The sequence below is a fragment of the Malaclemys terrapin genome, chromosome 2 (genome assembly GCF_027887155.1).
Source record: "Malaclemys terrapin pileata isolate rMalTer1 chromosome 2, rMalTer1.hap1, whole genome shotgun sequence".
Taxonomy (NCBI): domain Eukaryota; kingdom Metazoa; phylum Chordata; order Testudines; family Emydidae; genus Malaclemys; species Malaclemys terrapin.
In genome coordinates, this window is record NC_071506.1 from 96,259,162 (window position 1) to 96,331,250 (window position 72,089).

The following is a 72,089-nucleotide window of genomic DNA, read 5'->3' on the forward strand; positions in this document are numbered from 1 at the left end:
TCCTTCATCTGAATTGTCTCATTGATTCCTATGAAACTACTCATAAGAGTAAAATTACATAAGTGTGAAAGTATTTACAGGATTGAGTTCTTGATTTGCATTAGTTATTAACTATATAAATCAAAACAGGAAGTGAATGAAAGCCATATTTCATGGCAGTGATATTACTCAAAAGGTCAAAAGTTTCATCACTCGGTAAATATTTTTAAAAGTTTCAGGCTGCTTGCTGCCCACAGATTTCAATCAGCTTTATTCTTTCTGGTCACTTTTTGCCAAAAAAGCTAAATCAGGGATTTTTTATTTATTTATTGATCTTGATTAGCATTTCATTTACATTAAAAAAGCTTAACAGCTGTTGTGGTTGCACACTCTTGCAGGCACTCTTTGAAGCAAAATTTAAAGATAAAAATGGCCTTTTAAAAAATGCCAATTTCAAAGCCAAGGAGATACAAGTCAGTCTAGAAGAGAGGAGAAGATGAAATGGAGAATAGAAATGAAGATACAAATCCTAGGGGACACAATATTGTGAAGTGTTGAGCATATTTAACTCCCATAGAAATTATTGACCTCACAGGAAGTTCTCAGCAGCACCTTGTAGGATCTGGCATAAACAGAGCAGAGGCAGGAGGGTTGCTATTGAGTATTTTGCAGCTTCCGTTCAATTCAGTAGGAGTTAAGAGAACTGAGCATTTTGCAAGGATGGGGGTGTGAGCCAGGCATTCATCTGAAGGTAAACTGTGAACTGTACCCATTTTGGGATTCTGACAGCATCATAAACGTGCACACTGCACTTGTAAACGCCTTATTTATAAACTTATACAAAGGCGAGGAGTCCAAAAGTGGACCAGTTAGGAGGAAAGGAGGTTACTAGATAACAAAAGGACTTCCCTTAATAAACAAGTACAAATGAAGAATGCCCTAGTGGGGGATACAAGCTGCACTTCTGCTATTCACTTTCGGTCCCTCCTGTAAATATTCCAACGCAGCCATGTGCATCCTCGGCCAGCCCTGGCATCATGCTCCGTGAGGGGCGATTTGGCTAGGCTGCTGCGGTTTCTCCTGCTGCTGGAGCTGCAGAGGGAGGAAGGAAACCCAAGGGCAGAGAGCAGCCGGCAAGGGGCATGGAAGAAGTGGAACGGAGTGAGTGAGCCGAGCGCTAGCGAGCGGAGAGAGGGGGCCAGGGAACGGGTTTGACGGCCTCCTCCCCCGCAGGGCGGTGAGGGCAGGCGGAGGGCAGGGCAGCCGGGCGGAGGCAGGGCTGAGATGAGGGGCTGGCAGGGCTGACCCGTGCGTGTGGCCGAGCCCGCCGGTCCCGTCCCTGTGGCTGCTGGTGGCGGGTGCTGTGGGCTGGCTGCCCCCTTGCGCCCCTCCGAGGCCCGGGGGGAGGAGGAAGGAGGAGGCGGAGGAAGCGGCGGCACCAGGAGCAGGGAGGCGGCGGCGAGGGAGCCTGGTGGAGTCGGAGCCGGGCCCGCAGCGACGGCGGCTCCTTCTCGGTGAGTCCCGCTGCGCGGCCCGGCCGGGGAGCAGCCGCGGTGGTGGTGGGGGGTCGGCCCGGCCCCGGTGCCGCCCGCGAACCTGGGCCGTGGTCCCGGCAGCGGTCTGGAGCAACGGGACACGGCGGCCTTGGCCGGGTGAGCTCCCCTGGCAGCGAGCACCTCCGCCCCGGCCACTGCGGGCTGCGGCCCGGGCCCCGCTCTGCCTTTGTTCGCTCCGCTGCCCGCACCAGCGGCGGCGCCAGGCCTCGCGAAGAGACCGGGGCCGCGGCGCGGCCTGCAGGGGAGCGAGCAGCGCCCGGGACAGGGCCGCAGAGATACCCCCGCCCCCAAATCCCAAAGCAGGAAGGGGGCTGGGTCTGTCCGTGACCCCCCAAAATCTCGGGCCACGAGGGGGGGCTGGATCTGAGTTTGACCAAAACCAACAACTCCTCAACCCCACAAAGGCCGGGGCAGGAAGGGATCTCCCTCTGCCCACCTCCCTCTCCAAATCCCAGTGCTGAGGGCAGCAGGCAGCTGGATTTTTCCCGGGTGTAGCCCCCCTTCCCGCTCTCAGAAATAAGAGGGACCTGGTAGAGTCGCTGTCCGACCAAGTTCTCTGCAGGCCAGGTGCCCAGTGCTAGTGCTGTGGTCACCCCCTTTGGCCTCTGGCTCAGGAGAAGGTTAAAATCTAAATGTCATACTGTTGTTATTGCATTATATAAATCTGATAAATCTTCTCTCACCCAGGAGTAATTAGAGGGCAGAAATAATATGCTGCTGTGTGAGAGAGGGAGAGGAGAGATTTTGAAACAACTCGACCCACCTATGCACCCCAGCCTTCTCACCCCAAACTATTTCCTCCTCCACCAGAAACAAACTACAGCCTAGTCTTTGCCTATGGTTAGTCAATTACTTAAAAACAAAACAAATCATCAAAGCTGCCAAAAATCATCAAAGCTGCCAAAGTTGTTGGATCTTTAATCTGGGAAGCTCCTCGTTGAGCTCCTGTGATTCCATTATTTTTGGTTTTAAAATTAAATTGGGCTTCCATGATTCTGGGACGCAAACACTGGTGCAGAGCAGATCAAACTCTGTCTGGGTGAGGGGGATGGCAGCTGTAACCACTTCACTTCCATCTGGCAAAGTGTCACCACCAGACTTACCACTCTGCATCTTTTCCACTAACCTGCCTCAATACCTCTTTTCTAGCTGTCAAGTATGTATCCACCAGTGTTGCCCCAAATCACGTACATATTCCCCCAGTAAAAATATGCCCCTTACCATGCCTCCCTGCTTCTTAGGGAGTTATAGCCCAGAAGTAGTTGTACAGCACTATGTGTACAACTCTTCTGGAGAGTTGAAGAGTGGTATAACTATTGGTTTATATTTATAAACATGTCCTTAGATTGTATAGATCATGTGGAAGCTTCATAGTAGTCATGAAATAATTTATTTTGCTTGGCTAGTAGTCTTAATTTTTTCTGGAAGATTGTTGGAGAATAAGTACAAGTAGTCATTAATTTTTTAATAGATTTTTTTTAGTAAAGCAATTACACAAGAAAATATGCATTTATATTTGATAAACTGAAAGCAAATTATGAGTTAAAGCAAAAGATATCTGCTTTAGCTTTCATAATGCTTTTATAAAATGTTTAGTTTCTCTTAAGCAATTCACTAATGAGGTTCCTTGTTTCCTATTACATATTTCATAATAAAATTGTGGAAGTGTGGTTACAGCTCTGTAGTCAAAATTGAGTTGTTTTCCCTTAAAGCATGTATTCAGCCTCTTTAAGAAATGCAGATAAACCCTCCCTATACAATGATTTCTGCGAATTTAACTAAGATTTATTTTAGAGTTCAAATTAAGTGAGCCCTTGAAGAAGTTCAGCACTTAGGGTATGTTTACACTTAAAATGCTACAGTGACACTGCTGTAGTGCTTCAGTGTAGATCAGTGATCCTCAACCTGTGGCCCATGGGCTGCTTGCGGCCCAATCAGCACATAGCTGCAGCCCATGTGACATCTTCAGGGCCATACAGGTAGTATTGGATGTGGCCCACATAACACATTGTAGGCCGCATATGCAGCCCATAATAGTAAATAGGTTGAGAACCACTGGTGTAGATACTCACTACAGTATAGTGATGGGAGGGGTTCTCCTTTCATTGTAGTTAATACACTTTCCCGAAAGGCAGTAGCTAGGTCAATGGAAGAATTCTTCCGTCGACCTAGCTCTGTCTACACTGGGAGTTAGGACAGCATAGCTACGTTCCTCAGGGGATGTAGATTTTTCACACTCTTGAGAGTCATAGCTATGCTGATGTAAGTTACAAGTGTGGATCAACCCTTAGTAGAATATGCACTCTTCAAATTTTCCATATAGTTAACTAATTTAAATTTTGTGTAAAGGCTATATTTAAAGAAATTAACTTAATATACTAAGTTATTATTTCTAATTCTTATGATTATAGACAATGCCAGACCGACAGCTGAGGTCACTCAACCAGTCATCCTTCCTCTATAACTAATTTGCATGCTACAGTTGTGCTTGTGCAATGAGACAGTGGCATAAAAGAGATTGAACTCATGCTAAGAATTATCATAGATAGATTACTTGGTCCCAACTGTCACTGCTCCTTTACATTTGAAAGGCTCCTCATGGCACTGTTGTGTTGATTCCACTGGGGGCAGCACTGCTGGGGAAACTGAGGTAGAAGTGCAGAGACATTCCTGTTTATAGCCACTGCCATTTTCCTTCTCTCCTTCTCTCCCCACAGTGCTGCTTTTTGGTGTCTGGGTGGAAGGGGAGGTGTGCAGAGGAGGAGAGAGGTGGGATGGAAGTGAAGGGTGGAAACTCACCCAGTCTGTGTGTGCGGATGTCTATGTGTACCGATGTCTTTTTCAGCTCCTCTGGTGGTGCTGCCTTGCTGCATGATGGTCCTGAGGCAGCAATGCCAGAGGGAGCAGTTCAAGCACACCTCAAACCACATGGTGGGGGAGGGAATCTACAAATCAGTTTAATATAGTCCAGGGCCACAAACACTAAATTGCATTGATCATCATTGTATGGTTGTGGCATGATGACTACAGGGCAGAGTTGAGATTATTTTGTGGGTCTTAACTGTACATTTCCATACAACAACATGTTTGGGTTTCTTTTAAGTTTAACCTGAACTTTGAATTTCCTGGGTTTGTATTGTTTGTTTGAAATAATTGCAATATTCCTGTAATATTTCTTATCCTTAAATTACTGATAGGTAATTTCAACTGATTTCCATTTTAATGTAGGTTTGGTAGGTTGTTGGTTTTGTTTGTGTGTGTGTGTGTGTGAGTGAGATTATATAGCAAACACCAGAAGACCTTTGAGTTATTACTCACCAAGGGCTGCAGTTTCAGTAACAAAGCTCAACAAATTTATAATAGCATCAGGCAAGAAAGATCCCTAAAAGGAAACTTGTGTTTATATTGGAATATTCATTAACCATGTTTAAATAAGGCAGCTTTATGCCATTCAAAAACATATACATCCAATTTAACTGCAGGTAGAGACTAGGGTATTGGGGCCATTCTGCTTATCACTGGTTTCATATTCTCTCTCATAGTAATTGGAATGTTTGAATTGAAACTCTTAGCTAAGTAAATTGGACAAGTGATGGGATTTTTTTAAAAGTACTTTAGAATTTTTAACAGTTTAATTTTGATAAAAACATCCAAAATTAGTATGATTTCATTTTCCCCTTAGTTTTGGATTTCTTAAGGGAAGCTTAAAATGTCACAGACAACCTAATTTATTCAGTTAACAAAATAAAGTTATCTCACCTACTTCGTTTCCCTGGCATTTTAGTGTTTTTACAGTCACACTTTTAAAAAGTCTTTCTTCCTTGTTGCTGTGTGTGAAAGACCCACAAAGAGTGAAAACTGCGTATACACAAAGTTGTCAAATATAGAAAGTAAAGAATGGGGGGAAAATAGCAAAATATTTCTCTAATACCATGTCTTAACTTTTAACAATCGTAGACAAAATTTGCAGATTTAAGTGTTTTTGATGCTATCTTTGTATGCCTTTGTATCTTACACCCTGATCCTGCTATTGGATCCACTCAGTCAAACCCTTGTAATTCAGAGTGTGATTGAAATCAGTGGTGTCTCCCTGTGAATATAGGGATCCACCTGCACATATCCAAGCATGAGATTAGAGCCATAATTTTGAAAATGCATGGAACACATACTAAATGCAGTGTATTTTTAAGATTTCGCTTTCTGTGAAATTGGTGGATGTCAGATTCCATCTTTAAATTCTATTAGATCAGCTTGCTAATACCTTGGAAGTATAGGATTGTATTTTACTAGATAGTGTCTAGTGGTTTGTCCAGTTATAAGTGACTAGATTAATTCCACTATTTTATTTGAGTGATTATTTCACAGTTTAATAGAGCTTACTGCTAGAACCATCTTCTTGATATTTAAACTGTGTATTCCTGGGTTTAATTTTATCCCAGTACTCTTAGTTATCTCTTTGCTTGCTTTTTCAGGTATCTGCTAAAACAGGGGTCGGCAGCCTTTCAGAAGTGGTGTGCCGAGTCTTCATTTATTCACTCTGATTTAAGGTTTCGTGTGCCAGTAATACATTTTAACGTTTTTAGAAGGTCTTTTTCTATAAGTCTATAATATATAACTAAACTATTGTTTTATATAAAGTAAATAAGGTTTTTAAAATGGTTAAGAAGCTTAATTTAAAATTAAATTAAAATGCAGAGCCCCCCCCAGACTGGTGGCCAGGACCCAGGCAGTGTGAGTGCCACTGAAAATCAGCTCACGTGCCGCCTTTGGCACGCGTGCCATAGGTTGCCTACCCCTGTGCTAAAATTTCATTCCTACCAACTTGTTTTCTGCTCCTGTTCTTGTAATCTTTACTTTATTCATAAATCAGTCCTGTCAGTCTTTTTCTTCCCCCTTTTCATTGCTTGTCTTGCTATACCCTCCAGTCTGTCAGTATTTTTCTGGTTTTGAGGTGTATAGATACACTCCACCTTAGGTGTGGATTCACCAATGCTGCAAAAAGAGGATAATCTGTGTAATAATACTAAAGTATTAATAATAGTAAAGATGTATCATGAGACAGCACATTATGCACAGTCTGGTCTAGTAATCTAATTCTGAGAACTAGGCTTAAATTCTGGAAAATAAAAAAGGGACAGATTATGCTTCTTGATCAGGTGCCTATTTGTCACTGTAGTGATACAGAGGACAGAACTGTGCTGCAAGGGACCCCGGGGAGAATTACTTCTGTTCAGACACAACCTATGCTGGCATTCTTGCAAGCCCTGCAGTAGGGGCCATAGCACACAGTGATATGGGTGATTCTGAGCTATGGGATTAGCCATCAAGAGATTATTGTGAATTAGAACAGCCCCTGTATCACTAATGTATACCCGATGCCATTTAAAGCCACCTTTTCCCCATTACCTCTCCCTGGTCTGCACATTCTGTATTGTGCCTTCAGGAGACACAGTACAGTATGTAATCCAAAATATTACTTTATTCTGGAAACATGAAATCCTTCTTTTTCTATGGCAAATGTTCGGAAGAAATTTTTAAAAAATTGCCTACAATCCAGTGAATTCCAGGAGCTGTATTTTTCACAATTCTGTTGTTATGGAATTGTTCATTACACTTAGATGGAAATACCTTGTTTCATGGAGGGGCGGAAATCCCTAGAGCAGCTAAGTGTTAGAAAGGCTATGTGGCTATACACCATTCCAAAAGATTACAAATGTATACAATTCCATGCAATTTAAAACCAGGATTCTAGCTTTTCTGGGTTGATTTAGGACTGTGTTAGCATTACTGGTGAACTTGTTTGACGACATCATATATTGCTATTCAGGCATTCGGGGTGAAGGTAAAGCAGAAGAAGCAGGGTTTACAATCCTGAGCTATAAATAGAGTAGGGAGTACTTGCTTTTAAGTTACTTGATTCAATCAAGGTCATTTAAAATATTCCTCCACTGCTAGTTGCTGCTGATCTGCTATTTGCCTGTCATTACAGATGCTGAGGTAGACATGACACAGCAATATTGTTTGTTTTTGTACATTTAACGCTCCTACATACCATTATTTTTGCTCAAAAAATAAAAAAGGTAACTAAGGGTATGTCTACACTACGAAATTAGTTCGAATTTATAGAAGCCGGTTTTATTGAAATCTGTTGTATACAGCCGATTGTGTATGTCCACACAATAAAATGCTCTAGGTGCTCTAGTCGGCAGACCGCGTCCACAGTACGAGGCTAGCGTCGACTTCCAGAGCATTGCACTATGGGTAGCTATCCCACAGCTATCCCACAGTTCCCGCAGTCTCCGCCGCCCCTTGGAATTCTGGGTTGAGATCCCAATGCCCGGATGATGCAAAACAGTGTCGCGGGCGGTTCTGGGTACATGTCGTCAGGCCCCTCCCTCCCCCGTCACAGCAACGGCAGACAATAGATTCGCGCCTTTTTACCTGGGTTACCTGGGTTACCTGTGCAGACAACATGGAGCCCGCTCAGCACAGCTGAGCTCACCGTCACCATATGTCCTCTTGGTGCCGACAGACGTGGGACTGCATTGCTACACAGCAGCAGCTGCTAACTGCCTTTTGGCGGTAGACGGTGCAGTAGACTGGTAGCCTTCATCGGCGATCTGGGTGCTGGCAGCCGTGGGGCTTGCCTTTTGGCAGTAAATGGTGTATTATGACTGTTAGCCGGCCTATTACAAGTCGGGTCATCGCACATTAGCAGAGTCTTCCCTGAGCAGCAGCTCGTGCAATAGGCCTGAAGACCATCGTCATACACCGCCCCGTATTTGCTGCCAAGCACCCAGAAAGATGCCGAGGGCTATCAGTCACGCTGCACCGTCGTCTTAAGATGTAAAAAATAGATTTTCTCTGTATTCATTTGCTTCCCCCTCCCTCCGTCAAATCAACGGCCTGCTAAACCCAGGGTTTTCAGTTTAATCTTTGGGGGGGACCAGTCTGTGACAGTTGTTTGTGTCTCTCCCTGATGCACAGCCACCGTTCTTTATTTTAATTCCCTGTGCCTGTACGCCATGTCGTCACTCGGCCCCCCTCCCTCCTTCCCCTAGGCCGTCAGATACTACGTTTGCGCCACAGCTCGAGCCGAGAAGCGGTTCGCGCCTTTTCTTTGAATTCTGGGTTGAGATCCCAATGCCCGGATGATGCAAAACAGTGTCGCGGGCGGTTCTGGGTACATGTCGTCAGGCCCCTCCCTCCCCCGTCACAGCAACGGCAGACAATAGATTCGCGCCTTTTTACCTGGGTTACCTGTGCAGACAACATGGAGCCCGCTCAGCACAGCTGAGCTCACCGTCACCATATGTCCTCTGGGTGCCGGCAGACATGGGACTGCATTGCTACACAGCAGCAGCTGCTAACTGCCTTTTGGCGGTAGACGGTGTAGCATGAGTGATAGCCGTGGGGCTGGCAGCCGTAGGGCTGCATTGCACCAGCCCCTTCCAGGCGATGGTATATTATGACTGGTACCCGTCGTCGTCGTACTGGAGTGGCTGTCAATCATGGCCACCTAGGCAGACATGCTACTGTCTCGATGATGACGGTTACCAGTCATAATATACTATTTTCTGCCAATTGCCCAATATTGTCTGCTAAGCACCCAGAAGAGGCCGAGGGCGATGCTGGGTGCTGGCGGACGTGGGGCTGCATTGCTACACAGCAGCAGCCCCTTGCCTTTTGGCAGATGATGGTATATTATGATTGGTACCCATCATCATCGTACTGGTATGGCTGTCACTCATGCTGCAGCGTCGGCTGCCACCTTAAGATGTAAAAAATAGATTTGTTCTGTGTTCATTTGCTTCCCCTTCCTCCGTGAAATCAACGGCCTGCTAAGCCCAGGGTTTCCAGTTTAATCTTTGGGGGGACCATTCTGTGTGACAGTTGTTTGTGTTTCTCCCTGTTCCTGTACCTGTACACCATGTCGTCACTCGGCCCTCCCTCCCTCCCGCCCTCCTTCTCCTGGTCCATCAGATACTACTTTCGCGCCTTTTTTCTGACCAGGCGCCATAGCTAGCACTGGGATCATGGAGCCCGCTCAGATCACCGCGGCAATTATGAGCACTATGAACACCACGCGCATTGTCCTGGAGTATATGCAGAGCCAGAACATGCCAAGGCGAAACCCGGACCAGGCGAGGAGGCGATTGCAGCACGGCGACGAGAGTGATGAGGAAATTGACATGGCCATAGACCTCTCACAAGGCACAGGCCCCAGCAATGTGGAAATCATGGTGTCACTGGGGCAGGTTGATACCGTGGAACGCCGATTCTGGGCCCGGGAAACAAGCACAGACTGGTGGGATCGCATCGTGCTGCAGGTATGGGACGATTCCCAGTGGCTGCGAAACTTTCGCATGCGTAAGGCCACTTTCATGGAACTTTGTGACTTGCTTTCCCCTGCCCTGAAGTGCCAGAATACCAAGATGAGAGCAGCCCTCACAGTTGAGAAGCGAGTGGCGATAGCTCTGTGGAAGCTTGCAACGCCAGACAGCTACCGGTCAGTCGGGAATCAATTTGGAGTGGGCAAATCTACGGTGGGGGCTGCTGTGATCCAATTTGCCAGGGCAATGAAAGACCTGGTGATAGCAAGGGTAGTGACTCTGGGCAACGTGCAGTCAATAGTGGATGGTTTTGCTGAAATGGGATTCCCAAACTGTGGCGGGGCCATAGACGGAACCCATATCCCTATCTTGTCACCGGAGCACCAAGCCACCGACTACGTAAACCGCAAGGGGTACTTTTCAATGCTGCTGCAAGCCCTGGTGGATCACAAGGGACGTTTCACCAACATCAACGTGGGATGGCCGGGAAAGGTACATGATGCTCACGTCTTCAGGAACTCTGCTCTGTTTCGAAAGCTGGAGGAAGGGACTTTCTTCCCGGACCAGAAAGTGACCATTGGGGATGTTGAAATGCCTATCGTGATCCTTGGGGACCCAGCCTACCCCTTAATGCCATGGCTCATGAAGCCGTACACAGGCAGCCTGGACAGGAGTCAGGACCTGTTCAACTACAGGCTGAGCAAGTGCCGAATGGTGGTGGAATGTGCATTTGGACGTTTAAAAGCACGCTGGCGCAGCTTACTGACTCGCTCAGACCTCAGCGAAAAGAATATCCCTATTGTTATTGCTGCTTGCTGTGCGCTCCACAATATCTGTGAGAGTAAGGGGGAGACCTTTATGGCGGGGTGGGAGGTTGAGGCAACTCGCCTGGCCGCTGATTACGCGCAGCCAGACACCAGGGCGGTTAGAGGAGCACAGCAGGGCGCGGTGCGCATCAGAGAAGCTTTGAAAACGAGTTTTGTGACTGGCCAGGCTACTGTGTGAAACTTCTGTTTGTTTCTCCTTGATGAACCCTTCAACCCCCCCCCCCGACCCGGTTCACTCTACTTCCCTGTAAACCAACCACCCCACCCCACCCTCCCCTCCCCCTTGCAGAGGCAATAAAGTCATTGTTTTTTCACATTCATGCATTCTTTATTAGTTCCTTACAGAGGTAGGGGGATAATTGCCAAGGTAGCCTGGGATGGGTGGGGGAGGAGGGATGGAAAAGGACACACTGCATTTTAAAACTTTAACTCTTATTGAAGGCCAGCCTTCTGATGCTTTGGCGATCATCTGGGGTGGAGTGACTGGGTGGACGGAGGCCCCCCCACCGTGTTCTTGGGCGTCTGGGTGAGGAAGCTATGGAACTTGGGGAGGAGGGCTGTTGGTTACACAGGGGCTGTAGCGGCGGTCTCTGCTCCTGCTGCCTTTCCTGCAACTCAACCATACGCTCGAGCATATCACTTTGATGCTCCAGCAGACGGAGCATTGCCTCTTGCCGTCTGTCTGCAAGCTGACGCCACCTATCGTCTTCAGCCCGCCACTTGCTCTGTTCTTCCCGTGATTCAGCCCGCCACCTCTCCTCTCGTTCATATTGGGCTTTTCTCATCTCCGTCATTGACTGCCTCCACGCATTCTGCTGTGCTCTATCAGCCTGGGCGGACATCTGCAGCTCCGTGAACATCTCGTCCCTCGTCTTACGTTTTCTCTTTCTAATGTTCACGAGCCTCTGCGAAGGAGAAACATTTGCAGCTGGTGGAGGAGAAGGGAGAGGTGGTTAAAAAAGACACATTTTAGGGAACAATGGGTACACTCTTTCATTACAAGGTCGCATATTTCGGCTTGCAGGCAGCCATCGTAGGCCACAGTGTTTTGGCTTTTTTAACCTTCTTAACATGCGGGAAAGGTTGCAAACAGCAGCGCATTTCCCATATCAAGGATGAATTGGGTTGTCCATTTAAAATGGGGTTTCAATGTAAAAGGAGGGGGCTGCGGTTTCCCGGTTAACATGCGGCACAAACACAAGTAAACCACCCCCCCCACACACACACACACGATTCTCTGGGATGATCACTTCACCCCTCCCCCCCACCGCGTGGTTAACAGCGGGGAACATTTCTGGTCAGAAGAGCAGGAACGGGCGCCTCTGAATGTCCCCCTTAATAAAATCACCCCATTTCAACCAGGAGAGCTTTCTGGAGATGTCCCTGGAGGATTTCCGCTCCATCCCCATACACGTTAACAGACTTGCTTGCTTTTTTTTTGTAATGTTTACAAATATTTACAAAGTTACACTCACCAGAGGTCTCCTGTGTGCCCTGAGGGTCTTGGGTGAGTTCGGGGGTTACTGGTTCCAGGTCCAGGGTCACAAACATATCCTGGCTGTTGGGGAAACCGGTTTCTCCGCTTCCTTGCTGCTGTGAGCTACCTACAGTACCTCCATCGTCATCTTCCTCGTTCCCCGAACCGTCTTCCCTGTGTGTTTCTCCAGTGAGAGAGTCATAGCACACAGTTGGGGTAGTGGTGGCTGCACCCCCTAGGATCGCATGCAGCTCCGCGTAGTAGCGGCAAGTTTGCGGCTCTGCCCCGGACCTTCCGTTTGCTTCTCTGGCTTTGTGGTAGGCTTGCCTTAGCTCCTTAATTTTCACGCGGCACTGCTGTGTGTCCCTGTTATGGCCTCGGTCCTTCATGGCCTTGGAGATCTTTTCTAATACTTTTCCATTTCTTTTACTGCTACGGAGTTCAGCTATCACTGCTTCATCTCCCCATATGGCGAGCAGATCTCGTACCTCCCGTTCGGTCCATGCTGGAGCTCTTTTGCGATCCTGGGAGGACTCCATGACGGTTACCTGTGCTGATGAGCTCTGCGTGGTCACCTGTGCTCTCCACGCTGGGCAAACAGGAAATGAAATTCAAACCTTCGCGGGTCTTTTCCTGTCTACCTGGTCAGTGCATCTGAGTTGAGAGCGCTGTCCAGAGTGGTCACAATGAAGCACTGTGGGATAGCTCCCGGAGGCCAATAACATCGAATTCCGTCCACACTACCCCAATTCCGACCTGCAAAGGCCGGTTTTATCGCTAATCCCCTCGTCGGAGGTGGTGTAAAGAAACCGGTTTAAAGGGCCCTTTAATTCGAAAGAAAGGGCCTCGTTGTGTGGACGTGTCCAGGCTTAATTCGGTTTAACGCTGCTAAAGTCGACCTAAACCCGTAGTGTAGACCAGGCCTTTGCAATTCTCTAGTGCTGCTTCTGCTGTGAAGAGGGACCCAGTGACTGCTGCTGAACAGCTTGAGAGTGCTGTGCAGTAGCTGGTTCTATCTTTGGGAATGAAGAAAATTCCTCTGCTCGCACCAGGATAAGGGGGAGGAAAGAACTTTTGGAAATTTCAGGGGAGGGCATCACTCATTGCAAGCCATCGTGTTTTAGATTAGCGCTGGGGTCGGAAACCTTTCAGAAGTGGTGTGCCGAGTCTTCATTTATTCACTCTGATTTAAGGTTTCGTGTGCCAATAATACATTTTAACATTTTTTAGGTCTTTTTCTATAAGTCTATAATATATAACTAAACTATTGTTGTATGTAAAGTAAATAAGGTTTTTAAAATGGTTAAGAAGCTTCATTTAAAATTAAATTAAAATGCAGAGCCCCCCAGATTGGTGGCCAGGACCCAGGCAGTGTGAGTGCCACTGAAAATCAGCAGCACGCGTGCCATAGGTTGCCTACCCCTGGATTAGAGCATTCTTCCTGCCAGTCATATTGTCCTTTATTAGGTGATAGAATTAAACTGGTGGTGGTGGGATGGAAACCCAACAAAATCAAACAGGCTAACAGTTGCAAACCTGGCTGATTGTAGTTAGGCTCCTAAATTCAAGTTTAAGCACTTCCCCACTACAAAGCTGCCGAGCACCTGCAATTCTAGGTGACTTCAACAGGATTCGTGAGTACTCAGCACCTCTACAAATTCCTGTTGGTTCTTAACCATTCATCACCATTTTCTGACCCTTTACCCAAGCCAACTGGGTAAAAAATGTAAGGGCAGGAATGTAAGCCAAATCTTATGTTTAGGCCAGGTTTAGACTACAAAGTTTGGTTGGCATAGCTATGTCAGTCAGCAGTGTGGAAAAAAACAACATTCCCCCAGCTGACATAGCTATGCTGGCTAAAACACAAGTGTAGACACAACTATGCCAATAGAAGTGTGCTTCTCTCGGCATAAATAATGTCATTTGGGGAGATGGTATTACTATACCTATAGAAAAACTGTTGGCATAAGCTGCATCTACACTGGGGGCTCTGCTGGTATAGCTATATGGGCAAAACATTTGTTATGTAAAGTCTAAAAAGTTGTTCCTAAGTGGCTTTCACATTTTTATTACAGCGTGAGCCTGCAAATAAAATTAGATTTTTAGTTATTTGTTTTGTAAGGACTTTTGATCCATTTAACAGAAACAAGCTTTAACTTTCTCTGAAGGAATATAAAAACAATCCTGAAATGTCCAAGTATCGCAGAGTTTGGGATGCACAGTGAGCTCCTTTATTGGCTGTAACACTCCCTCTGAATATTGCTTCCCTAATAATTTTATACAGATTATGTATTTTGATTTAACTGCCGTTGTTTCTGTCATCTGTTAAATGTAGTGGTCAGACATTTTTAGAAAACTTCAGGTTTATTACAGTGTTTATGTTCTTGTCACAGTGATGGTTATTTATTGTGACCTGCAATAAAGTAATTGTGGATGAGATCCACTTTGCCTTTGACGTTGCAGGTGTGAATAATAGGTATTTCAGTATGTTTTCTAAATGTTGTTACAAAAATATAAACATTGGAAAATGTCAGTGTCACTGGAAACTAATACTAATATTGCTATGAAAACCATGTATATATGTAATACTTCTTCCTGCCCTCTAACACAATACATAGTAAAAAGCTATATTTCCATTATTTAAGTCATATGATGCTGCAAGAAGCTCATCAGTCAGAGGGTTTGTATAGGGACTCACATCTTAGGGTGATTATTTTTTTGAGCGTGGAGGGCAGAGTGGCAGTGACAGTGCACAGGTATCTAGATCAACTGATTGATTTTATGGCTTAGGAGGCAACCAAAGTTACTACCTTTGTTACCACTAGCTGAAGATGGTCTGATTCTTTAAAATTATACATTGTTTGCTGTTCTGGCCCACAAAGCTGCTGCTAGAGCTACTCCAAATAGACTTGGTTTTGCAACTTGTACTTTTTCATTTTTCTCTAATTAATTTATTCTTAATTACTTTGAGTGATTTTCATATTTAATGTTGTATGTGAATAATAGAAGTTTGTAGGAGTGTGTTGAGTAGGTTACTTTCCATGCTCTAAAGCACAGTCCTTCAGTAGGATCAAAACGCACCCTCTTTCTGGTTACTCAGACTGAAGATCCTTCTGGCAGGGCAGTCCAGCTCTGAAGCCTGCTTTCCTGTTTTATTCACACTAACTGGAGAGCCTTCCCTCCAGGCTTGATATTGTTGGCAAGTGATCTGGAGTAGGGCTGTATCTCCAAGACAGACATTAGCCAGTTCTTTCCTTGGCTGAGTGTATTTTTTTTTCTGCGCTAGCAAGACTTTACAATCTCTTTCAGTATTATAAATCTGCCTTTTACATACTTTACAGTTGTTAAAAGTAATCTGTCAAATTAGGAGAGGTGGAATGAATGAACAAGGAAAATGTGACATTAGGTCAAGTGGATTTGAGGTGCAGCAAGAGTATGAATAGTTGTCAAGAGGCACACTGGGGAATGAGTTTTTTTTTTTTTTTTTAAATTGTACTCCAAAAATGGTATGGGATTTGCCTATCCGAGAATACCTCTCTCCCCATGCCATACTGCCTTAGTTGTGGTCAGTGGGAGTATCTGAGCTGGTGTCCCTTAGGTGTAAAAGCTCCTGGCAGGGCATGTTGGCTTCGGAACTCAGTACTCAGTTTCCCTTTTGTTCCCAAATATAGCCTGAATCTGTTGACCTTTAGCAACAAGGAGTCTGGTGGTACCTTAAAGACTAACAGATTTATTTGGGAATAAGCTTTTGTGGGTAAAACACCACTTCTTCAGATGCACCCTGGAAGGCCTCCCCCTTGCTGGATTTTGTGGGAGAGCTTAAATCTTGTGATTGTGAGTAGTTGTAATTGTGCTAATCTAATAAAGGCCTTGAAATACTTTATTCTTTTCTTATTTCTGGGACGTTGTTGGCTGAGGGATGACTGCAGGAGTTTTCTTTATTTTATATTTGCATATTTTAAACATAAGAACATAACATAAAAACAGCCGTACTGGGTCAGACCAAAGGTCCATCTAGCCCAGCATCCTGTCTCCCGACAGTGTCCAATGCCAGGTACCCCAGAGGGAATGAACAGAACTGGTAATCATCAAGTGATCCATCCCCTGTCATCCATTCCCAGCTTCTGGCAAACAGAGGCTAGGGACACCAGCCCTGCCCATCCTGGCTAATAGCCATTAATGGACCTATCCTCCATGAATTTATCTAGTTATTTTTTGAACCCTGTTATAGACTTGGCCTTCACAACATCCTCTTGCAAGGAGTTTCACAGGTTGACAGTATGTTGTGTGAAAAAATACTTCCTTTTGTTTTAAACCTGATGCCTATTAATTTCATTTGGTGGCCCCTAGTTCCTGTGTTATGAGGAGGAGTAAATAACAACACTTCCTTATTTACTTTCTCCATACCAGTCATGATTTTATAGACCTCTATCATATCCCCCCTTAGTCGTCTCTTTTCCAAGCTGAAAAGTCCCAGATCGGTGGGTAGAGTTCGATGTAACTGGGATCGATTTATCGCGTCTCGTCTGGATGCGGTAAATCGATCCGCGAATCGACGCCCGTACTCCACCTTGGCAGGAGGAGTAAGCGGTGTTGACGAAGTAGCCGCGGCAGTTGACTCACCGCCATGAGGACGGCCAGGTAAATCGACCTAAGATACTTAGACTTCAGCTACGCGAATAGCGTAGCTGAAGTTGCGTATCTTAGTTTGAACCACCCTGCTAATGTAGCCCAGGCCTTATTAATCTCTCCTCATACGGGAGCCATTCTGTACCCCAATCATTTTTGTTGCCCTTTTCTGAACCTTTTCCAATTCTAATATATCTTTTTTGAGATGGGGCAACCACATCTGCACAGTATTGAAGATTTGGGCATACCAGGAATTTAGATAGAGGCAATATGATAATTTCTGTCTTCTTATCTATCCCTTTTTTAATGATTCCCAACATTCTGTTTTGCTTTTTTGACTGCGGCTGCATATTGAGTGGATGTTTTCAGAGAACTATCTACAATGACTCCAAGATCTCTTTCTTGAGTGGTAACAGCTAATTTAGACCCCATCATTTTATATGTATAGTTGGGATTATGTTTTCCAATGTGCATTACTTTGCATTTATCAACTTTGAATTTCATTTGCCATTTTGTTGCCCAGTAACCCAGTTTTGAGAGATCCTTTTGTAGCTCTTCACAGTCTGCCTGGGACTTAATTATCTTGAGTAGTTTTGTATCATCTGCAAATTTTGCCACCTCACTGTTTACCCCTTTTTTCAGATCATTTATGAATATGTTAAATAGGACTGGGCCCAGTACAGACCCCTGGGGGACACCACTATTTACCTCTCTCCATTCTGAAAACTGACCATTTATTCCTACCCTATCTTTTAACCAGTTACCAATCCATGAGAGAATCTTCCCTCTTATCCCATGACTGCTTACTTTGCTTAAGAGCCTTTGGTGAGGGACCTTGTCAAAGGCTTTCTGAAAAATATAAATACACTATATCTACTGGATCCCCTTTTTCCACATGCTTGTTGACCCCCTCAAAGAATTCTAGTAGATTGGTGAGGCATGATTTCTCTTTACAAAAATATTATCAGGAGTGCTCAGATCTGTATAGTTTTTACTGGTTATATATAAATCAAAACTATGTAGTGGGTAAGGCTGTAACTCCACCAAGAACAAACCACTTGACCACATTTTGAAGTTTACCACCCTCAATTGTATTACAATCTTAGACCCTGATCTTGCTAAGACTTATGCACATGCTTAACGTTAAGCATGTGAGTAGCCATAAGACTATTCATGTGCTTAAAGTTAATGCTACACCTCCTCCTTTTTTCCCCTACCTGCCCTTCCTGAACAAGGTATACTCCTTTATGCCAATATTTCAGTCATGAGATTTGTCCCACCAATCTTTCATTTCCTAAGGTGGCGGTGCGCTTATTTAAGAATGGTGGGAAATGGAAAAAAATCGGAGGCAGTTTTTGCTTCAAGCTGTCAAGTTCCATTGGCTTCTGCAGCAGAGCTTGTAGAGTCCTTGGTCTGCAACTATTTGACTTGGGAAGTTGTAAGCTTATTATTCTGAAGCGAATTATCTTTTTAGATTTGTGCAAATCTTACGCTGCAAATTTTTCCAGACAGTTAATGCTTAATATCCAATCCTGCAAATAAGGACTACACAACTATGTAATCACATAAACAGCACTAGGACTACACATTTATTTACTCATATCTAAGGCTCCAGTCTTGCAAAGATTTATGCATATGCCTAACTTTATACCCAATTAGCAGTCCCATGGGACTATTCAGGATAAAGTTAAGTACATGCAGAAATGTTTACAGGATCAAGGCCAACCCTCTTGCTCCCTGTCCCCTGACTGCCCCCCGTGGCTCCCTGCCCCTTATCCAATCCCCCGGCCCCCTTACCATGCCACTCAGAGCAGCATGTCTGGCAGCCACGCTGCTCGGCCGGAGCCAGACATGCTGCCGTGCTGCCCTGCAGGAGCGCGCAGCCCCACTGTCCAGAGCGCTGCCCGCGCGGTGGCGTACCTGCGGTGGCGTACCTGCGGGGGAGGGAGGACAGCAGGGGAGGGACCGGGGGGGCTAGCCTCCCTGGCCGGGAGCTAAAGGGCCGGGACCTCAAGGGCCACCCTCTGATATACACACTATGTACACACAGTATAAATTTTAAACAATTTAATACTCTACCCAACAATGATGATTGTGAAGCTTGGTTGAGATTGTGGAGGAAGAGAGTGGGATATTTCCCAGGGAATGCCTTACTGTTATATCAGTGGTTCTCAAACAGGGCTTTGGAGCTGTGCTCTGGCTCCGCTGCAGCTCCAAGCAAAAACCTGCAGCTCTACTGCTCCGGAGCTGCTTCGCGCTCCAGCTCCGGGCTGTGCTCCAAATCCTGTCCAAAGCCGGTCCGCCACTTGTTCAGGGAAAGCCCCTGGCGGGCCGGGCTGGTTTGTTTACCTGCCATGGCCGCAGGTTTGGCCGATCGCTGCTCCCACTGGCTGTGGTTCACCACTCCAGGCCAATGGGGGCTGCGGGAAGCGGCGCGGGCCGAGGGATATGCTGGCCTTTGAGAACCACTGTGTTAAATGATGAACTAGCACTTGGCTGAGCCCTGAAGGGTTAACATGTTATTAATGTAGCCTCTACAAGGCAGCACAAATGGCGGGAGGAGACACAGCATGGCAGAGAAAGACACAGACACACACTGTGTGTGTGTGTGTGTGTGTGTGTGTGTGTGTGTGTGTGTGAGAGAGAGAGAGAGAGAGAAACATACACCATATGTGTGCGAGACGCAGATTACCCCTTTAAGTACGCTGACCCCACTCAAGTACATTGCCTTTTTAAGTAGATCAGCAAGTTGAGACAGCAGCTGCTGCCAGCAAGCTCCCTTCATCCTGAGCTCTATCGTGTGTGTCCCTGCTCTGTGGAGATGGGGTACAGGAGTGGAGGGAGGGGAACACCCTGACATTAGCACTCCTCTTCCACCTCCCTTCTCCCTCCCGGTACAGCAAGCAGGAGGCTCCTGGGAGCAGCTCCAAGGCAGAGGAAAGAGTGAGGGGTGGGACAGCTGAACTGCCCGGCAATTGATAGCCTGCTGGGCAGCTGCTGCACAGGGTACTTAGGGGAGCTGATGGGGGGGCTGCTGGTTGATCCTGGTTCCAAGCCTCCACCAGCTAGCTCCAATGGGCTGCTCTTTCTGCAAGCAGTGAACGCAGCAGGTGGCTGCCAAACAACGTTATAAGGGAGCTTTGCACAGCTTTAAATGAGAATGTTCTCTAATTGATCAGCAACATAACAACGAAACAACGTTAACTGGGACGATGTTAAGTGAGGAGTTACTGTATTTGACAGTATGTTGGGTATGGTTATTTTCACTGTTTCCCCGGATAGTCAGACAGTGATCCTTCAACCTATTCTACACAGATAGACCCTAGCGATGCCTTCATTTCCGCTTTTTTTTCTGTGGGTCTTAACAAAGCCATATAAGGGAGATAAATGTTTAAAGGGGTGGGATAATGTGAATTTATAGGGAGAAACTTGGGGTGCAAGTGTCTGACATTACTTTTAACTCCTTTTATAAAACTGAATGGATTTCAAGTTGACCATGTCCCGTCATACTTTTCTGCTGTGCCTTCTATCTACGTAAAAACACTAATCCTCACTAACTACTCCTGGAGGAATTCTGTGCTTCTGTGCATGTGCAGAATTTATGTCCCGTGCAGATTTCTTTCCTTCCTCGCAGAAAAATGATTTTCTGACGGGGAAGGAAAGGGAAGCCACAAGAGCGATCATGCGACCCTCCCCAGCAATATGTTTCTGGTGCCCAGGGCAGTTGGCAGAGAGGTAAATCACTGTGGGGCAGGAGACAGGACTGGAGAAGACACGGCTGGTGGTTCCTACCTTGCGCCAGGTTCAGATGCCAGTCCCGGCTGGGCTGGGGAGGATGGGACTTCCTCTTCTCCTGCACAGCATCCGGGGCCATGTCAGACCCACCCCCAGATTTCTCCTCTGGCTGTAGGAAGCTCTGCAAACTCTCTCCTCCTAATTCGCCCCCCCCCCCCCCGCGGTTCCTGCAACCATCGCTCATCAGCTGTAGGGGGAGGGATTACTGTACAGGGAGCTATGCCCCCATCTGCCCAACCCCCATGCATCCAGATCCCCCTCATAACCAGACCCTCCCGCCAAGCCTCACCCCCTTGCACCCAGAACCCCATCTGACAAGCCCCACTCCCCCTGCAATTGGACCACCCCAATGAGCCACCTGCACGCCCACCCTACCGAGCCCCCAACCAGCCGCACCTGGATCCCCACCCTACTGAGCCCCACTCCTCCAGCATCTAGACCCCCTGCTGAGTCCCCAACACCAAGACCTCCCTACTGAGCCCCAACCACCTTCACCTGGACCCCTTGCAGAGTCCCATTACTGTTGCACCCAGAACCCCCCAACAAGCCCCTGTGCATCTAGATCTCCCTCTGCACCTGGATTCCCCACTGAGCCACCTGCACCTAGATTGCCCCACACAGAACCCTCTCAACCCACACCTGGATCCCCCCCACACTAAGCCCCTCCACACTTGGATCCTGCTTTGCTGAGTTAGTGCACCTGGCACTGAGGGGCAGGGCTCTGGGGTGTTTCTGGGGCATGCCCTGTCCTTGTGTTGTGTCAGGGTTGGATGTAGCCTCATTACTGAGTCTGTGTCTCGGGGGTAGGGGGGAGCTGCACAGTGATCACCCACCTCTATGCAGCCAGGCCTGTGCCCCCAAGTGCCATCCTTGAGCGTCCACATTTGACAAATAAAATTTGCAGAATTTTAAAATGTGAGCAGAATTTTTAATGTTTTGGTGCAGAATGTCCTCAGGAGTAACTACAGTTTCATATCTCATACTAAACCTTTCAATAGAGTCTTTTTTTTTTTTTTTTTTTTTAATATTCCCTTCCCTTCCCCCATCCCACACACACTTCTCCAACATTCAAAGAGCTGAAAGAACTTTGCTTCTCTCTCTATCAGGCAGAGACCAGGCATGGAAAATGTAAGTGCCAGAAATGTGTTTTGTAGCCTTGTTTTGCATCCTAGAGTTGCCAAAGTACTTAATCCTACAATAAACTCTACACAGGCACAGTATTTGTCCTGTATGGAACTCATTGCAGGATCGAGGCCCTAAGTACATCAGTTTTGGTTCTCTTGTATACCTTGCTGTATTGAGACCTTAATACATGCATAACTTTAAGCATGTGAGTAGTCCAAGTTGAAGTCACTTGCGTCTCTCAGGCAGGGGTCCTGGAGGAAGACTTGTTCAGGCAACCCTTAATTCTGGTATTTCCCAACTTTTGAGTTCTTGAATTTGCAACCTGAATATTTTTTTAATGTAGTTTGTTTGCAATTTGTATAGGTATTACACAATGTAGATAAAGAAGGTAAACTGATTTTTACTCAATATGTTGATGTTTTGAATAGTAAATGTGAAGCAGGGTTTTACAGGTCAGCAAGAAGTTCATAGTCATGTATTTTTGATTTGAATATTTAATAATTTTTTAATCAAGGTGATGCAATGAAAATTTCAAAATAAGATCCCATAACCTCAAGTGGAATTTAACAGTAATCATTTTAGGAATAAAATTCTAAAAAACTGCAAGTCAGGTTGATATAAAATAATGTACATTTCTAATGTTCTAGGTAATTTATATGAAGTTTTATATAATGAATGAGAATAAAGTATCTTCCACACATCTTGTCCCCTTACCACCCCTTTCTAAATTAGCCACATTTAAAAATAAATAAATTTGCTTGTTATGTTATGGCACTCCATAAACTATCAGGATCTCAAAGATTGTAGATACAAATCAACTCCTTTTTGACATTATATAGCAGTTTGAGAAGCAAGTGTAGTAAATGTGAAAAACCATAGACAAGATTTTGCAGTGAATATCCAAGTTCATTCTCTGATTTTTGAGCAGCAGCTGGGGAATTGATAAGTTCATGGGCAGTAACCTATTAATTTTGTTTATATGCTGAACAAGAGTTGAAGTTTATTGTTTTGTGTTATCATGATTATTTCAGAGAGGGGCGAGACATTGATTAACTTTGTAATTTTACTGTATGTGCAGGGGTTTTAATTGGTTTCCAGACGGGTTCATATATTTGTATTTCACCTCTTATTTATTTTTAAGCATCTGAATTGCTGCATGCATATTAATTATATGCATTTATGCTTAACTGATTAGTTTTTTCTTTGGGAAAAAATCCATATACACCCCACTCTGTGTAAAGTCATATAATGAAACAAATACAAGAATACCATTGGAATAGCTTTCATTTTAACGTGGCTGCCTAAGAATTGAATAGTCAATTTTCAGTGTTAGGCCTTCTTTACAGTATGGGGAGAGATCGATCTAAGTTACACAACTTCAGCTACATGAATAACATAGCTCAAGTCAACGTACTTAGATCTATTTACCACGGGGTACACACTATGTTATGTTGGCAGGAGACGCTCTCCCGTCAACTCCCCTTGCGCTTCTCGTTCAGGTGGCATATAGGAGTATACGGGAGAGCGATCTGTGGTCAATTTAGCGGGTCTTCACTAGACCTGCTAAATTGACCGCCAGTGCATCGATCGCCGTGCGTCAATCCTCTGGTAAGTGTAGACAAGCCCTTAGTGTTTATACTCTTTTGGTGTTTTCAGTTAACCTAGAGACAGTAGGTACCAGCTAGTTTCACAAAAATACAAAGTAGTAAAACTGTCTGAATCCTTAAGTAGATGTGGTTCTCTATACAAGTTTATAATTTTTCTTAACCTTTGCCTTACTTTAAGATGACACATATTTTTAGATAATGGTAGGCAAAGGGTTTTCTGGTCATCCTTTTGGTCATTTTGTGGAAAAATCCCCAGATTGGATCTCCTTTTTATTTCTCTCTACAAATCTGAGGAATGTTCAGCTTCTACTTCTTCTGCGTCTAAAATTCCTTGTGTGTGTGTGTTACACAGATGGGTATGAAAGATCTTTTACTTTTCTTTTTTTATCAAGGCAGCATGCTTGCTGTGCTCATAAAGACACAAGCAAATCCCCTTAATTTTCATTTACTTATTGAAGGGGTTAACTAAATATTGAAGTATGGCTGCATCTTATTTTAAGTTGGGAAGAGAGACTAGTGTCTTATAAGGAAAGACAAACTTTGTTTTAGTGTTTCTCTCTTTCTTCTCCTGTTTCTAAAAGTAGAAGCATTTAACTGACAGAGAAGTAGTAGAAGTGCTGAGAACTGTAGTTTCTTCATTTCAGCTTCTTCAGATGGAATCTATCAGCTATTTCCTGACACTAGACTAGCTGGAGTCTAAAGACAGCCAATCTGTGGTTAATTTGAGGAGGCACGGGTGCCGCCATAGTTAATCAGCAGGAACTGAGGCAGTCTGGTAGGTAGGTAGGTATGTGTGTACAAAACCTCCACAGCAGTAGTAGATTGGTTCAATTCCTGCTTCAAGAAAGTATGATAGGAGAAAATAAGCTCTAATTAAAATAAATAAAGTACAAATCTTCTAATTATAGAAGCTGAATGTAATCTACACACTGGGGAAGCTATATTGTACATATTTTTTCTTTTCTTTTCCTGTTTAACACATTCTGACTCTAGTTGCCCTCAGGTGTCAGTTTGCAAACTTGTTTCAGACTCTTGGACAATGACACACATGTGCAACATAAGTATGAGTGTTTGCATGGTCTGTGTAGCTACTACCTAAATGGAATAGATCATTTCTTGTTGTAACTTCATTCTGTATGCTTTGCTTTGGTTATTTTAGTTTATAACAGGTATCAAAGCTTTTGAGTAGTGCATGAAGAAAAACAATTTCTCCTCTATATTGATTTTGTTGGGATACTGCTACAAAGACCATATTTTTTCTGACATTTTGAAAATAATTTGTTTCTCTATGCAGAACCTGTGAATTCAGTCCCTGTTGCTACTGATCCTTGACTGCACGTGAAGCTCTGTTAACTTAGGGTTACCATACGTCCGGTTTTTCCTGGACATGTCTGGCTTTTCGGCAATCAAACCCCCATCTGGGGGGAATTGCCAAAAAGCCGAACATGTCCGGGAAAATGCCGGCCGGGCACTTCCCCTCCCCCGGCTGCTCTGTTCCTCCCCTGACTCTTCGGCTCTGTTTAAGAGCCGAGCTGCCCGAGCGCTACGGGCTTTGGGCAGCCCCCATGCCTCCGGACCCTGCGCCGCTGGAGCCCGGGAGGGGAAGTGCCCGGCCGGGGGCGCAGGGTCCGGAGGCATAGGGGCTGCCCGAAGCCCAAGCACTACCGGCTTCACGGTTTGCCGGGCAGCCTCCAGACCCTGCGCCCCCAGCTGGGCGCTTCCCCTCCCGGGCTCCAGCTGCGCTGGGGAAGCGCCGGCCGGGGGCGCAGGGTCTGGGGGCTGCCCGGCAAACCGTGAAGCCGGTAGCGCTCGGGCAGCCCTTTTCGCGTGGCTGGGAGTGGGAGGGAGGAGGGGGCGGAGTTAGGGCGGGGTTGGGGCGGGGAAGGGGCGGGGAAGGGGCGGAGTTGGGGGGAGCTGGGGGTGGGAAATGGGTGGGGCCAGGGCCCCGTGGAGGGTCCTCTTTTTTTATTTGTTAAATATGGTAACCCTAGTTAACTTCATTGGGCCCCTGCATGCGCATGGAAGTCCACCTATGTGGATGCAGTTCTAGGTTCACAGTTCATTACATTCAGAATTGATCTTGTAAACATTTAGAATGTGAGTAACTTTACTTCTGTGAACAGTCTCATTGATTTGTCTGGAACATTAACCATAATTATCAAGACTGAATGCATCACTCAAATAAATAAAAAACAAGCCACTGCAGTGTATGGAATCTGGTTTCATTAAGTATGTGTGGGGATGAACTAATTAAGGTTCTGATCTTGCAACTGGTGGCATGGGGATGAACCTCTACACCCAGTGGAACCATTTGTAGTATCAGGGCCCAACTCCTCTCTGTATTCAACAGGTTAGGGAAATCATTGTCTGTCAGATGATAAAAATCAAGTCTGGGAAAGTGAAACTGAAGCACTTACTGTGTGATGGTCAGGTTGTCAACTTGCACTTAAAAGTCTTGTGTTAGCTTTCCTGAGTAGGATGTCCAAGTGGCAGTTGAAAATGAAAGCTGGTTTCTGACTTGATTTTCTTATAAATGGTACTTGACAGCTCACCTGAGCTGTACCATAGTTAAATTCCTCCTTTCTTTCCTCTTAGCCAGTAGGACCTCATAATGTACTTTGAGGTATAGACATGACTAATGTCTGTGCTCTCTCAAAGTACAGCATAAGACACATAAGTGCTGTTTGGTGGCAGTTACAAGAAAACTGAAATGGAAAGCAAGTTTTTAATTTTCAGGTTGTATGCCCTGGCCAGGCAGCGCATAATTATTTTTTAAACACAATTCAGCAGCTTTTAACTGAGGGAGAGAAGCAACGTCTTCAAGTGGTGAGGAACAATGGCAGCCTTGTGTTCTCTTCACAGTAGCATGGCATTGTGGACCGTTCTCACACTGTTGCTTCCAGGGCTGTAACTAGAGTGGAGCAGCTGTCACACAGGGTGCAAAAATGAGGCAGTACACAGGATCAGGCCCAGTAATGTCTCCTTCCCCCCCACCCTCCGGTGTCCCCAAGATTGGGCCCAGAAGGGTCCAGTCGGAGCCTATGGTTCTTAGGCCCCCCCATCCCCACAGGATCGTGGACCCAGTGACCCTGGCTGGAGCAGGGTCCCCGGCACTAGGACCCTGGTGGGGCAGCAGGCAGGCAGGGCACTGAGCGCTGGCTTGGCTCCTACTGAGCTTGCTCATTTCTCAGTAACATCTGCTGAAGCTGCTACCCTTGCTGGGGATTAAAAAGGTTAAAGGAGGCAAATCGGGGGGGGGGAGGGGGCTGGTGATGGGCAGGGTCTGAGCAAGGAGTGGAAATTGACTGTGTTGAGGATATATGTGTGTGTGTGCGTGCGTGTCAACAGGTAGAGGCAGGGGCAGGAAAGGGGGGCATGGAGCAAAATTGGCCATGGAGGAGCTGCCAGATGGTGGCAGGGGGCAAAACCCTGGCATGGGGAGGGGCAGGGGGGGTAACAATAGGGTAACAGTTACCCCAATAGGATGAGCCACCTTCTCTATTTGCTAAAATAGGGGGTGAGGAGCAGAGGTACTTCCATGTTTAGGAGGAGGTGTTCAGACAAGTCCTGGGCTGCTTGTGATTTGCAAGTAGAGGAAGCAACAGTAGAAACAAAAGCTATGTCTACACTACAGACCTTACAGTGGCATAGCTGTACCGCTGCAGCTGTGCCACTGTAAGGTCTCTCTTGTAGCCGCTCTATGCCGACGGGAGGTCTCTTGTCAGCATAATTAAGCCACCCCCAACAAGTGGGTGGGAGAGTGTTGCCTGCCTGCTAACATAGCACTGGCCACGCTGGCGTTTTTGTCGGTGAAACTTAGTCAGTCAGGGTGTTGCCCTGGATTTAAGCTGTGAACCTGCTGTTAATTACTCAGTACCATTCCAGATATTCGGTAATTATCTGGGATGTTTTAAACCTATGTTTGTTTGTTTGTTTGTGCTTAAAAGTCTAATAAACTGCAGTTTTAAATAGAGCACATTTACTTGCATGGCTCTTATCAGACAGTATTACTGTGTTCCTGTTAACGCCGCCTAAAGTAAAATAGTTAAGTTGCCCCTGTTGGGGGTTCTGAAAACCCCGGGTAACAAGGTTTTTTTTTTTTTTTTTTCCCCACACCTCTGACTGAAAGAAGTTACCAACAAAAGTGCAGGTGTAGACATAGCTAAAGAAAGTAAACATTGCAAAAGTAAAACATGCCTTTTTAGTCAACACTCAGTAGGGGTAAAACATGCTGTGCTTCCTCCTCATGCTGTATTTTCCTGTTACTGTGACGTACCCTTACTTCTTGCTGCCACAGCCTAATTTAGTAATTATTACAGAGAAAAGAAAAAGGAGCCTCCCTCTGAATCATTGTTATAATGCACCATTAACCGGTCAGCAAGGTGCACTGGTACATCAGGGAATTGACACCTGCAGGGCAGACTGGCCCACGATGGTGAATGCATGGCGTGGCTTTTCTTTTAGAAGGCCTCTAATTTTGGGCTAAGGACAATTTTCAGTTGTGCCTAGACAGATAAAAATACAGGGCATTTATTGTACAGGAGAAGAGACCAATAGGGAAATCTGCACTGGGTGCAGATCTGGATTTGGGCTGCTGGTGAGATATGCACTGGTGAAGAAGCATGTCCACTGTGACCTGTGCTTGTAGTACTCTGGGCTGTGACCTAGCCAGTCTGTTCCTGAAACCTTCTCTACGAGACCAGGGCCATCACCTCAGCGATATGTCCATCTAGCCACTATAACCATGTCATTGGCATTGTCTCACACTGAAGCACAACATAATCTGATTTCACAGTTACAGCCATATACTTTCTTATGTCTCTACACTTAGGCATGAGGAGGATACTATAGGGATGTGGGATTGTGTGAAAATGAATGTGGCACCTGAAAACGTCATATGGTAGTTTTTATTGTCTACATACTGTACTGATACACAAAAATAAATGCATTATCATTACTCTATAATATCCTAACTCATATCATCTAAAAAAAATAAACCCCGTAAAGGGTGCAAATATGCTTGCTCGCCCAGGGTGTTAAAATGCCTAGTTACAACTCTGCTTGCTTTGTTTTGATTTTGACATCACCATCTCCTCTTACAACTTGTTGTCTAAGTGGAGGTTCTGCTGCACTACCCCTTTAGAGCTATATTTGGTTAGGAATAATGCATATATCAGTCTGTCCATTACAAACTACATCAGTTTGTGAATCTGAATTATTACTTTGTCAAGTATTAAGAAATGGAAAAATACAACTTACAAAAATTGAGCAATAAAAATGCATATCTCCACATACAAATAGTACATACAAATTTAAAAAACCTCATTTTGGCTACACAAAATGGGGGTAAAAAGTGTTATGTGGTTGGTCCTAGTATTTTTCGAGAAGTCACCTTCAGTTTTTCCTCATTACCAGTTTACACCAACAATAAATCTAGTTGGCTATCACAAAGTAAAATTATGGTATATTTCTAAATCTGATGTCCACATAATCTTTAGTGTAAAATGATATGGTACCATTACTTTCTCTTCTTTCTTCCTAACCCTCCACTCTCTCTTCAGATTCAGACCAAATTAACTGAGGGCTTGTCAACACTTAAAATGCTATAGCGGTGCAGCTGCACTGATGCAGGTGTACCGCTGTAGCTTCAGTGAAGAGACTACTTATGCCGACGGGAGGGCTTCTCCCGTCAAGGTAGATACTCCACCTCCCTGAGAGGTGGTAGCTATGTCGATGAGATAAGCCCTCCCATCGACATAGCACTGTCTACACTGGGAGTTAGATTGGTATAACTTCGTCGATCAGGGGTGTGGATTTTCCACTCCCCTGAGCTACATAGGTATATTGACATAAGTTGCTAGTGTAGACAAGTCTGAGTAGAGTATGTTCTGTGGACTGTTTTTTCTTATGGCACTGGATTTCATTCCGTAGCCAGCAACAATCGGAAATCAGTATAGGAATTTGACCATATTCAATTTTTTTTGTGGCCATTGGAGTGGAGGTTGTTCTTTTAGATATCATTCATGGTACGAGTTTGGTGCAGTCTTGTTGAGTTGGCTACACATCATGCGCACTTGTGTTCTCTGAGATTGGTTTATATTTCAACTCAGGAACCATGAATAATGTTACTGTGTTTATTTGTTACAGAAATATTAATCAAAAGCAGTACAGTATAAAATAAAAACTAACTGCAGTACCAACATGAAAATTGGAGTAGCATTTTAATGGTGTACGAGCATTCAACTGCTGTTACTCTACAGCCAGTTTTCTTTCCCTTTTTAGGGAAAGGCTTGAAAATTGCTGCTGGAGGTGATGTTATTGGAGTCATATTAGGAAAAGAATGATTAGACTAATGCTGACCAGGAAATTGCTTTGAGAAAGTGCTTTATTTTACTGCTTCTAGCCTTTCAGTGTACACCTTAAACCGTTGTACTGTGTTTCTAAAATTACTTTTTGAAATGCATCGGGATATCAAAGACAAATTCTGTTGTCTCAAATTCTTTGGCAGTACTTTCATGTGGATGACTGATTGGGTTATGCCCTTTTCAACAAGTGTTCCAGCTTTCCAGGACTAAAAGCATTTGTTGATACTTCTATGTGTTTTCTTTTTGCAGAGACTGTTCTAATTTAGAGAAACATAGGTCCTTTTATGGTTTTACAAATATCTTTCCTATTCTCCCTTTCATTTTCATTACATACATTTGTAGTAGACTTATTGCTCCCCAAATAAATAGTTTTAGAAACTGTCTCCCAGCTGAAGACCCTTTATTTCATTGTGATAAAATATATTTTAAAAGTACATTGCTTCCTGCCCTTAGCTATGAAGACAGACACCATGTTAAGTAATTCTAGCCAAGTGTCTGTAAGTTTTATTAAAACAGCTTTAATAAGATAATACCTAAAGGAAACATTGTCCTAACAGCAGTAAAAGAAGGGGAGGGGAGCAACAGAATCTTAGAACTTCCCAACTTCTTCTTATATTTTGAGCATCCCAACTGTCCAAGGGCTCAATAGAACTGAAGAATTCCAGTCTTAAACACAGTGTCTTGTATGTTACTGTATTAGAGCGCCACATGCAAGGAGAACTCAAATTCCTGTATCTAAAATCCTCATCTGGATGGGAAGGAGGATTAAAGCCTAATCTTTCCCAAACACCACCTCCCTATAAATCTAATCATCACCTAGGATGCTAAAGTTTAACCCTTGCTGCTAGGACATACTACCCCAAGTTGCAGTTCTGTGAAACAATAAGAAATCATAATGGAACCTGACTCATACTTAAAAGTCCATACCAGGCACAAACAAACAACATCATATCTGAGTGTCCCCTTCGTTCTTTTGCCAGGGGGCTGAAGGACATTCACCAGCTCACTGCTGCGGCAATGTGCTATCAAACTTAGATATAAATTTGTAGTCATTGCTACCTACCCAAGCCATCCGAAAGAAGAAGAAGAATACCTAAACAACTCAGCTAATGTAGCTGTGTGAAAAAACTCAAAACTTCACATACAAAGAAAAAAGATATCTAGGTATTACTTTGAACTGTAACCAGACAGATGTGGAAAGATATGGGAGTCCCTGCAGGCAGTGGTGGGTGAATTAGGGAAAGTGCCTGTTTCAGCCCATTGCAGGTTTGCATTTTCAGCTGTCTGCTGGCCAACCAGTTGCGTGGTAGAAGTGTTGGGTCTGGCTACAGAGTGGCCTCCTTATAGGAGGCTAAAGACTAGCTAGCAAGGTGATGCTGCCTGAGGGTAGGGCCAATCATCAGGTCCCAACTCTGCACTCTGGCATCAGCTTAAATGGTTTTGCATTCTGTTGTCATTTTGTGTACAACTGATTGTGCTGTTAGTGATGCAGAAACTTTTCATACACAAGGGTTTTTTTTATTAATGTGGTTTTCCTCCTACTTTTCTATTAGCAAAGATGAACCTTACTTCTGCTATTCTAAAGATTGATAATGGTTACCAGATTTGCTGTATGTGCTGATAAAGCATTATTACTGATGGGCAGTTTTTCCACTTATGCTTTATACATCTCTGTTAAAAAGAATTGTAGAACAGATGTGACTAGCTATTTTGTGTTTGAAGTTAGAGAAGAGTATGGTGTACCTGAATGTGGTTTGTTTGCCATTGGGAAAAGGGACTTTGTTAGACCCATGTGAGAAAACTTTTTTCCTTTGTTAGATATTTTATAAAAGTTTTGAAGGTTTAAATGCTTGGTGCATAATAATGAAAGTTCAGGGCATAGGTAGGTCTTTATTTATTTATTGTTAGACAAGAAAGGGCCTGAATTACTGTTAAACGGTGAAAGTGTAAGATGTGGTGAATTATCTATATCACCAAGACCATAAGGGCCTCAGAAGTGCTTTTACCTCTCTCTATCTCGCATATGAAAGAGTGTTTGTGCACTTCTTATGCTGATCTACAAGGCCCATGCTGAGCAACGGAGCTCCAAAGAAAAGCAAGGAGAGAGGATGGGCTCTGGCACAATTTAAAATAGTGCTGAGGCCAGTCCCAAACAGGTCTGTTGTGTTTCTTTGTTTTCAGAAGGCTTCAGAGCATCAACATAAAGAAGTATTCAGATTAAAATGGCTTAATTGAAAGCAGAATTTTTCACCTTTGACCCAGGAATGTAGTCCAAGTTTAGTAAAAAGAAAACATGGCAGCATCTCCAATGTGCTTGTGACACAGTGAAAAAACTGAAGATTGCTGTGCAGTTTATAATCTTCCCCACCTGGAATTTTTTATTTTGTAGTGTCTAGTGTGCACATGGACATTACTCTCTACATTAAACATTTTAAGTACTTGTTACAGAGTGCTAAGTATGAAACCCTGAGTCAGCACTCTGGTCACAGCAGCTGCAATCAGGCATAGCAGATTGGAGTTGAGGAGGCAGACCTGTGCGTAATTTGTGGGTGGGGCAGGGCAGAAAGGCTAAATAAGCCATTAGCCCAGTGATGGGCAACCTGCAGGCTGCAGGCCGCACACAGCCCGCCAGGGTAATCCGCTGGCGGGCCGTGAGACAGTTTCTTTACATTGACCATCCACAGGCACGGCTGCCCCGCAGCTCCCAGTGGCTGCGGTTTGCTGTTCCCAATCAATGGCAGTGAGGGGGAGAGAGAGATTGCTCTCCCCCTGCTTGTTAAGATGCTAGGTGTGTGGGACTCAATTATAAATAAACTGCACAGGGTGTTGAACCAGCACAAGGGTCTCTGTGTGGTTTGTCGACTGAGACAGAAGCAGGACCGAGGAGGCCCTGTTACAGTACTGTTTGAAGTGTTGAGGGTGGATGGTGGGAAAAACTCATTAGACAGCATAGTCTCTTAACATATTGCTGAAGGTGCAACTTACCAACGGAAGTTATGAGGTGTTAAGTAAAATAAGTGATGTTCGCTTTTAAAGAACTGTTTCTTAACAATTGATATGTATAAAAATAACTGTACTTCCTATTTGCCCTAGCCTTCTTCATGTATTCCATAATACTTTGACACGGCTTCTTAGATCACAGAGGTATTCATTTTAAGGTAAATTTTGAGTACTCAATTTGAAAAGGAATCTGAATTATGCAAATATTTAAACTACTGTGAATCTTTCAGGGCATTGAAACCTGATGGTGGTTGTGCCTCATCAATAAAGAAATGTGACTCAGTTAGGTGAAGGCTTTTAATATATTGTTTAGGATTAAAAAAAATTTAAACAATGTATTGGAAATTTGGTGTGAATCCCATACAGAATAAAAAGAAATTAAGTGGCTGTGGCTTTAATGTGTAGTGCAAAGTTTAAATGTATATATTTGTTAGTAAATTGGGGGTATGTCATGTCAGTTTCTTCTATAAACATAATTTCCTTTTCAAATCAATACCACATTTGGCATTAAAAATCAGTGGCACGTTACCTATGATAATTAATACACTACTTTAGGTAACTATGCATTTGTATTAAGATGCTTTTAGATCCAAGGCTAACTATGTACTTCCCAATTTTCAGTATTAGGCTTTAATCAAATGTTTCAGAAACGTTTCCCCCCCCCCCTAAAAAAAAAAAGCAAACAAATTCCTTTTTTAAATCTCCAGAACCATGCATTAAGTGGTGATTGTGGGTATTGTCTATATCGTTCTCTTCAGTTTATCGCTGCGCACAGTTGTGCTGAATACTCTGAAACAGGATGTGCTTTTGCTATGTTGTAAACTTTGTAGATAAGCCTTCTTATACTTTATGCTAAACTATAATAAATCTAATAACTCGTTATAGCTGAGATTTTGTATTTCTAAATTGAGACCTTTAGCATACTATAAGTGCAGAAATAGTGCAGTTGTGAGTTTAAAAATCAAATTAAATGTTTTCATGTTCCATTTGATGGAAATAAATGGACAAATTAATTAATTAAAACATCTAATTATAGGAAGGGCAACCGATAAATGAAATTGAACCCTACCTCTTCAAAATCATAGTAGACCAGCATCCTTCTCCTCCTCTGCAACCACTGCTTCCTCTTCCTCCCCTGCCTGCGGGGCACCAATGACCTGCAACAGCACCCTCTGCACAGTCACTGAAACCCTGATTCCAGCCTAGGCAGGGGGAGGCAGCTGGAGAGTGAGCCTGCCCTGCACTCACCCTGCAGCAGTGACTCCCATCCTGTGGGGCTGGGTCCAAGGGTTAAGAGAGAGCCTACCCCAGGCTCCCTCCGGGCAGCAGTGGGTCCTGTGAGGCTGTGCCTGAGCATGGAGAACAAACCCACTCCACACTCACCAGGTTACAGTGCCACTCATTCAAATTTGGCCAGGCTGCAACCTTGTCATGATGGAAGGGCAGCTGAGCAACCCTGTGTGCCAGGTTGCAACACGGAGTGGGGAGCTGGGCCCAGTCCTGTGAGACACAGGAGCTGCCACTGTGGAGTGGGTGCAGAGCAGTCTGGCCCTCCAACACGTAACTGTCCCTCCCCTCAGTGCCACCCTCACCACTGGGCTGGTGGGGCAAACCACCTAGTGCCTTCCCACATGGACAAACAGAGAAGACACAGTATCCGTGAGTTCTTTCACCTCTGTGACAGACTTGCAGCCCTAATTATAGGAAAGCGTAAATTCTATAAATACATGTTAAAGAATGGCTCTGTGTCAATTTCTGATTCTATTTTTATTTCTATTCAGTACTTCAGAATTATCATTTGAATTGTAATTGTTCAAGTTTGGCCACATATGGGTGTGTCTGCTTTTTGTATTAACTTTTTTAAGGAGAAAAAGTGTGTGTCTAATTTCCAAAGTTGGCCTGTTACATGGTAATGGCTTCTGGCAGCACTGTAAATAGTGTTTATCTCAGGAAATGGCTATAGTTAACCTAGATGAAATAGGTAAAATGAATAAAAGCTCTATAATACAAATACACAAACTTTCTGTTGACACAGTCCCACACATAAACCATTATGACAGACGTGCCAGATGTCCAGGACCAGTGAAAGGAAGTATCGCGCCCTAGGTGAAACTTCCATCTTGCGCCCCCCCCACTCCCGCCCTGAGGTGCCCACTCCCCCACGGCAGCTTCCCCCCAGCCCCCCACCCGGGGAGCCATGCGGCAGCTCCCCACCCCAGCTCACCTCTGCTACGCCCCCTCCCCAAGCGTGCCGTTGCTGCTCCACTTCTCCCGCCTCCCAGGCTTGCGGCGCTAATCAGCTGTTTGGCACTGCAAGCCTGGGAGGGGAGGAGAAATAGAGCGGGGGCGGCGAGCTCGGGGAGGAGGCAGAGCAGAGGTGAGCTGGGGTGGGGAGCTGCCGCACGGCTCCCCTGGCCGGGGGGAGGGGGAGAGCTGCCGCCGGGGGGGGGGGGGGATTGTGGGCACTGCTTTTTGGCACCCCCAAATCTTGGCGCCCTAGGCAACCGCCTAGTTCGCCTTAATGGTAGCACTGGCCCTGCAGATGTCCTATTTAAACCATTTTGACACATAATGATTTAATTGAAACTGCTCTGAAAAATTTTAAATAAGCAAGTGTATGTCATGCTTGTTCAAACACGTACAAAACAAAACACTCCCAATTCACACTTTTCAAACAATCAAACGCGCACCAAAAAAGAAGCTTACAAGAAGGGGAAGATTGGACAAATGACCAGGGAGGAGTATAAAAATATTGCTCAGACATGCAGAAATGAAATCAGGAAGGCCAAATCACACTTGGAGTTGCAGCTAGCAAGGGATGTTAAGAGTAACAAGAAGGGTTTCTACAGGTATGTTAGCAACAAGAAGAAAGTCAAGGAAAGTGTGGGCCCCTTGTTGAATGGGGGAGGCAACCTAGTAACAGAGGATGTGGAAAAAGCTAATGTACTCAGAGCTTTTCGCCTTTGTCTTCATTAACAAGGTCAGCTCCCAAACTACTGCACTGGGCAGCACAGTATGGGGAGGAGGTGGCCAGCCCTCTGTGTAGAAGAAGTGGTTCAGTACTATTTAGAAAAGCTGGACGAGCACAGATCCATGGGGCCAGATGCACTGCATCCGAGGGTGCTAAAGGAGTTAGCGGATGTGATTGCAGAGCCATTGGACATTATCTTTGAAAACTCGTGGCGATCGGTGGGAGGTCCCGGAAGACTGGAAAAAGGCTAATGTAGTGCCCATCTTTAAAAAAGGGAAGAAGGAGGATCTGGGGAACTACAGGCCAGTCAGCCTCACCTCAGTCCCTGGAAAAATCATGGAGCAGGTCCTCAAGGAATCAATTCTGATGCACTTAGAGGAGAGGAAAGTGATCAGGAACAGTCAGCATAGATTAACCAAGGGCAAGTCATGCCTGACTAACCTAATTGCCTTCTATGAGGCGATAACTGGTCTGTGGATGAGGGGAAAGCAGTGGATGTGTTATTCCTTGACTTTCGCAAAGCTTTTGATACGGTCTCCCACAGTATTCTTGCCAGCAATTAAAGTAGTATGGGCTGGATGAATGGACTGTAAGGTGGATAGAAAGTTGGCTAGATCGTCAGGCTCAACAGGTAGTGATCAATGGCTCCATGCCTAGTTGGCAGCCGGTATCAAGCAGAGTGCCGCAAGGGTAGGTCCAGGGGCTGGTTTTGTTCAATATCTTCGTTAATGATATGGAGGATGGTGTGGATTGCACTCTCAGCAAGTTTTCAGATGACACTAAACTGGGAGGAGTGGTAGATACGCTGGAGGGTAGGGATAGGATACAGAGGGACCTAGACAAATTAGAGGATTGGGCCAAAAGAAATCTGATGAGGTTCAACACGGACAAATGCAGATTAGGACGGAAGAATCCCATGCGCTGCTACAGACTAGGGACCGAGTGTCTAGGCAGCAGTTCTGCAGAAAAGCACCTAGGGGTTACGGTGGATGAGAAGCTAGATATGAGTCAACTGTGTGCCCTTGCTGCCAAGAAGGTTAATGGCATTTTGGGCTGTATAAGTAGGGGCATTGCCAGCAGATCGGGGGACATGATCATTCCCCTCTATTCGACATTGGTGAGGCCTCATCTGGAGTACTATGTCCAGTTTTGGGCCCCACACTACAAGAAGGATGTGGAAAAATTGGAAAAAGTCCAGCGGAGGGCAACAAAAATGACTAGGGGGCTGGAGCACATGACTTACTCATAGACCTTAAGGTCAGAAGGGACCAGTATGATCATCTAGTCTGACCTCCCCCATGATGCAGGCCACAAAAGCTGACCCACCCCCTTTCCCTTGACTCAGCTGTTGAAGTCCCCAAATCCTGTGATTTGAAGACTTCAAGTCGCAGAGAATCCTCCAGCTAGCGACCCCCGCCCCATGCTGCGGAGGAAGGCGAAAAACCTCCAGGGCCTCTGCCAATCTACCCTGGAGGAAAATTCCTTCCCGACCCCAAATATGGCAATCAGTAGAACCCCGAGCATGCAGGCAAGATTCTCCAGCCAGACTCTCATTGACCATTGATACTATTTACCAGCGATGGCACGCTGTTGATTAATTTACTAAAATCACGTTATCCCATCAAACCATTCCCTCCATAAACTTATCAAGCTTAATCTTAAAGCCAGAAAGGTCTTTCGCCCCCACTGTTTTCCTCGGAAGGCTGTTCCAAAATTTCACCCCTCTGATGGTTAGAAACCTTCGTCTAATTTCAAGCCTAAACTTCCCCACCGCCAGTTTATATCCATTCGTTCTCGTGTCCACATTAGTACTGAGCTGAAATAATTCCTCTCCCTCCCTGGTATTTATCCCTCTGATATATTTAAAGAGAGCAATCATATCCCCCCTCAGCCTTCTTTTGGTTAGGGTAAACAAACCGAGCTCCTCGGGTCTCCTTTCATAAGACAGGTTTTCCATTCCTCTGATCATCCTAGTGGCCCTTCTCTGTACCCGTTCCAGTTTGAAGAGAGGCTGAGGGAACTGGGATTATTTAGTCTGCAGACGAGAAGAATGAAGGGGGATTTGATAGCTGCTTTCAACTACCTGAAAGGGGGTTCCAAAGAGGATGGATCTAGACTGTTCTCAGTGGTACCAGATGATAGAACAAGGAGTAATGGTTTCAAGTTGCAGTAGGGGAGGCTTAGGTTGGATATTAAGAAAAAAGTTTTTCACTAGGAGGGTGATGAAGCACTGAAATATGCTACCTAGGGAAGTGGTGGAATCTCCTTCCTTAGAGGTTATTAAGGTCAGGCTTGCCAAAACCCTGTCTGGGATGATTTAGTTGGTGTTAGTCTTGCTTTGAGCAGGAGGTAGGACTAGATGACATCCTGAGGTCCCTTCCAACCCTGATATTCTATGATTCTATGAATTCTTTAGCTTTCATGGTATATTTTAAATACAGCATCACCATAACGACTCCAATCAACATGTGTTTCTGGAAAATAGATCCTGTCAAACTAACTTAATATCTGTTTTTTAATAAGATTACAAGACTGGTTGAAAAAGGCAGTAATGTTAATATATTATATTTAGACATCTCTAAGGCATTTGGCTTGGTACCACGTGACTTTTTAATTTTAAACTACGACCATACAGATTAACATGGCACACATTAAATGTATTTAAAGATGGCTAACTGTCAGGTCATGAAATGTAATTGTAAGCAGGGCTTTATCATCAAACAAGTGTATTTCTAGCGGATTCCTGCAGGGATTGGTTCTTGGCCTTATCTTATTTAATATTTTTATCAGTGACCTAGAAGAATACAGAAAACCACCATTGATAAAGTTTGCAGATGACACAAAAACTATGGGCGTGGTAAATAATGAAGAGGATAGGTTGCTGATTCAGAGCAGTCTGGATCAGTGGTTCTCAAACTAGGGCCGCCGCTTGTTCTGGGAAAGCCCCTGGTGGGCTGGGCCGGTTTGTTTACCTGCCGCGTCCGCAGGTTCGGCCGATCGTGGCTCCCACTGGCCGTGGTTTGCTGCGGAGCGGGCCGAGTGACGTGCTGGCCGTCCTTCCTGCAGCCCCCATTGGCCTGGAGCGGCAAACCGCGGCCAGTGGGAGCTGCGATCGGCCGAACCTGCGGACGCGGCAGGTAAACAAACTGGCCCGGCCCAGCCCACCAGACAGTGGCAGATTAATAATTTTGCTGCCCCTAGGCCGGGAAATAATTGCCGCCCTGGCCCCGCCATGACTCCGCCCTTTTCCCGCCCCCATTCCAACCCCCTCCCCAAAGTCCCCACCCCAACTCCACCCCCTCCCTTCCCCTATTGGATCTCTTCCCCAAATCCCTGCCCCCGGCCCTGCCTTTTCCCCCAGCGCGAGGCGTTCCCCCTCCTCACCCCTCCCTCCCTGCTCCGCGAAACAGCTGTTTTGTGGCGCAAGCACTGGGAGGGGAGAGAAACAGGACGCGGCGGCACGCTTACAGAGGAGGCGGAGGTGAGCTGGAGCAGGGGGGCGGGGCGTGGAGGAGAGCTTCCGCCCCTGCAAATTTGCCGCCCTACGCCTAGGCAATAATACGGCGCTGCCGCCAGGGGCTTTCCCGGAACAAGGAGTGGCCCTACTTTGAGAACCACTGGTCTGGATCACTTGGAGAACTTTGTTTAAGCAACCAATGTGCCTTTTAATACAGCCACTTTTAAAGAAACACATGTAAGAACAAACAGTGGAGGTCATGCTTACAAGATGGGGGACTCTCTCCCAGGAAGTAGTGATTCCAATACAAACTTGGGGGTCATGGTGGATAATATGCTGAACATGGGTGTGATGCTGTGACCAAAAGACCTAATTCAGTCCGTAGATGTATTAGCGGAGGAATCTCAAGAAGGAGTAAGGCAGTTATATCACCTCTGTGTTTGGCATTGGTGCAACCACTGCTGGAATACTTTGTCCAATTTTGGGATCCTCAATTCAAGAAGGATATTGATAAATTCCATAGGGTTCAGCAAAGAGCCCTGAGAATGATTAAGTGATTGGAAAACATGCCTTGCAGTGGTAAGACCCAAGGAGTGCCATCTAGTCCATTTAACAAAGAGATAGTTCTAGTGACTTGTTCACAGTTTATAAATACCTGCATAGGGACAAAAATTTGATAATGGGCTACTCAGTCTAGCAAACAAAGTTATAACAAGATCCAATGGCTGAAAGTTGAAACTAGACAAATTCAGGCTCGAAAAAGTTGCAGTTTTTTTTTTTTTTTTTAACAGTGACAGTAATTTAACCTTGGAACAATTTAACAACAATTTTTATATCAAGATTGTATGTTTTTCTAAAATACATGATCTCGTTCAAACAGCAGGGAATTCCTATGGCTCGTTTTATACAGGTCAGGTTAGATCAGTGGTGGGCAACCTGTGGCCCGTCAGAGTAATCTGCTGGTGGGCTGTGAGACATTTTGTTTACACTGACTATCTATGTCGTCTTCTAAATTATATTTGGTAAAAATCTGATTTTAAAATAAAAGTTTTTAGACTATGTGTTTCTTTTTCTTTCTTTCTTTGGTCCCTGGCTGTCTCCACTCTAATTTCATTTTGTCTGTCTAGCTTTCTACTTCCTTTGATCTCAAAGTATTCCTAAAATATTTATATTGTCCACTAGACTTTTTGGAACACCACTGCATATTTACTGCATATTCACAGCAGCAGATATCTGCAGCAGACCTTTCTAGAGATCTTATTAAAATTGACTATGCAGGAGGTGCTACTGAGAAAGCACTTCTGTACAGGGACTCAGCAATACTATAATTCTTACAGAGTTCCAAATGAAGTTGTCCTGCTGGTGTTAACTGCTACTTTTATAACAAACGCTACGTCAAGATGCATTCCATGAAATAATACATATACTAATTTTTGTCATCCCTAGGTGGGAAAAATCTGTGCACGCAGAAGTGTCCCAATGAGTTCCTAAATGCTTCATTCCTTGCACATCTGTATGATGTCTGTACAGTTCTTTACTAACAGCCCTCAATATAAGGCCTACCTACTTCTCAGAGGTAAGCATTATTAGCAGTTTACATCTGGAAGAATTGAGACAGAGAGGGTAAGGGTGTGTCTACACTACAGAGGAACAGCTATTGGTTATGCAGGAATGCCACTCTAGTGCTGCAGTGTAAATGCTTCTTACAATGACAGAAAGGATCTTTCTATCTGTATGTTATTCCCTGATAACCAGAAACTTCTATGCTCAAACTCTGTTCACTATTTTTTTTTTTAACATCATCTTAATAAAATTTTTAAATCCACCTCTCTGAGAAGTGGTAGCTAGGTTGACAGAAGAATTCATCCATCAACCTAGTTGCATCTATACTGTCGTTAGATCAACCTAACTGCGGTGTTTAGGGTGCCAAATTTTTCACAGCGCTGCGATGTAGCTAGGTCAATATAATTTTTAACTTAAACCAAGTCACTGGACTTCTCAATGCAGATGGTCCAATACGTAATAGGACTTAATAAAAAGCCCATTGAAATCAATTTCAGTTAAATTCAATATTTCAGTTGAATTCGGTGGGCTTCAGGCCAGGACCATAGTTCATCTGATCACGTTGCTTGTTCATGGGTGAATAAACTGGTGCCCTGGGACATACCAAGGTTAATCCTGCGCATGACTGCATAAGTTTTTATAACTTCAAGACATGACCATCATTCTCATGATATGCTTTATTAATCTGATAAATATATTAACTCCCAAAAGTTGTAGACCTATAATCCAGAAGGTTTCTGTGCTAAAACATAGGGTTCACAGTTGCAGTGGTAGATCTTTCTTTCTGGACTAGCATGAGAGAATATTGGCAGCTACAGCATTTTAAAATATATCAGTGTCATTTTGTAACACAGTTCTCTTGTATTCTTTACAATAGGGATCGGCAACCTTTGGCCCACGGCCCGTCAGGGAAATCTGCTGGTGGGCCGGGACGGTTTGTTTTCCTGCAGCGTCTGCAGGTTCGGCTGATCGCAGTTCCCACTGGCCGCGGTTTGCCGTTCCAGACCAATAGGGGCTGCGGGAAGTGGCCCTGCACATCCCTCAGCCCACACCGCTTCCCAAAGTCCCCATTGGCCTGGAACGGCAAACCGCGGCCAGTGGGAACTGCGATCAGCCAAACCTGCAGACGCTGCAAGTAAACAAACCGGCCCGGCCCGCCAGCGGATTTCCCTGACGGGCCGCGTGCCAAAGGTTGCCTATCCCTGCTTTACAATATGGTAGTTAGTTTAGTTTTATTTGATACTGTTGTAGTTTTCTCAAGATATGTTAGCCTGAAATTCCAAGGTAAGGTTCCATTTTGCAAAAATCCTCAAATAATCAGGAGTATGCTAATGCACAGTTTAAATCAATCCAAACAAGAACTACTCTGCTCCCACAGTGGCACTCAGAACCAAGAAAAATTCAGAGATGACCTTTTCCTCTCTTCCCACTGATTCCTTTAATTAAAGGCTTCAAAATTAATACTTTATTTTTAAACTTAGTGAAACTTTATCACAAAGTTTTTGTGGATGTGTGTTGCCTGCTCTCAGGGTGCTCCAAGAGGGTCAAAGTTAAGGTAGTTTGGGTTATCGTACTCTGCATATGCATAATTTAAAATATGTTTGATTTTTGTAAAGTAGAACCTTAACTTATAATTTACAAACATTTTACAAACATTCTTAATGTTTGACAGTGGAGGAGGCAGGGAGAATTAAGAAATCCAGAAACTTAATGTGTAAATGCTGTAAATGATAGATTCATTGTGTTTTTTTGCTTGAGTATTTCCTTAGATTTTAAAAAAATGTTTAAGAATTGCTCAGTAGTAGAAGTACTTGTAAACCTTGGAAGCCAGTCATAGATCCAAGCCCTGTTGGAATGTAAACTGGACCAGACAGCCTCCCACTTCCATAAGTGGCTACCTCCTTCCTATTCCCCATGTTGGCCTTTCATTCTATATACAGCTTTCCCTCTCCCATGGCCCCAATGTAGTTTTCTATTGCTACTCCCTACTTTGCCACTCAATGAGTAATTCTGCTATGACAAACTCATTCTAATAAAAATGATACCATGCCATATCATTATGTATTTTACTTATATAAATATATAGGTATTTTCACGACAACACCTTTAAATATCTCTATAATTCCTACATGCACTCCCTCAGACCTGTGAAAGCTCCTTCTTAACATTGTCTCTCAAAGAAGTGAAATTTGATGTTGCTGGATGCACCTGTTTTAAAGAAATGACCCAAAAGGGAGTTGGGAGAACCTTTGAAAAGTGAATGAAAGGAATTTTTTGAAATGCCCATCTCTCTGAATTTCCTTGTTTGATTTGCCTTAAAAAAAATAAAATAAAATAAAAGTTACCTTGTAATAAGATGTGAAGGAGACTGTTTTGTTATTGTTATTAATATTGTCGTATTATAATTTATAAGTTTAATTCTGTGAATGAAACTCTCATTTCACTCTTAACTACTGCTCCTTAATAACAAGAAAATGTTTTTCAAGGTTATCTCTTCTTGTAGCCACCTGGTTTTTCTTAAAGTGTTCTTTAAATTAAAAGGCATTTTGAAGTGTGACAGAAATCCTGAAATTAATGTTTGGGCATGATCCTGCAGCTCCATTTGTAATCATTTATACCAAAAAATTAAGATTGGTTGTTAGTAACTGAGTGAATATAATTGTGGTACACAAATTATAAAGACATATTACAAGGCTGCATGGCGCATGAGTAAGGAGAGGCATGTAGCTGTGCTGCTTGAGGAGGAGCCCTGGGAAAGAATTCTCTGTGTAGGGAGTAGGGGGGAAGTAACTTATTGTAGCCCTATACCTGGTGCCGCCCCTTGTACCATTTCATCTCAGTTGGGGGTAGTGGGAGAGGGAATGGAGTCAAGGCTCCACCTACTCCCCACTCCTCTCTGCCTACATACTCTTGGGGTGGGGAAAGAAGGAGAGGATAAGGGGTAGTATTGAGCAGGCACACCTTGCTCTCTCTGCTCTCCACCCCCCATGCCTGGACCTGGGATGTGGGAACCAAAGAGGCTGAGCGCACAGAGTGGGTGAAGATCTCTTAGGGCTTGTCTACACAGGAAAATTTCTTCATGGCCATGTTAGGACCAGTCACAATCTAGCCCTGGAGTAGGAAGCTTGTTGTACCCATTATCATCCTCAACAATTAGTCAGCTTCCCCTGTGTTTGGGTTGGTCTTGCACATAGCAAAGGAGAGAGGAAAATTATATATAAAACTAAAAATTGATTTTAAAACCAGAACAACTGGCAGGCAACTCAAAAGCAGATGTTGTACTTTTAAGTCATTTCTTGAACTTGACTGGATTGTCTAAGTACAGCTTTGCATTCATTTGGTGCCCATCTCTTAAATACTGTAGTTTTCATTTAAAATGTTTCTTTTGTGAAGTTAAATGTCTTTTTATTTGTTTCCAGGAAATGGCTCTTGAAGTTAAATGAGACTGGATAAAATATATACATGAAGCAGAGGCTGCTCTACATGTGTTAAGGCTAAAATACCAGAAGAGTTTTTGATCAGCCAGACTTGGTAGCTTGTCATAATGAAGAAAATTAGTCTCAAAACAATTCGCAAGTCCTTTAACTTAAATAAAAGCAAAGAAGAAAGTGACTTTGTAGTGGTTCAGCAGCCATCATTAAGTGAATTTGGAAAAGATGACTCCTTGTTTGGCAGCTGCTATGGTAAAGATTTGGCTAGCTGTGAAGTTAACAGTGAAGATGAAAAAGGTGGCAAAAATAGATCAAAAAGTGAAAGCTTAATGGGTACTTTAAAAAGAAGGCTTTCAGCAAAACAAAAGCAGAAAGGGAAAGGCAGCACACCATCTGTAAGCTCTGCTGATGACGATACCTTTTCTTCCTCATCTGCTCCAATAACCTTTAAAGATGTGAGAGCTCAAAGACCTCTAAGGTCCACATCCCTCCGTAACCACCATTACAGTCCAACACCATGGCCCCTTCGATCGACAAACTCAGAAGAGACTTGTATCAAAATGGAAGTGAAAGTCAAGGCCTTGGTCCACTCCTCTAACCCAAGCCCAGCACTGAATGGTGTTCGAAAGGACTTCCATGACTTGCAGTCAGATAGTGTGTTTCAAGAACAAAACAATACATTAAAAAGTACAGAATCCCAGAATGGGGACCTACATCTTCATATTGATGAACATGTGCCTGTAGTTATTGGACTAATGCCTCAGGACTACATTCAGTATACTGTGCCTTTAGATGAGGGAATGTATCCTTTGGAAGGATCACGTAGTTACTGTCTGGATAGTTCCTCACCCATGGAAGTTTCAACTGTTTCTTCTCAAGTGAGCGGAAATGCTTTTCATGAAGATGAGGGTCAGGTGGATCAAGATGTAGTTGTTGCTCCAGATATCTTTGTGGACCAGGCAGTGAATGGTTTGTTGATTGGTACCACAGGAGTCATGTTGCAAAGCCCAAGAGTTAATCACAGTGATGTCCCTCCACTCTCACCATTGCTACCTCCAATGCAGAATAATCAAATCCAAAGGAACTTTAATGGACTGAATGGCACAGATGCCCATGTGGCTGAAAGTATGCGCTGCCATTTGAATTTTGATCCTAACTCTGCCCCAGGAGTTGGAAGAGTTTATGACTCTGTACAAAATAGTGGTCCTATGGTTGTGACGAGCCTCACAGAGGAACTGAAAAAACTTGCAAAACAAGGATGGTACTGGGGTCCTATCACACGTTGGGAGGCAGAGGGAAAGCTAGCGAATGTGCCCGATGGTTCATTTCTTGTTCGAGATAGCTCTGATGACCGTTATCTTTTAAGCCTGAGTTTTCGCTCCCATGGTAAAACTCTTCATACTAGAATTGAACATTCAAATGGTAGGTTTAGCTTTTATGAACAACCAGATGTGGAGGGACATACTTCTATTGTTGATCTAATTGAACATTCAATCAGGGACTCTGAAAATGGAGCTTTTTGCTATTCAAGGTCTCGATTGCCTGGATCTGCAACTTACCCGGTGAGATTGACAAACCCAGTATCTCGGTTTATGCAGGTGCGTTCCTTACAGTACCTGTGTCGTTTTGTTATACGTCAGTATACGAGAATAGACCTGATCCAGAAACTGCCTTTGCCAAACAAAATGAAGGATTATTTACAAGAAAAGCACTACTGAAAGCTTATGGGAATCTTGCATCTTGCACTTTGGGAACAAAAAAAAAAAGATTGAAATACAGTTTACAAATTTTCATTGCTATCAAAATCTTTTGCTGCCATAACAATGTTTCATTTTTGTGTGTAAAGAAGGGTAATGCATCTTTTTTTGTTTGTTTGTTTGGTGTTTTTTGTTTGTTTGAGGGGGCTTTTTTTTTTTTTAAAAGAATGATCACAAGGTTTTTAGAAGTGTGAAATAGCTATCTTTCATCAATGTGCAGAAAATAATCACAATGTGAATGATCAAATTCTCCTTAATTTCCCCAAGTGCTGCTATCCACTGTGATTTTTATGCATTGAGTGCATTTCATGTGTATTCAACCATAAGTAAAAGTGAAATGAAACTCGTAGAATGGAATTTTTGTCATCTTAAAATGGTCTATTTTATAAAGATAATTGTGGACAAAACATACAGGTAGATAAATTACAGAATTTAGGTATACAGTGAAAATGATTTCCCAGCATCCTAAATAAACATCTCCATAGAACTGCCCTAATTTAAAACTTATTAATTGATGTAGCTGTGTGATGGAATATAGTTATGCAGCATATCTTTGGAAACCTCCTTTCTCCTAAATGATTTCATAGTTTGTACTCGCTATTTTGCCTTTGAGAAATTGGGTTGAATTTTCTTTTTCCTGGAATTTCATTATAATTTTTTCTTCTCCTTTTAAAAACAGCCTTTAAAAACAGTTTTGAAAAACAGTACAGAGCATCAATATGGAAATTGTAGTATTTAAAATTATGCTAAACATGGATTACTAATGATGATATTGTTGGAAAAAAAATTTACAAATCTCCCTAATTGTAGGAACTATCAATTAAAGTGGTAATGTGACAAGACTTCTGAAAACCAATTTCTACACTACAGTTGGTTTTTGGGTTACACTCCCCCTTTTTCCTCTTGCATTTTGATATTTAGTATTTGATTCTGGGATTTTTTGGGGAGTAGGGGAGGGCTTAAACAAATGATCCCTAAGGCTGCATTTTTTTTAACCTTTGTATATTTGAAATTAGTAAGAGAAGGGGTTTTGGTTTAATACAGTGGCCACAGAAAAGGGCTTTGTTATTAACAGTCTCAGGCGCTGTCATGAAAATTGTCTGTTTTGACATAAAGGTATCATATCAATTTAGTAAATATTTCTAATATCTGACAAGGATAGTGGCATTTAAAAAGTCTATGGGGAGCCTGACCTTCTAAAAGAGATTTCTGAATTGGGAGACTGGGTCCTAGATTGCAAAGTTTTCCTTGTGCAATATTCATCATATTGGTTTTTCACTTTATAGCTATATTACGTTTATGCTTTCAATTTTAAAGATGACCATGACTAAATTTGTTTTTTTGTTTTGTTTTTAAATCAATGTTATATTTTTTAGCATGTCACCTTCTCCATCAGCAGTTGGTAGAAGTTGCAATTTAGTAAAGACCAACATAGAAAAAGTCTGGGATAAATCCTTTTTAGATCATTTTCTTCTGCTTATTATATCTAGCTTTTTTGCCCCCTGAAATGAGTTTGTAGCATTGGATACACTATTGCTGCAAAGTGCTACAGTAGCACTACATCTTGTGTTGCCTGAATTGATATGCTAAATTTATATATTTTTTTAATTTATTTTTTGGACCACAGTATTTAAAAAAAAATAAAAAAATCAAAGGCAGATAAAGCCTGTCTGTTCTGAGGGATAGAGGATGATGATTTCTTCTTTTGTCCAATAATATTTTTAAACTTAAAAAAATATTCTCAGCAAAGTATATATGTTTAATTTGTTGTTTTTGCCATTCATATATATTTATGCAAGCTTGAATCCAGATTTCTCTCTTCTGGAGGGTTTTTCTTCTTCTTTGAATCAGGGCTACAAACTTTATTAAAAAAGGCACAATAATCTTATAGCATGGTACAGTGGTCTGATTCTATCTGAGGGGAGGACAGAGGAAATCATTTTTATGGAATATGAAACATACTTGTTAGGAATTAAACCTCTCACATTTTTTTCACTTTAAAAGTTCTTCTCCCACACAATCCAGAGGGACTGTACATTGTACAAAGTCTCTAGGGCTTGGTCTACACTACCCCCCCTAATTCGAACTAAGGTACGCAACTTCAGCTACGTGAATAACGTAGCTGAAGTCGAAGTACCTTAGTTCGAACTTACCTTGGTCCACACGCGGCAGGCAGGCTCCCCCGTCGACTCCGCGGTACTCCTCTCGCCGAGCTGGAGTACCGCAGTCGACGGCAAGCACTTCCGGGTTCGACTTATCGCGTCCAGACTAGACGCGATAAGTCGAACCCAGAACTTCGATTTCCAGCCGTCGAACTAGCTGGTAAGTGTAGCCAAGGCCTAGAATGGTGTAGTACATTAGGCAATGATATAAAATTAGTGAAATATATCCCAGTGTTTAACAAACTTAAAGATGCATTTAAAATATGCTGTGTGCATAAGTATTTAATGGACCTTGCATAAGGGCTTAAACATGTGAAACTCTAATATCCCAATTTCATTGCTGTATTCAGAAAATGTATATGAACTTGTGTGCTAAGTTTCTTTTCCATGTCTTCATTTATTTGTTTGGTCACCTATCTGAGTTGGTCACTTCTGAAATACTACTTTTGGTTAAATTCATCCAGTCCATTTTGAGTTGCCTTCCTTGCTATGTACTTTAATTGTAAACTTAGTAAAAGGCCCAGTTCTAATTGCCTCTTTTTGATGAGCTTTCCATAGGTTTGATTAAAAGGATCCTGACAAGTAATTTAGACCTAAGAGAAGACCTGCCTACAATTTTTTTGTAATCTGATGCTGTAATGTCCTAAATTTCAAATATTTTGAAATCCACCATTCTGTAAAGACAGATTTTTTTAAATGCTGCTGGATTCAGAATCTCTCTTTTTGATACCGAAGCAGTCTTCCAGTTAATAGAAGGAGCACAAATTAAGAAACCCTGTTTTGACAACATTGACTTATAGTTGCTTATTATAATGATTACTGTGACCGCCACAGTAATGTTGTTTAGTTACAAGGCAACTGAAAATTATTAAAGGGCAACAACTATAGTCAGGAAAGACGGTCTTCGTTTGTGCTCCATAACAAATAGAGGAACAAAATCTGTGTTTGCCAAATGGAAGAAAACAAAAATGGTAGATTGAAAAAAGTTATTTTCAGGCCTTTAAAAGAAGATAAAGATTAAATAAAAATAAAATAAAAGCAACTTAATTCTGTTCCTTTAAAGTAAAACAGTGCTTATTTTATTCAGCACAACAGTCAGAGTTGCAACTGAATTATTGGAAAATGTATTTGAAGATGAAACTTTGAAATAAAATTGATTTCTGAAGCTACAAGATGATGATGGAAGTTATTGGTGACACTGGCTGGTTAACTAATTAGAAGAATAAAACTACAGCTTGTATTTTGATACTATGTCAGAAAGTTTTTTTCTGATTCTTACAACTGTGTTAATTGAAGTTAATTGAACAGCAAAATTGAAGTTTATTTATATTCTTCGGTCAGGTTGCAGGTCCCTTATGCTGCTGATGACATAAATCAATACCATCTTTTTTATCAAGATGGCTTCCACCATTAGTAGCCTTAGAAATGCTATTATTAATTAGAAATTTTATTTTCAAATATATACATTTCATATTCTGATCATGCTAAGAGGTGCTTTTATATGAACATTGACTGCTGGGCTAATCAAAATATGATCCATTTTTCTTTTCTGCATTTCATAATGAGTGAATTATGGATATGTAAATTAAATCATAATACCAGCAATATATTGCCTGTGATTCCAGTAAGGAATGGTTCTCAGTTACATAATTTTTAAATTCCAAGCTAAATGATGGGTACAATATTGATTGCCAATCTTATTTCTTTTAATACTTTTTAAAATTCTACAAAGAAAAATATTAAAAACCATTCTTTATTAATAGACATGGGATAGTTAATAGCTCATAATATCACAAAATATTATGGAGTTTGCTGTATCTGGAAAGTGTTCTAAACCCTACACACGGATAATGAAAAAAATTCTTACAGAATTTTGTATTAATACATGTTGGGTTAAAGAATTTTATAGTGGTGATGGAGTGCCATGAAATTAATACTTGCAATCCAGATTGCTGTAGTTTACATTTTTCTGTATGTTTCAAGCTAGGTGTGCGTTATTTGTACTAAGCACACCACAGAATGAATTATCCAAAGTCCATTGATTTTAATGTGTTTTGGTTTGTAAACAAAATTATAGTAATTTCTTGCACATTTTTGAAAAATAATTGTATAAGGATTTATGTATCTGCTTCTAGATACAGTGTGTAAATAAAAATTTCATTCACAAAAGAATCTGTGAGTATTCAATAAACAAAATGAAATCCTGAAGCAAATATTGAATTTTGGGGGTTGGAGGGGGGGGCGGGTGATAGCTGACTTACATCAGTATCAGTGAGATGTTGAGCTATCATTTGCTTGCCATCAGAATATAGCTGCAATTTTTCCTGCTACTAACTCTCCTAACAAAGTGCTTGTATCTCTGGCTATCATTTTTGCTTTCCAGAATGTTGCCAGTATATAATTAAAATATGCTGTCTATTGAGCATTCACACACGCACACTTTAGATTGCTTTTGCTATCACTGTTTCCTGTAGTTGTGCTGCTTTTAATGTTTTAGCATAAACACTCCAAAAAAGCCTGCCTTGAAAGGTGCTATGCCTTTTTTTTTTCTTTCTAAAAAAAGTGAGAGTTCATAATTTTCAGGAAAGCCATTAAGTAGTTGGAGTGTGAGCTCCAAAATTGAAGTTAAAAATGTACAAAATACATAATCACTAGTTTATTGGGTGCTATTTTGGTTAAATTAAGGTAGTAGGATGTTTTCAAGTCAGGGAATACGTACATAATTCCAGAAATATTACAGCATTAACAATTTGTTTTAGATAAATAATTTGTATGTTTATAAAAATGATATACATAATTTTTCTTTTTTTTTTGTTTTCTCCCTATAGACTTGATACTCAGTTTCCCAAAACCATAGCTTTAATATATGTTTCAATGGCTTTTTCTCTGTTGTTATTAAAATTCCATTTAAAAGAAAATACATTATTGTAGCAGCTAATACTGTCAATCTCTGAGCAGGTGTGGGGCAGGATTGAAGAAGCTTTCCCTTTGTTGAGGTCAAAGATGGTTGGAACTTAAAATTCCTATTTAGCCACTGCTATTGCAAGAATCGTTTGGGATTTGATTATATATTGACAAATATAGTTGCATATTTCTGCCTGTCTGCTAAGTCAGCTGCTGTTTTTGTTCACGTGTTCTAGTTGATTTTAAAGGTATAGTGTGATATGTGATTGTGTTGTCTATCTACATCAAGTCCTTTACACTTTGCTTTTAAAAATACCAGGTCAAATTTAGCTCCAATATAAACATTAAGCATGCTCAGTTCCACTGAAGCCAGTGAACTTATTTCCACTTACACTGGGGTGAATTTAGTCCAATAAGATCACAACTGCCTCAGCTTGTCGATAAACTTGTGTTTAAATGTGGGTAAGGGATGGGATTGGGATTGTTATTAGTGCAATTATAAATTTGAAGATGAATGTAAAAGATTGAAATGTTTATAATTGAGATGCTCATGCTCCCAGTCTTGTCCATATTATGTAGCATCTGTTTTACACATGGGAGAATGGATGAAGAAAGCCTACCCTCAGGTGTAGATGCCTCATCAAATGAAACATGGTGTTTGTACCAAAGGAATAAAGCTTTAACTTTGAATGCTGTTTCTCCCATAAGTATTAAAGATTTCTAAAAAAAACAGGAGTACTTGTGGCACCTTAGAGACTAACAAATTTATTAGAGCATAAGCTTTCATGGACTAGAGCCCACTTCTTCGATTGAATACCATCCCAAGAAGTGGGCTGTAGTCCACAAAAGCTTATGCTCTAATAAATTTGTTAGTCTCTAAGGTGCCACAAGTACTCCTGTTCTTTTTACGGATACAGACTAACACGGCTGCTACTCTGAAACCAAAGATTTCTAAGAGATCTGTGGCTTTGTCACTCATGAGGTCTTCTCCTCTCATTAGAGGTATATGTCTCACTTAATCTGTTTCTTTTGTATATGGTAATGGTAGTTTTTAGTTCTATACATGTAACTTTTTTATTTTTCTTTAATACACTTTGCCTTATCACTAACAGTTTTTCACTTCTTAAATTTTGGGTTCTCTTTTAGCAAAGCACTTAAGCCTGTGTTTAAATACATCCCTGTTCAGGACAGAATTTAAGTCCCATAGACTTAAAAGGAACATAAGCGTAGTCTTAAGTTCTGTCCTGAATGAGGATGCTTTCTTGAATATGTTTTGTGTTTTTTATTTTAAATCAAACTCCTATTGTCCACAGTAGCACTTGTAACTTTGTCTTCTAAGTGTGTCATACATTAGGAAATTGATTCTGCTGTTTCCTCTCATCAAAAGCCATTCAGAGTGAGAATGGGATTATGTAGGGAAAATAAGTTAAATATTTTCTTGAAGAAGGGAGGATGATTCAGAAACACTACGTATTCTGCACCCTCAACATGAAGCATGTGACTCCAGCTAGCCAACTTGCCAGTTACCTTTACTGAATCGCCTAAAGTACTAATGCAGCACTGGGGTCCTCCTTGGCTGCTTAACTGGCCCTCTTCTTATGGTTGTTTGCAAAGGCGGTAAATTCAAGAAATACCTTCCAAAATGGGTAAGAAGAGGCAGACACAGCTTTGCTTGGCTGACATCAGGAAGGACATGCAAATAAGACTTCCTGCTCTCAGCTCACAATAGTCCAGAGTGTGAACAGGTTGTGCAAGGATTCTCCACCCTGTGCAAGAGCCAGTTGCTGACCCTGTAGTCAAAGTGCTGTCTTTCCACCCATGGACTGAGGAGAGTGGGGTCACAATCCAAAAGGGAGTGGGTGGGAAAGAGAGGAGGAAGAGCTATGACAAGAATAGTGTTAGGCTTTGCCCAGAAAATTCAGGAGGCATTGTGCTGTAGGTCTGTGGGGCTCCACAATCCACCTATTCTTAGACACAATCTAGTCCTAAATTTAGTATTCTACCTAATGTTCTTCAGTCTGTGCCTACTTGCTAAAATGTTGAGCTGAAGTAATTCCTTGGATTGGAAGGAATCAAGACACATTTAGTGACAGGATGTTTACAGAATTCTACATTATGAATCCTGCAATGCGAAGGAGAAAGCTTTATACACGAGCTCTCCATCTTACTATAGGCTCTGCAACTCTCCTCAGCTATATGAAGCTATGTAGAATTCTTCCTTCTGGCTCGGAGACAATTTCATGATTTGCTTAGCCTTCTGCAATGTATGAACCAGAAACCGTTCATATTTTTAAAATGCAACCCCTTTTAGTTTATAGCAGTTTAAATATTATTTAATTATTGCTACCTTAATGGAGAAAATACTTTGTAGTATTCCTTGTAGTATCACCCTCCTTTTCCTAATGACAGCTGCATTGTCTTACTTTCTGATAAAGCCTTCTGGTGAGGAAAAAATATTTTTCTCTTATATCTCTCAATCTACCAGTCTGGAGGACATTTGTGTGTTTGGCCATGTCTCATCAATCTTGGAGGCATCTGGCTGAAGAGATTTTTGGCACTAGTATTCCCCCAGAGCTTGCATTCAGCATTCCAATTTTGCCCCAGTTCACTGCCTCCATCAGGAAACAGCAGCTGCTCTTTCCTGTTCTGTCTCAGAATTCTTTGGCCTGTAGGATCCACTGCTTTTGCACATCCATGCTGGGTACTCAATTCTTCACAGAAAAATCTCTTTATTTAGTATCTTCTCTTAAAAACACATTCCTTCCTGCTTCTGGGTATGGCTTCACAGGAGTCTAGCCCAGCCACTTGTGTTCTGTGTTACTTGAGGGATTTTTAAAGCTAAGAATAAAAAATCAAAATTGCCTTGCCATGTAGGAAAATACTTTATTTATTTCTGAACTAAGCAAAGCAAGTAAACTTTTGCCTTTACTGGTTTGGCGAAGCAGTGGTGCCAATTCTTGTGATATTTGGGTTTGTTTCCTTAAAGCCTCAGCACCTGGAGTCATGTGATTAGGTGAGATGTTCAGCTTTTTAAAGTACTTTTCTAATCCTTATGATTGTGAAGAAGAGCTTGAAAATGCGACCAAATGTACACACTAAAGGATCAAAAACCAGAAGGCAAAGAAACCATGCTCCCACTCATTTTTGAATGCTTGAGTATGGCAATACAGGAAGAAAAAGTGCATAATGGGCCACTGCTTGGAGGGTCAGCAAAGTAGCTTTTGCTCATGTTTCACAAATGCATACTGACATGCTCCAAGCGTCTATTTTCAGCTTTGTTGAAAGGGGAGTGTGATTGGGAGATTGGACTCTGCGATTCATGAACATGGGTATCTGTGAGGAAATAGAACTCAGTTTCTCTTATAGTGGGTGCTGTGTTTCTTGGTATCTTTTTCCTTTTGCTCTATGAGGTTTTAGTGAGAAATGAAATATGGAGGACCTTCTAATATCTGATGGTTCCCTTTTGACCAGCATTTGCTACTGTGCTGTTTGCTGAGCCTGTGTTTCAGTTCTGTCCACTAGTTTGGTTCTGAAATAGTTTCTGACTTGATTTTCTGAGCTTCTAAGCTGCACTGTATGGACTGTACAACATATTCCTGTTCTTAGGAAGCACAGATGGACCCTGCCAGGACATCCTCTCCAAATACAGCTTTTATTCCTGCTTACCACTCACTGCTGAGAATGTAATGCCACTTGAGAGCTCATTCAGTTTCTGCAACTTGCTCTTGTATCTGCTTTTGTCCTTAGTAATTGACCTTTCTCCAGTTTCAGTGCATTAAAGACAAATCCCTGGGGTTATATCTACACTGTGATAAAAAACCCAACGCACAGAACCTAGGTCAGCTGTCTTGGGCTAGCAGGGTTCAAGCTGCAGAGCTATAAAATTGCAGTGTAGACGTTCAGGATCTCGGAACCCAAAGCACTAGTACAGAGCCTTGTGAGTCTGCCAGTCCTGCTGCAGGTCTTGTATCACAGGGTAGTGTCTTAAGTCACTTTCCCATCTCCAAGGAAACATCCAAGAAAAATGAAATTTAAATGTGCTTTTCCAAAATATTATCATAACACCAATTAGACCTGTGAGTGTCCTGGCAGCACACTTCCTCTTCCTATGAGCAATTATATCAGTGAGGTAAATCAATGAGATCTCTATAAGGATCCTATTGTAAATGATATTTGCCAAAGTGGATAGTTTACTGCTTTGTCTCCGAGACAACACAGAATTCCACTTGAATATAATATATTTCTCTGCCAATTCCTTTATTCTATCTAATACCCGTTACATGCTCTGGATGCTTCAAGAAATGTGAAATTCTCTATAAATCTGGCTCAGTGATGGTGAAAAATCAGATGCCCTTTTAATGTTGAACAGGTGAGCTGTTATCTATTAGGAAAAACCACCTAAGACCATGACAGTCCAATCTGCAAGATTCACAGATACCTCCTAGGCAGAAAGGAACAGAGAATTTGAAAAGGAAATATAGGCTGGGATTTTTTAAGGAGCCAAAGGGAGTCAACACCCATATCCCACTGTAATACTTTAGGCTTTTTTTAAATCACAGCCTAATTAAAAAAAAAAAAATGGAAAGGGGCAAATTAATGGATGAGAGAACACTGCAGTGTATTATGATTTCTTCCCTCATTAAAGAATGTATGAATTCTGATTTTTTCACCTATCCGATGCCCTGAGCACATTGCAAAACATAAGAACATATTAATGAAGCCTATTACTGTTTGCTGTTTCCCAGCAATGTTCTTTGGGTGGGTTTGTTTCTGGGGGAGGAGGCATTTTCTCTGCTTGTAGTGTTTGGTTTTCATCATAAGGACTGTCTGCAGGAAACCTTGCCAAAAACCAACAGAATAATAATAATAATTTAAAAAAAAGCTAAAAAAATAAGCAAGTGAACTTATGTATAATTTGTCTGTTTGACTGTAGTTTATACACTTGGCAATAGTGTTCCAACAGTTTTGCTGTATTCACTGATGTTACTTGGAATGCTTCACGCTGGCTTCAAGGAGAGCTTTGTTCCCAGAAATTGCTCCAGAAGCCTCTGTGGGTGATATGGGCAAACCAGACCCAGCTGAGCCTTCTGGGTTGGTAGAATTGGATGTTAGTATTATGAAAAATAAAATTCACAGATAAGAAATATCTCTTCTTTCACCTCTGAAATAAAATCTTCCCGTTTAAGTCTGAAACAGTCTTGAGTTACGCTGTTGTTGGTGGCTAAGAGTCCCGTGGCACCTTATAGACTTACAGACATATTGGACCATAAGCTTCCATAGGTGAATACCCACTTCGTCAGATGCATGGGTGGAAATTTACCTGTTGTTGGTGTGCATGGTACCTCACTTTTTCTTAAGCAGTACATAAGCAGTTGCACGGCACATGTTGAGGGAAATCACTGGGAAGCCGTTTCCATTGATATGGCTTCTATTCACTGGGTGTATTGCTGATGCTTCTTCCATGCGTATTCTGATGCGTAAAGCTCGTTGACATCACTGACAAGTTGGTCAGCTATAGGTGACAACTGTCTTTTCCTCTAGATTTTCATATTACGGTATTATGTTTATGAAATTCGGTGTTTCAATAGCTGTTTGTCATTTCAAGCTTGCAGTGTCCTTCAGCAACTGAGCTTGCAAATTCTGGTAACTGCCTGCACATATACATACAAACTGTATCGATCTGTCTTTTAATGTGCAGGTACCAAGTTACTGGAATTTTCTACTCTGGCAGCTCATTCCTGCATTGTCAAATGCTAAAAACTATATGAAAACAAACATTTTTTTAAAAAAAGCAACAGAGGGTCCTGTGGCACCTTTAAGACTAACAGAAGTATTGGAGCATAAGCTTTCGTGGGTACAAACCTCACTTCTTCAGATGCAAGTGAAAAAGTGAGGTTTTTACCCACGAAAGCTTATGCTCCAATACTTCTGTTAGTCTTAAAGGTGCCACAGGACCCTCTGTTGCTTTTTACAGATTCAGACTAACACGGCTACCCCTCTGATACTTGATTTTTTTTTTTTAAGATTACCAAAGGACATCTTAATGTCTATTTACACAACATTTGAAATTTGATCACACAGACATTTGTAAAGTTATCCTGTTGGGGAGAATGATCACGTGAATTTATTTTACAAGGCAGGGTTTTGGATTCTTTTTTTTTAACTCATGTTGTGACTCCAAATGGCTAAAGGGAATTTGGTCAAACTTTCACACACACACAAAAAAAATCACTTTCAGGTGGAGTCCAAGCATAAAAAATTCCATCCTAACAGGTATCTTGGTAAGTTGTAAGGGAGAAGGAGGAGAAATATCAGAATGGAAAGACTTTTTCAGCAGTAACAATAATGAATCCATACAGTCATGATTGCTAATAATTCCATTACAAGGTTCCCCAAAAAGTTCATTGCATGTGGGCAGCTTTAGTATTGCTTGATAAAGAGACCTTCCAAGGGTAACTGGAACATGTGACTAAACATTAACATATAGTGGTGCTCTCTTTTTGAACTGCTTGATTCTAGAGGTGGGGAGTTACTGATATCAATGTTAACGTAAAATATTTCAGTGCTAGGAAGAGATCTTTTCTTCCCCTGGTGTTAATATACTACCTTAATTCCATGTGATGCCCTTCAACCCAGTGTGCAGATGCAAGGTTTGTAAACATTCTGCATTAAAAATTATTAAACAGCTGTGCAGGAAATATACAACCCTATTTGTTTATTGTATGCTGCAGTTTATTAGTAAATATAATTAGTTCCTGCCTGATAGCAGATTAAATACATTATAAACAAGTGGTCACGATGAATAGGGTTATCCTGCAAAAGCTCTGGAAACTTAAAGTGATACAATACGCATTTTTTAACAAAGTATCTGCTTATTTCTGGCTATTTGAAATGAGTAGCAGGAGCTTTTTCAGTTGTAATTCAGTTTGGGGGCTATTTAGAGGTGTTGCTTTGTTTAAATTCATCTTACACAACCATTCGAGGAATTTGCAAAAATCAATTGCTCAACACATGATCTAACAGAGGTTGAGCAGAATTGTACTCAGCATGTCAGGGGGATACTTCAGAATGCAGGGCCGGCTCTGGCTTTTTTGCTGCCCAAGCAAAAAAAAAAAAAAAGTTGACACGGCCGGAGTGGCAAAGCAGGGGGGGAAAAAAAAAAAGAAGCAAGCGTTCAGGGGGACTCCCTGCGCTGCAGATGTGCCCCGGCTAGTGGGGGAGAGAGAGAAGGGGGGCGGCCAGGGCTTCAGCAGGGCACACCCCACGCGGCCCCAACCACCACGCTCCCCACCGGGAAAGCTCCACGCCGCTCCAGTCGGCAGGGAGGGAAGGACGCGGGCTGCCCTGCCGGGCTTGCTACAGACCTGGCACCAGCTGGGGCAGACGGAGTGCGCAACCCGCTCCCAGCAGGGCGCTCCCCTCCTCCGCGCCGCCGCCCCCTACAGGGCAGCCAGATCGGCGAACCAAAAAAAAAAAGAAGCAGCCGTGCCGCCCTAGGATTGGGCAGAAGGCTGCCCTGTAGAATTTGCCGCCCCAAGCACAAGCTTGCTCGGCTGGTGCCTGGAGCCAGCCCTGTCAGAATGGCCTTCTAGTGAATCCTTTGAATTCCTTGTTAATGTTGTACAGGTTTCATTGCAATATATGAGCTTCACTCCTAATTACAAATGATTTTTTTTTTAGAAACATTTGATATCCTTGATTTTTACCATCATCTTGGCTACTTCATACAAAATAAACTTTTTACATTCTGTACAGCTTCTATTGTAAAGAGACAGCCAAGTAGTTTGGGTCTAAAAATTCAACCTGTTTTAAAATTATAATGATGTGGGAAGTGTATTCTGGACTTTATATGCTATTGAAACACATTTTTAGAGCAATAATGTTCATATAAGACCTTCATAATGACAATATTTTGTCTCTGCAATAGCATTTTACTGGCAGAATATTACCAAAGGTGTGATGACTTCAATGTCTGACAGTGGAATACAAGCAAGGAGCTAAACAAAAATGAATATTAATTTCAAATTCTGAATGCTGTGAGAGAGAATAAGGACAAACTCATAAGAAGATAAATGTCATTCCTGACTTACTAAGAGGATACCCCAAACAACAGATGGCTTTATATTGTACTTACATTTGTATTTTTTTCTTATTTCATTATACTTGTTATAGTTCTGCTTTGATGTCCATCATACAAAAAGATGGTTTAATAAAAGAAAAAAACTGCTGAAAAGTAACTGATACTGTCCTATTACGTTTAAAAATAGTTGGTTTTATTATGCCCAGTGATGCTGACACTTGCTTAAAAAGAAAACAAGTGTAGAGCTAAGAAGCAATTTTATGTCAATTATCTTCAGCATTGTCGCTGTTGGCTCTGGTGTTTGCATATCCCTGATCATTTGCAAAATTAGGCTTTTCCAATGCTTTGATCATGTTTTGTGTCATTTCCCTGAACTGTCCTTGCAGAGTCTCTAATGCACATACTGTATGGAGAATCTGAATTCAGAACTATACTGGACTTAAAACTAAACTGCATTCTTTGATCTCCCTCCTTTTATTTCTATTGGAAGGGAAGAGATATATGAACTGAATTCAGTTTGTTGCTATTGTATATATTATCAGCTGCATGAAGGTTTTATATAAAATGAAAATGGTTTGCATAGAGCATGTTGGTTAAAACTTTGTCATCTTCCAGCAACACCGTAATGATTGCTGCTTGACAGCTTGGAGGAAGTTGTTTTAGAGTTAGTGTTCTCTCTCTCACCCGCCACCCCCCGAAGTTTTGAGTGCTCTAAAGCAGTTCCCTTGCTTTTTTCATTACAAGAACCATATATTAATAGAGAAGTCTCCTAGATCATCCCATCTATGAATGTGCAAAGCACTTCATCTCCTGATAATGATAACAAAATATCCCTGTGGCAAATACAGCAGTTGGTTATATAAGAATGTAATAGGAAAATATGTATTTTAGCTGCCTTCAGTGAGATGTAGTTTGTTCTTTTTGGAGATGGTTAACCACACTCAACTTCATTTAATCTCTTCCTCTCTCTTCTCTGGAAACATGAGGAGAGCTAGTACCTTGATCCCTATGAGAAAAATACACAGAAGGTAAAAAACCACTAAATCTTTTCTCTCTAGCTACCACTTAGGGTGACCAGATGTCCTGATTTTATAGGGACAGTCCTGATTTTTGGGTCTTTTTCTTATATAGGCTCCCATTACCCCCCACCCCGTCACGATTTTTTCACATTTGCTGTCTGGTCATCCTGCTACCACTGCTTAACCCTGGGTCAGAAGCAAGATTCATGGTAAATTGCAGGGGGGAGCAGTGACCGTTGAGGAAGATTTTCCTATTTCTTTTAGTGGAGCATTACAAGGAGCTATAATTCATCTGCCATTTGTAAGAGGAGGGATTTGATCCAGCTGGAATTTCTAACTGATTTTTTTCATGTAACACTTGCTTTTTGTGCATGAGTGCAAAGCCAATAGCTACCTTTCCAACATTATTCTATGAATTGTTGATTTTCATTCAAAACCTGCTGAATGCTCCAGAATCATCCTAGCATCACAGGCTATGTCAAAATAGATGTTTGTAGCTGAATCTAAATGAAAATTTGTGCAATCATTCAAATAGTGCAGCAAGACTCAATCAAGAGCAAACTAGTTTTGAGCTTCTATCCCCCACAACTTTAAGGGGGGCTTTATTTTTTTGCAGTGGTATCTGCTGAACTTCTTGAAAGTAGGCTTTAGAAATCTTTGGAGGGCTCTTTGCATATCAGCATACAGCAGAAAAGTTCCACTTGCACATCCTTTAGAGCGGATAAGGTGAAGCAAACTCTGTATTACAAAGGTGATGAAATACCAAAAGAACAAGTGAGGGAAAAAACTTATTTTTTTCTGTTTGGTCAATATGGTAGCAGAGGTACTGAACAAATTTTGGGTGGGGATGAACATTATAACACATTAGAAATGCTATTTCTTTGACTGAATGTGTTTCTTGTCATTAGTGAAGCAGTCTTGTAAACAATGATGACTGGTCATCCCTGATGTCTGTACATCTGCTGCTGTTACTTAGAGGCAGCTTTCTGCAATATGGTTTCGCTTTTCAAAGATACTATTGGGCCCTTAGTTTAAAAATAAGTTTTATTTCTTTTAAAAGAAAGATTAGATTGCTGAAGAGAGGAAAAACAGGGTCAATCCTTAACATTTATATCCTTGATATTCTTGGAGTAAGTAAAATACTCTGTTAATGAATGTGCTAGCACTTGTGCTTTATGAGTCTCACATATTTCCCAGTGGAAATATACAAATAGCTTTCAACGGGGAACAAAGACAAGATTTATATTAGTTAAAAAGAGCAAATTCTGAGGGGGATTTCTAGTACTTTTAAGTTTCTGAGTAGGAATGAAAGTGAACACTGCACAGGGATTTGATTACATATTTTTAAAAAGAGAGAGGGAGGTAATTAAAATCAGCAAACGTGTGATCAGTGACTTGTTATTTTTTTCCCAAAGTCTAAAAGATCATCACAGGAATGTAAGTTTCTTAAAGTCAATGCAGAAGCTGTAAAAAAGTTGGGTCCTCATGTATGACCCTGAAGACATTTCTGCTAGTACGGTTGCTGATTTCCCTTTCTTGTTGTTTGTTTTGTTGACATAAGTGGCCTACACTGGAGATTAGAACTGAGCCCTAACAGTAACAGTACAAAGCAATGACAGTATAGAGGATCAAACAAAAACAAACACCAAACTTCAAATAAAACAGTTTGCAGTGAGAAAGATGGTATCATTCTGAAAATGTGGACATCCATATTAGTCAAATTAAACCTTTCCCTCTTTATGGGCTCTGGTGGAAAACATGGCTTATCAGGGTGGGGATCGGTTTCAATTCTTCTGACAGGAAGCTAAAATAAAAATTGGAATGTAAACACTGAAATGAAGTAATTCTTTTGTTAAAGCAAATGGACTTGAACTTGAATTTTCATCATTTTTACTCCTGATCATGATCCTTAGCTTTTATCGAATTCAGTTCTTTTGATGTAACAGTTATAAGAGTTCAAGTAATCTTGTTATTAGTTTGTCCCACTATAAACAGGCTCATCACCACTCAAGCACTCCCTTGTGACCTGGAGCAGGTCTGCAGTGCACTACCTCAGTTTCCCCTCTTCTGGACTCCTCAATACACGTCACAACCAACAGTTCCAATAACAGCCTTTCTTGGGATCTGGTTTCTTAACATAAAGTTCAAAATAAATGCAAGGTGGTCTCCCACCTTGTTGGCACAAAACTAGAGGATAGGATGAGGCCCTTTAAAAAAAAATCAAGGCCATAGTGTGGCCATGCTTCTCACTCTCTTGAGAATATGCACAGTGAAACAGCTAGCAGCATCCTTCTCCCCTCTACTCCAGTGGAGCGGGAGGCAGCACTGAGGAAATAGTGGGGGGCCTGTGAGCTGCAGAATAACAGAAGAGTTTAGTTTAGCTGCCAGTGGTCATACCAAGTTCCTTCCCAGTGTTCTTCCCCCTCCGCCCCAAAATAGAACACCAAAATTCAAAACACAAGTAGTATGCTGCCTCAAGTGGTGTTAAGGAGAGGGGAAGCCGTCATGGCTGCAGCAAGAAGGTTGAGTGAGGCCTCAAGGCAGTACTGGAAGAAGGCACAGAGAAGGAGACACCCTGGTTTTGGTGGGAAAGGGAGTTTATCCAAATTAATGTGCAATTTAAAAAATAGATTTGGCCTGGGAATAACACTGAGATTTGGGCTCCTTTTAAGTATTTTTCATTTTTTTTAAAAAGTTCATCCATTCCTAATCTTTGGTGCTAATTAGGCCTGAGCCACTGACTTCCTGTGTGACCTTGGGCAACTCACAATTTCCTTGGGCCTTCATCAACTTAGCAGGGAAATTGGACAAAAAAACAGAAGCCCACTGAAAAACAGATGCCATAGTAGATCATAGCTTTCCTCCATTGAAAAGTGAAATGAACCAAACCCTTATGCTTTAATTAAACATTTTGCAAGAAACAGTGGACTATGCATAGAGCATCCAAACTCGTTTCACAGACAGTTTGAGTGGAAACATTATTTAAAAGTGGTACTTTCATACTCAGCTATTTCAGAAAATCTTCATGGGAAGCAGGTATCAAATGTACCGTGTGCATGTGCACTGTTTCTTATTGCTGGGTGTCAGACTGTCTCATTTGTTATTGAGTCGCTGCTACAACATGGGGTCAAGGTTACAATGGCACTTTAAGGCAGCAGTTCTGCAAACACATGTATGTGAATAACCTTATGCCCTGGAGTCATCCCACTGATTTAGTTACCTGAACAAGGAATAAATGACATACTCCAAGTATGTGTACATGTGTCGGGACGATCAAGATTTTCAAATTGAGCCATTTTAGAACTTTAAACTTAGTTTGAGCACTGTTATTTATTAAGGCACAGTAAGTTGTCCATGACATTTTAGAGAACATCCGGAAAATTGAGGAGCTTCAACACAGTATACAATCTATCTTAGGCAAATCTAATATACTAGGGTGAAATCCTGGCCCCATTGACATCAATGGAAATTTTACTATTGACTTTAGTAGGGCCAGAGTTTCACCCTAAGTGATTAACTCATATGTGAGAAGATGCAGAAGCATAGTGAAGTGAGGCAATGAAAGGGGAAAAGTCGAATAAGGTTTCACAACATAGAGTGTTTGGTACACTGCACCTATAATGTGCAGTCCTGACAGAGGGTTATGCCTTGGCTTGATGTTGTAGCCAGGAAATAATCTTTTGTATTAGCATGTTGGCAATAAGATTCTCTCAAGTCTACCTTTTGGAAGTTAGTTTACTGTGGCTTAGGCTCTATGGGTCAGTACCATTGTGTGACTATTTCCTTTTATTCAGAGACAGAATTTTCAGATCTGCAGTCTTTATTTTTTAAATTTCCTTTCACATATCCCATAGCATTTCAACCCCCCGCCCCAGAATCTGGATACATTTGCAATAATGCCATATAATCTTTTCTTACATTCCAACTGGCTAGACTAAAGTCTATCTGCATGTGTGGAGTTCTGCTATTAGCAGGAGGTTGTTAGGAATATCTCCCTGAAGTGTCAGAAGGCTGTTTCAATCACAATCTTAATTGCCATATTTCTCTATAATCCTTATCTAAACCAACTGTGATTTTTTTGTTGAACTATCCAATCTACCACATGCTGACTTTACAAGGAAGGTCTTTCATTTCATGATTACATAACACATGCAATGATTCAAAATGCTGCACATGAAGCACTTTCAATGGCTATCTTAATGGGCATGACAGTTTAAGTATACAAATAAACAGACACATAGTTGAGGGTCTTGCAAAAATTGTATTGAGGCATGCTGCATTATAAATCAGTTTCTGAGCAGATGCCATTTCCTTGTGTGATGACAATGAAGAATTATCTGGGATTTAAGTAATTTGTTGATTTACCTCCAAGCAGCATTCCCTAGTTCAATAAAACTGAATCTGAAAGACTAGAAGGTTGCAGAAGTCTGGACTTTTCATTAATTCAACTAAGACTAACTGAAACCAAGGTGGCCTGAGGTCAAGGGTAAGATTGGTTAAGTTTTATGAAATTCTCACCCTTTGAGAACTGACTCCAGAATTCAGTAAAGGACTTGAACAAGTTTTGTTTCTTTGCTAATGCTATAAGCTAATTTTATCTTTTGGGGTTTTGCAGTTTTCTTAGTTGCTATTTTATTTTTGAGAAAAAAGTTATCTTACTGTTACCTCCTCCTCTTTGCGCTCCTCTCCACCCTTTATCTGCTTCATTCACCTGCTATGTCTTATCATAAACCAACATTATAAACAGCTGGGGGCAAGAATGTTTCCTTCCTACATGGTGGTTTAGCACCCAATGCAATGAGGTCTTGATCTGTGATTGTGGCCCCTAAGGTCTACTGTAAAATAAACCACTGTAAAAATTGATTTGAACTATAAATATAAACATGCAATTCAATCTGACCTTACTAGCCAGAAGATGCGACAACTTCTGAGGGATGATAGTTTTCAAATTGTGACAAATAATGTTATTCAAAAACTGCTTAATTGTGCTAACAAGCCACTATAGCCTGCCAAACATTGATGGGGCATTACACTGTTCATCGACTGTTCCTAGTTGAAAGACTTTGGGGCAATTACATTTTTGCAGATGTTGATAACTGCTCATTTGCAGATTCTAATGAGTGCAAAATCTATTCAGGAAATGTTATCAAACTTTGGTATTGAAATTTCCATGAACCGAACTAATCAGAATTATTGTGGCTGTGGATCAAACACGTTAATTTGTCACAGGGTGACAGTATAAGAATCTGCTTTTGCTCTGTGGTTTGGGATCAAGGAAACATCAGTCCCAGACAGTTAAATATTGGTTACATTTAAGGAATCTAGAACTGTTGACAACTTTCCGTTTAATTGTCCAGTTCCAAGTTTCTCCTTCTTTCAGATTGCTTGGATCGAATATTATTTCCATTTCTACAACCTCCATTGACTCCGCTACCCTAAACATGGCCACAATTTATATGTGTATTTATTAGAAAATGATAAGGGGCTGCGTGTAGATAGAATTTTGTTTAGATTTCCCTTTGGATCATGTTGTGTGTTCCCATTCTATTTCATGTTCCATGAATTAAAGTGTGTTGCATAGTTAGGGTATATGGAATGAGACAAAGCTGAGATTAAAAAGCTAAGAAAATTGGCTTTGTCAATTATTCTGGTGGCGATGACTAAGTAAAAGGAGACATAATGAAACACACAAACCACATTTGTTCCTTTTAAGGTGTAAATAATATATCTCCAGCCTTTTGGCTTTTCCTGGTTATTGGGAAATAGAAGATACAGTGAAATTGAAGAGACGCTGACAAAGACAGAAAAATACTACAAGAGAATGAAATGTTTGTTTTATTGAATACATCTGCCTAATGTAGGGCTTCCCAGAATTTGTCATAGCATGAACTACAATTTACAGAGATTTATAGAAACATAGATCACCTCATAACATCCCTCGTGTCAGCTTAATCGGGAAAGTAATATTAGGAATGTGTGTAGTTGGGATTTTCAGAAGCACTCAGTGTTGGCCTAACTTTGCTCCCAATGAAGTGAATGAAGTTTTACCATTGACTTCAGTGGGAGCCTATTTAGGCCAGTAAAGAGCGCTTTTAAAAATCCTAGCTACAGTATATCTTAGCAGCTGGGAAATAAGGCACAGGAGCCAGCACTATGTGATGCCTCTGTGACTCACCATAAAGTGTTATGCAAACCATCATGGGTCCACAGATGAGATTTTGGGATCCACTATCCTAATTTAGAATACCTCGTATTCAGATAAAAGTCTTCTGCTTCCATCCCAGTCCTTGCACCGCGAGACTTTCATTCCATGAGAATAGTTATTTGAAACTAGAAGTTTGTTGACTTCTGTGCCTCTGCCTTCATGCTTGTGTTGTTGCATCTTCTCAGGTGGGAATGTCAGGATGTCTTTAACCAGCTAGACTACACAAAAAGGGCTTGGGTTTATTTCTGCATTCATTTATAGGTCTAGGAAAGGAAAACTGTTCTTTTGCATAAAGCATAGGAATGGAAATCAGGAGACCTGGCTGGTCTGTTTTAGCTCTGCCAGGCATCCTGTGTGACCCTTGGGCAAGGAATTCTGGGCCAAATCCTGGCCTTACCCTTTGCTCAAAATTCAATGGGAAGTTTCACATGCGGCTTAATGGTGGTATGTGACCTTTAAGCACTAGTGCCTTGGTGTTGCCATTTGTAAAATATGGCTAATCTCCTCTTTACAGGAAGCCTGTGAGTATAAATTTGTGAAAGGTCTTCGAGAAGGCATTACAGAATACTTCTAGAACACGTCACGGCCAGCTGGATGATTGAGGTCCTTAGAAGATTCTATGGAAGTTCAAATTATTATTTCAGTTGTCCTTTTGAAGTCTCTGATAAACAACCTGGCATTTATTTTCAGATCTTTGTTCCCACAGAGCATAATCAGGATTCAGGAACTCAAAGTTGTGTGAAAACTGGATTTCAGTTTTCTCCTCCATTTCCTTCCTCACCATGCACATAGAGTCAAAACCCATGGTCCTTTCAATGCTACCTTTGGATTAAAGAAGATAGATAACAATGTTCCCAGTTTCAACATACTTGCATTGATATACCGATAGGTGCCAGTGGGAGTCTTCTCTGAGGCTGATTGGCAGTCAGCCAGCTGCTGACTTTCCACTTACAGCCATTAGGAATAATCTCTTTTAAGAGAGATACTTTTCACCCACCTTTGGATGTTCCAAGGAGAAAGATACAGTCATGTTTAAAGCCTGTTAAAACATGTTAACCATTAATATTTGCCAGCTAAAGAATCTGGACCCTCTGGTTGAAGAACAGTTGTTTACTCATTGTTTGTAGTGCAACTGACGTGCTGCTGTAATCCAATCTAAAATGTTCAAGAGAATGTAAGAAAAAGTACTCTGCAATGAACAAGGGAGTATGGTTGTATATTACCTCTCTCTTTTCCTTAGCCCCCAGAACCCCAAACCTTTGGGCCAATACTATAGTATCTGCCATTCTATTATCATGTGGTTGTATATTTACAACTACAGGGTGCAGAGTGGTTAGTAAGAAATTTACATGAAACACTAGATACACCATATGTACTTTTACTGAGGCTACTTATGGATTCTAACATCTTTGCATGCAGTAGCCTGATGGCAGTTAAGGAAAAATAGCTAATTATTAGGAGGAACCACAAAATAAGAGCTTTATTTATTGAAAAAATCCTATCTGCTTACTCTAGACTAATCAGATGTTCCTGTGTGAGTCGGTGATTGTAATAGCTTCCACATTTGACTTATTCGCTCTTTGCTGATTTAAAATGAGAAGTGTCAGGCGTACTTACTTCTCCACATTAGCTGAGTCTTGAGTTTTCAGATGCATTAATGTATGTTCTTTCAGCTGTGGTGCCTTCACACTATCCTGAGACTCATAAAGCAAAAGGGATTGATCGGTTCAGCATTTTGCTCATGTAACATGCACAAGTCATTTAGTAGAGTGATTGATGGTATTGCAGTGAAACAGTTCATAAAGGATAATGTCCTTCTACTTAGAATTCACATGCTATCATATTGGAAAGGCTCTGGCATTTGAAGGAAAAATCAACTGCAACATCATCAATTTGAAACCGGCTCTAGCATAACAGCACTTCGAATGTGGGTTGGAAGGAAGTATCTCATAAAACATTTTATGCCTGAGAATGTTAGCTTCCTTGCTAGTTAAACACAATTACTCACAAAAGATGCAATTAGACAATTAGTTAAAAATTTGTGATTATAGCTGAGAGACACTAGGCTAGTACATAGACCTCTCTATGTGTACAAGGGACCGTTTCTTCAGGGCTGAGCCAATGAAGCTCAAGTCGTTGATATATTACAGCAGTGCTAGAATGGAGGGCATTCTGAGTGTAGTGACAAACCCAACACGTAAATCCTTAGTCCAACGTGCAGCAACAGTAAAGAAGACATATTAAATATTCTTGTTTAGCTGACATGGGACTGCAAAGATGCATTTAGGCAGATGACAAGCTCCTTTCTACAATATATCAAAATAGAGACTGTTATGGTGGATCCAAACCAGCTAGTCCTGATCTCTTCTCTAGTTCTGGATTAATGACCACCTTCAACTGAAACTGAGCAAAGTTGTGAGGCATTGATGTGACAGTTCTTTACTCTCCCTTTTGGGAGAGAAATACACCCTGTTGACACCATTTCTGCACTGATGTTTTGTGGGGAATAAGGTAATTGCTCAAGTGCTGTAAGACAAAAACAAACAAACAGACTCCTCTGTGGGATCTGAGAATCTTTTTGTTTATTTTGAAACATCACAAATGTACTTTAGAAGAGAAAGTTTGCTCAATAATATAAATTGGCATGGGTCCTATATGTAAACAGAGGGTGTGTGAACCCTGAGGGTTGAGTTGAAAAGTCACTATCAGAGGCAATACTCCACTGGGGGGTTATTTAGTTTAAAATGTTTACAAGTACACCTCCAAGCTCTTCATGTCCTCCAGTCAGCCAACACTGGATGGAAGATGCACAGAGGGATTAGGTCATAAAGGGTGACAAGACAACCTACTAAGGCTCTAGAAACAACAGTGTGTTCTATGCTACCTAGAGGCTGAAGACAAATTCTCCACTTGCTAATAAAGCTCGGTTCTGATTTCTCATTTTTAGGCACTTTTTGTGGCAGACATTAGATTAATTTTGGCTCTTCTCTCCCATCACATGAATATATTCAATTTGCTATACATCTGTTAAGTAAATTCTATGACTGGCATGATGTCTAAATAATATTTGCATAGTATGAAAAAGATGCAGTGTAAACTTGCTATCAGTTTTCAGAATTCCCACCTATAATTTAGGAGGAAATAGAAAGATTGCCTAGTATAATTATATGCAAATTTTAGAAGCATGAAAGAAATAAACAAAACAAGGTAAATCACATGTCAGAAATGTCAATGTTAATCTTTAGAGGAGAGAGGGGTGAAAGTCTGTCATCTCTCCGGAAGAGTATTTATAAAATAGTGAAATACACATAGTTAATCATTGATCAAAATAAATTCTGTGAATTAAGATGAGAGTAAGACGGGATTCATTAGTTGTTTACTCATTGTGTTGTCATTTACATCTATGCTAAAGTCTCTAAGGTATTTATATGGACTTCATTACTGTAGTATCCGAGTGCCTCACAGACTTTTATGTTGCCTCACAACTCCTTTGTGAGGTAGGGATGTACTCTCCCCATTTTAGAGAAGTGGAACGTAGGTGCTTTTGAAAGAGTTAACCCACAATCTCTCTGTGCCCAAGTTCCATTTCCTTCTGCATGGTTGCCACCTAGCCCCGTAGGCACCTAAAATTACTCAATGCTGAAGTTTTTGCAGTAAAAGTTTCCTTGGTGCTTATGTTTCTGCCTCTGGGCATGTGCACTGCTGCCTCACTCTAGGCATCCCGCTGCCTATTTGCCTATCTTTCCCCCAGTTCATGGATCCCGCTGTGGGTTAGACAGGATTCAGCCACCTAATCTGTGTGCAGGGACTGGTGTGGTAGCCATGGTCAGGGCCACCTAGATCTACACAAAAAAGCTAGGGAAGCAGGATCTCCCTTATAATGTTTAGCCCATTAGTGAAAGCACTTACCAGTTCAAGCCTCCCTCTCTCTCCCCTGCAATAAGAAGACACTTGAACAGGGATCTGCCATCGCTGGGCTAGAGAGCGATTCTCACTCTCTTTGGACCAATTCATATTTTATTATTCACTTCAATTAAAGCAGAATAACTGCATCAGGAGAGATCAAGGGAGAGTCATAGTAGATTATGCCATAGCCTACTGGTTAGAGCATTCTCCTATGAGGTGGTAGAGCCCTGTTCAAATCCCTTCTCCTCATCAGGGAGAGGGGGAACTCGAACTGGTCTCTCCCCACATCCTGGATGAGTGTTCTAATCACATGACTAAAGATTAGAAAGGAGGTGGTGGTCCTCCTCCCTCCCCTGGCCTGTTTTGTGTACATATAAGTGGCCTCTGACTACTCCTAGCAGACTGGTCTCCAAACTCCCTCTTCCCCCCAAGTTAGGCAGAGGAGCACTTGTTGTCCACTGGTTCATGAATCACAAGCCGTGACCAACCCATCCTTCCTCTCTAAAAATCGGTGTAAAATGTGACCACTCATCTGATAGCATTTTACACCTACTATACACAGCTGTTATGTCTATGCAAGGGGTGAGGCAGCAGAGAATCAAACCCAGTGTCTAGCATGAACCACCCTGTCAGGGGACAGATAAAAGGGAAGCTTTTGTGACATGAACAATTATAATAGAAACACTGAAATTAGAGATGAAAATAAGGCCTAAATAGGTCATCAATTTACCAGTGCAGGATTGTTCTCTACAATGCAGTCACAACTCTTTTATCCAAATAACAGAATGGTTTCTGAGGATGATTCTTCTCCCTATAACTTTTGAGGCTATTAAATATATTAAACGTGACTTTGCAGTTAGTGTAGATAAGGTCAAGTGGTGTTTAATATCTAAGTGACAGCAGATCATGGCTAAACCAACTGAGCCAGTAGGAGTTGGTAATAATAATAATAATAATTAATAATAAAGGTCATAAAGGTCCCTGTCTACACTGAGTTTTAGAAAATCACATTAGTTAATACAGCTACTCAAGACTGCATTCTAACACGACTTCATTTTCTAGTGACGATAAGCCCAAACAGACCATACTGCTATGACAGTTTTCCTTCTATCCAGATTCTCCCCACCTTTCCCCCATATTTAATTTCCTCCCATTACTTTAGTTATAAACTTGTGTATCAGCCTGCACAATGCATCCCCCTGCCAGGGTATTTACAAATTCTTGTTCCCCTTTATTGTCATTCAATCAAGTTAGTCCATATTTAGTTCTTTTAATTTTTCATCCTAAATCCTAGATGAAAGGTCTGTGTAAATTGAAAATTAATTAGGCTAGTGCTTAGAGGAGGGGAAGGAGAGCCATGGATTCTAGTCCTAGCTCTGCCACTGATGTACTCTGCAACCTTGAAACCTGCTATTATTAGAAAAGCAGATACCTTCAAAAATATTAATATTGGGACAGATTGATGTCCAACACTGGGGTAAATCCAAAGTAACTTCACTAAAATCAAGGCATAGTCTACTTTTTCATGTCTTCTGAACTGAAATATGGAGTCAATGGAGTTATTCTGGATTTACACCAATGTAACTGTGATCCAGATCTTGCCCACTCGCTATTAAATCTTAAACAAATTAAATAAAATAAAAAGCCAGCTCTTGGTTTCTTGATGTTCGTGAAAGTTAAAGTGCTAAAAGTGGTGGGGAAAATATTTACATGTAGGAAAGAGGAAACAACCCTACAGTGAATTTATTCCTCATCCCATGTTATACAATAAAAATTGATTCTAGACGACATGGTTAATTAAGTCACTCTGAGCAAATAATGTTCATTGTGTGTGTGACAAAGTGGGGGATTTTCTTGTTTTTGGTGGGGTTTCAATGGTTTGCATGCAGAAGGGGTGGGACTCAGTTTCCCTGGGTGTTACTGGTTTAACAAGGTGAGGGG

At 42.1% G+C, this 72,089-nt stretch overlaps 1 protein-coding gene across 5 annotated transcripts; it reads left to right on the forward strand.

Moving 5' to 3' along the window:
• Positions 1-249: 249 nt before the first annotated feature.
• SOCS6 (suppressor of cytokine signaling 6) lies at positions 250-50,200 on the forward strand. Of its 5 annotated transcripts, XM_054019912.1 has the most exons (4): positions 1,181-1,493; positions 2,223-2,375; positions 40,568-40,697; positions 44,104-50,200. In XM_054019912.1, exon 4 carries the CDS (start codon positions 44,229-44,231, stop codon positions 45,831-45,833), a length of 1,605 nt encoding a protein of 534 aa, XP_053875887.1. In that variant the 5' UTR covers positions 1,181-1,493; positions 2,223-2,375; positions 40,568-40,697; positions 44,104-44,228; the 3' UTR covers positions 45,834-50,200. The 5 variants fall into 5 exon arrangements, with proteins under 5 accessions (XP_053875888.1, XP_053875887.1, XP_053875886.1 ...); XM_054019913.1 differs by lacking the exons at positions 1,181-1,493; positions 2,223-2,375 and adding an exon at positions 250-1,140; XM_054019911.1 differs by lacking the exon at positions 2,223-2,375.
• Positions 50,201-72,089: the final 21,889 nt, after the last annotated feature.

Bases quoted from the DNA above. Each gene is read 5' to 3' on its own strand.
- SOCS6 (XM_054019913.1), top strand. From the start codon at position 44,229: ATGAAGAAAATTAGTCTCAAAACAATTCGCAAGTCCTTTAACTTAAAT.